The sequence below is a fragment of the Pollicipes pollicipes genome, unplaced genomic scaffold, assembly GCF_011947565.3.
Source record: "Pollicipes pollicipes isolate AB1234 unplaced genomic scaffold, Ppol_2.1 Scaffold_3447;HRSCAF=4054_pilon_pilon_pilon, whole genome shotgun sequence".
In the NCBI taxonomy this organism is placed as follows: domain Eukaryota; kingdom Metazoa; phylum Arthropoda; class Thecostraca; order Pollicipedomorpha; family Pollicipedidae; genus Pollicipes; species Pollicipes pollicipes.
This window is the reverse complement of record NW_023596297.1, coordinates 19780090-19842277: the sequence shown is the minus strand read 5'-3', so window position 1 is coordinate 19842277 and position 62188 is coordinate 19780090. Positions and strand designations below refer to the sequence as shown.

Here is a 62188-nt window from a genome sequence, read left to right as displayed (position 1 = left end):
GACGAGAGGAGAGAGAGAGAGAGAAGAGAGAGAGAGAGAGAGAGGAGAGAGAGAGAGAGAGCTTTATGTACACAGACGTAGGCGACGTATCCGACTTTGGGATGGGGGCGAAGACTTTATGAAGGGCTCCAAACCGCTGGGTCTTATATTTCAGCACAGCCGTGCAGCCGAAACCTTGGCAAGGGATGTGCACACGGTTTACAAAGGTTCCCTTGAAAGCACTCTCCCCGCAGAAGATCATAGATCACCGAATATAAGCTATTGTTCAAGAAGGCCTGAATTTTACATTTTTTATTTTTACCTTCCATAACAGGAATAGAAGCCAGAAGCTACCGCGAGATCAATTTTGCCTGAAAACGTTAACAGGCAAAATGGAATGAATGTCATGAACAGTATTAAAGTCGTTGTAGTCGATCAACCAAATAAATCGTGCGTTAACCGCTTACATGATATAAATCACCGGCTCTCTTCACTTTACCATGCTCCAGTGAACTTTTTCTAAGCCTATAGAACTCAAAAGCTTTGTCAGAATCTCATCTTGGCAGTACGGAGAAGTTAAGGACCGCGCGACCGTAGAACGCAATGTGTCAACTATTGGTGTCAACATGGCCAAGCCATGTTTGTTTCAAAAAAATGTTCAACATTCAGTCAGAACTGATTACTGATACAAATTATGTAACTATGGTTTTGAGTATGCACGCTCACAAACCTCAGCAGCTGAGTGCGTTGTAAAGCCCAGTGATGATGGGTACCGTGAACCCAACACCAAACATTTGCCGTCCAGTCCAACAGAAATTTCACTTTTTCCCTCTCATCAGACAGGAACCCGGATCATTTACGTGCCGCACAAAGCTGCAACATTCAATTGCAGTCAGCTCATTTCCAACGTCTACCCTTTGCACCACGCATCTGACGGCCAGTGACATTAGTCCGTGTGGACCACCGGCCAGGGCGGCGCGCTCCGCACTCCAGCACTCACTGCGCGCCGGGCGGCGGTGTGTGCCTGCGGCTGGAGCCGCGGCGGGTCTGCCCGTGACCAAAGCCGCAGCCTGTCTTTGCGTGGCCGGAGCCGCGGCGGGTCTGCCCGTGACCAAAGCCGCAGCCTATCTTTTCGTGGCCGGAGCCGCGGCCGGTCTGCCCGTGGCCAAAGCCGCAGCATATCTTTTCGTGGCCGAAGCCGCGGCCGGTCTGCCCCCCGGCCGCCACTTACCTGGCTTTCAGTGACGGCGTACGTCATCTCGGCGTCGAACGGATGCAGCGGATTCTTGAGGTCGAGCGTGTGCCGCTGTGAGCCGGCGCCGTCCCGCGTCAGCACGTACGTGCCCTCCACCAACGTGTTCTGGTTGTAGACGGAGCTAAAGGTCGTTCGCACGGAGCCGTCGCCGTCGTCGGCCTGAGACCGTCACACAGCGCTGGTCGGGCGTGATATCACAGCACAACAGGGCATCACTGGTAAGGGATGTGCAGGGAGTGCACCGGATGTGCAGGGAGTGCACAGAAGAACAACTGACCCTGTGTGAGCCCTTTTTATCACAAAAACGAACTTATTCATGCAAAGATACACATGAAAATTCAAATGAAGCCATGTAGTACATACCGGTGCATAGTTTCTACCAACTTCCCTGAACCCATGTGGTCAAACCGGCTAACGCTTTTGGCGGCTTTATGTTCCTTCGACGAACACTGGTAATTGCTCTGACGCCAATCCCGCGTCGCGTTAGAGTCAGTCAGCTGTCTGATGGACATTACGGTTGGGAAATCAAGCCGCCTTGTGCATGGCCTGTTTCAAATAACCACCACGCGGCGCAACGCAGTCCATGGTGTCGGGTTAAGCCAGCAACGGCACGTGCGAATTATAAATGTTTAGCACATTATTGTCGCCGTTGAAATGCGATGGAGCTTGTGGTTTGCATGCAGAAAAGAAGAACTTTAAACATTCCATGACAGTGTAAAAGGAAAGCAAATATTTTGTGTTCTAGAATGGAATAGTAATTACACGGTGGTATGAAAATGAAATGAAGCATTGCTTCTGAAATGGAATATTACAGTGGCCTGTCAGCAAGCAATGCTAAACAAATGTTTCCAAGGACAGGCAAAAATGGACAAAAATCCTGAAAATTGCAAAGCGGTGAGGCAGCTCACCAAAATCCTTTAATGCAATGGAAGAAAATAACACTGCTAGAGAAAGAATGGGGTGGAGACTGGCTGGCTTGGCTTCTACAAGGAAAGCTGGCCTCGCGTTGTCTTAGTACTTACCTCAAAACCGTACTGGGCCAAAAAGTCTTCGATCGCCGGGAACGTTGTTGTAATCTCCAGTCTTCCGTTTTTGTTGAGCGCCTCCGTCCACTGAAGGACCGCTACAGAGTAGTTTTCGGAGTCCAGATTTCCTTTCAGATTCAAGCCCATTTCTTGGCTGAGGTACACAAATAGGCAGGCATTGTTAATGATAAGCACACAACTTTTAAATGTGAGTGATGTGGAAAGCCAAAGAAAGACACCGGGCCCGGCCCTTGCTGCGTATGGTCCAACCGCACCTGCCGCAGACGGCCCGCTGCATCGTGTACCTGCTGTACGTGGTGCTGAGCTGGCTGGTGAACTTCCTCAGCTCCAGGTCATCGTCCAGGTCGCGGTGAAGGTAGCTGAGTTCGCCGCTCACCGCCGGCAGGCTGCTGAGGTCTGCGTTCACAGCCAGCCTGTGCGAAGTGCGCTGGTAGAAACTCGACTCGGGGTCAATCTTGGCCGTTGTCCTGCGGGTGACGTGCGTAACTGAGGCGGCGTGGTCAGGCTCGTGCGTGCACAGCGAACGACAGGTGTTATGGGCTGCTTTGAGCGTAGTTCAAATGAAACATGGGGTGCGAGAGGTGGGAGAAAATTGGAGGAGGCATTGGCGCAAAACGTGAGGGAAATGAATAAAATAAGAGATATGGACAAGGAGAAACATAACCAACGGATGACGAGAAGCACCCATTGACCCATTCGGCCAGTTGCCCAGCAGAGGTCGGGCTCACCTGACCCGATACACGGCGCTGGAGGTCGGCCTCACCTGACCCGATACACGGCGCTGGACGGCTGAGTGAACTCGGCATCCATGCGCACGGCCTTGTAGCCGTCGATGGGCAGCGTGAGGTTGAGCGACGCGTCCCAGCGTCTGTCGCGGGGCGTCAGCGAGCCGCGCGCGGTGACCTCCCACTCGGAGCCGAGCCGGCGACGCACCAGACGCAGGGCGCCCGAGTATGGCCTCCGCACCGCGTACTGCGAGGGTAGGCAGAGTCGGTGGTCAGCGCCGGCCGGGCGGGCGGGCAGCGATCAGGCCGCGGCACCCGGTCTGACACGGCGTGCGGGTGCCGGGGCGCGACCCCGTGTCAGCCGCCGTCTGCCCGTGACGTCACGATCGCGGACAGCTGCTGTCTGATCGTGACACGGGGGCGGTCGGAGCCTACAGTCAGGGGTGAGCGCAATGTATCCGATCATGTAAGCTGGCACGCGCCGATCTGTGATCAGCTAGGTTCGCTGCTCTCGGGCCTTGTACAAACATTCTACAACTGCGTCTAGTCCGTCGGTGAGCGTCAGACACGATTACACCATTCCACCCTGCTCTATCGCCAGCGCCCCGCCACCGGCGCCGGGCGGCGCGGACCGTGCCCTCACGTCCACGTCCAGGGTGTAGGCGCTGTCTGCCACGTGCGCGCTGAGCACCGCGCGGCCCATGGCGCCGCGCGCCGACCAGTCGAGGTCGAGGCCGAGGCGCAGGTCGGTCGGCGCCTCGCGGTCTCGTCCGGCATCGCGGCCGGCGAGCAGCGAGGCGTCGAGCCCGGCCGCGGCCAGCTCGTACGTCGCCTCCACGTGGTAGCGGCCCCAGCCGGCCAGCGCCTCGCCCGAAGCCAGCTCCCAGCCGACGCCCAGCGTGACGCCGGCGCCGCTGGCTGACGGGCTGCTGAACAGCCTGCGAGTGGGCACACACGCAGTGTGACTACTGCCACACCGCCGACAATCCGCGGACTGCTCGAGGCCGAGGCAAACCCACAGCATCATCCGGACAGCCGTGCTCACCGGCACTGATCTACTACAGAAGGCTTTCAAAGTGCGGGAATGCATAAATAAATGTGACATATGCATCATACGTCTTGCATTAAGCACGCTCCTGACGGCAGATTGGCACTTCTTCGTTTGAAACTGCCACTTATCGAATATTGTATTACTGCTTGCCACTAGTATTTCATCAAGTGATGAGAAAATATGATAGATATGAGAGTTAAACTAATTTTTATGCCGACACGCAAAGGAAGCACTATAATTTAAATGAATTATTATGAACAACTTTATGCCCTGCTTGAAAGGAAGATCAGCTTTACGCATGACCTGTACAACAGAGCGTCTCAAGGACCTAGGCATCGACAAGCGGAGTCGTGGAGTCCGTTATTGACAACGCATGTAACACCAGTTGGCCACGTGCAGCGCCGCCTCTTCGGACATCGACTGACCTGACCGACCGGCGCAGGTCCAGCTGACCCATGTTCAGCTTGCCGTTCAGGCCGACGTGGAAGTGGCGCCAGGAGACGAGCGCCAGCCGCGAGCCCAGCTCCGCCGTCAGCTGCGGGTGGCGCAGCTTGGCGCCCAGCTGGCGGCCGTCGGTGCCGGTCCTGGCGGCGTCGTGCGCACGCCGTCAGCGCCACCGCCGCCACACCGCCAGCCGGCCGGGGCCTCGCTCGCGCGTCGCGCACGCACGGCGTGCCGTGGCCTCCGGACGCCAGACACTTATCCGAATGTGGTTTGGAATGCCGGGGCTTCCGTGTGCAGGTGGCCTTCATATATAACATGGGGAAAGAGCCATGAGAGTAACTCTATGACTCTTCCGAAAGACCATGCGTCCGGGCTTTTTTGGCCACACAATGTCGGGCTCATGTCAATAAGTCGCCGAAGCCACTTAACTCTTCACAAAACTGCTGTCGTTATTCCTTATATAACCCTTGCACAAAACAGATGTTTTGACAAACTGTTTTGGCCCTCTCAATCAACTTTACGGAGCACCATCTCTGGAAGAACAGGACTAGGTATGTATGATGGAAGCGAAGTTTATCACCGCTTTCGCGTCTCTGTTGAAGCGAGCGCCTGCGGCTCACCCACGGTTGCAGAACGCAGTATATGGGCGCAAGAGCACCGTCCCCTTTTGCAACCGCTGCAGAATGCAGTACGTGCACGCAAGAACACCGCGTCCTCCTTACTTGTACTCGACGCTGAGCGAGACGTCTCGGATGGGTTCGTGGGGCGTGTTCAGCTGGACGCGAAGCCCCACCACGCCGGGCACGGCGTTGACCGTGACGACAACCGCGGCCGATATGTGCGCCGAGGGGTCACTGGAGGTCGTCTGAAAGGCGGAGGGCCACGTGTCACCAGCCTGTCGTCCCTGCTGCTGGTCATGGTGACCCTGGCCGCGTCAGTGGGGTGGGGAGAGATGCGACGGTGGCTTGCCGCTGTTACCGGCCTCTGGCCAGGACGACAGAGTGGGGAGACATGCGACGGTGGTTTGCCGCTGTTACCGGCCTCTGGCCAGGACGACAGAGTGGGGAGACATGCGACGGTGGCTTGCCGCTGTTACCGGCCTCTGGCCAGGACGACAGAGTGGGGAGACATGCGACGGTGGCTTGCCGCTGTTACCGGCCTCTAGCCATGACGACAGGGTGGGGAGACATGTGACGGTGGCCTGCCGCTGTTACCGGCCTCTAGTCAGGACGACAGGGTGGGGAGACATGTGACGGTGGCCTGCCGCTGTTACCGGCCTCTGGCCAGGACGACAGGGTGGGGAGACATGTGACGGTGGCCTGCCGCTGTTACCGGCCTCTAGCCAGGACGACAGGGTGGAGAGACATGTGACGGTGGCTTGCCGCTGTTACCGGCCTCTAGTCAGGACGACAGGGTGGGGAGACATGTAACGGTGGCCTGCCGCTGTTACCGGCCTCTGGCCAGGACGACAGGGTGGGGAGACATGTGACGGTGGCCTGCCGCTGTTACCGGCCTCTGGCCAGGACGACAGGGTGAGAGACATGTGACGGTGGCCTGCCGCTGTTACCGGCCTCTGGCCAGGACGACAGGGTGGGGAGACATGTGACGGTGGCCTGCCGCTGTTACCGGCCTCTATGGCGGCAGGGTGGGGAGACATGTGACGGTGGCCTGCCGCTGTTACCGGCCTCTGGCCAGGACGACAGGGTGAGAGACATGTGACGGTGGCCTGCCGCTGTTACTGGCTTTTAGCCACGACGACAGGGACAAACTGGTGCTAAGTTATGACAGCACAGGCCAAGGTGGTGCTTAGGAGATTAAGGCAACTTTAAGACGATTCTTCTGATCTGTGGTGATGTTTTTTATTCTATTAATTGTCTATTTCATGCATCCATTTCTCCATGTGCACAATTCATAATTAGGGCTGAGAATTTTGGTTCAGAATATTTGGACATTCTACAAAGTATAACGTTAGAACAATAGCACATCGAACGCGAAGACGAAAGTATGTAAATAACGACCGGAAAAAGAACAAACATTTGCGAAAGACTCAGCGTAACTATTTGACTCAATGAATAGTCACCTTTGACGTCACTGAGACCAAGATCACCGTGATTTCCATGCTGAATATTCGCAGCATTGTATGGTTACCATCGAACGACTTGCAACACAAGTATGTCGTGAAATTAATGATAAAAATCCGCAATCTTTGACGCATGTTTTTTAAAATTTAGCTGCGCTGAGCTCGATCCTTTACGCAAGTTGCTCATTCATAGATCATAGAAGCAGTGGTGCGACATATCAATGTTCTTATTTACACAAGTGACCGTTTTCAAAATTACGGGCTTCACGTGATGGCCCAGACTACCACCCTCTTTTGTTTTAATATCCTTCCAATCAACGATGCAATTGGATTTTAAGTTATGACCGGCATATATATATACTTCGTTGTCCTTACCAGTGGCATGAGATGTGTGTGGCAACGTTTGAGCACACGCATACGCATTTACAAGCTACACAAACCAGGTGAACAGATATTGCTGCAGGCCGGAAGCGGAAGAGTGAATTCTGCCACTGGCCGTTGTTTTTACCCGGATGTCGAAGCCGGCCTTCTGCGCGCCGGTGAAGATTTGCCCCTCCATCTGGTAGCTGTTTTGATCGACCGTCGATGCCGCTGTCAGGTCGTAGACGAGCCCTCGCGAGCCGGCGTGCTCGCTGAGCTGGAAGTTGCCGGTGACGCGCGGACCCACGGGAACGTCGATGAGGAGTGCCCCCGTCACCTGAAGCGTTCGAGGACTTAGTGGAGGCCGGGTTAACGCTACAGCGGCGAGTATGTTCCCAAGACTGAAGTGTGAACTGGGTGATCCGTGCCGTTCTTGCGGGTCACGCGATGTCTTAAATCGTAGTAGGCAAACCTTCTCGCGGATACCAGAAACAAGTATGGTGCAATTAACAATGCAGCCATTTTGCTGGTCTTTCGCGTTTTACAAATCATAATACGACTGCTGTAAGAATGGTTATGCTTCATGCCCCGCCCTCTGTCACGTATTCTCCAATGGTTACGTGAACAATGTCTGGTTAGTATGGATTGCCCTTCCCCGAGAGGACTCTATGTCCACTCGTGTCCCTGGTGACCCTCACGTCAAAGGCTTTCCCCAGTACTCGGCTCCAAGCTGAACTACGGTCACGAAACAAAAGTAAAGCAATACATTCTACACTTTGGATCGAATATAGTTGATTCTGACTGACACTTGTTGGCAGCCAATGGCCTCCAAGTGAGCTTACTGGTGAACCGTAAACTGGGAACATTAAGTTGAAAACAGGCACGGGACTCTCGGAGTTAAGTAGGAAAAAATCCTGCTCTGGATCAGATTTAGAGCTAGACAACGTCTTTTACATGATTGGGATGACCATGCAAGGTAAGCATATATCGCTGGTCTTGTATTCCATTCAAGAGGCATCGACCCAATCAAAGGCTGCGTGCCCGCTAGTGGACTTTCACGAGATAACAATGTCCTGCCAAAAGGTTTAATGTTCCACCGATAGTCATCGGACGACATCGCACCAACCACAAGCGTGCAGGCGTCGTGAAATTTTGCAGAGTTTCAGAGATGATGGCATGTCTCAGTGATCTGACATATCCTTCGATCATTTATTTTTCATTCACAAGTCGTGGATATCAAATTGCACGGCAGTGTGTCTTATCGTATTACTTTAATTTTAATGATGCAGCTTACTAGTTGGCAATGACATCTGCCCATTCCCACCCGGTGCGAATTGCTATAGCTGGTTAAATATTCCATGGTTGTCACACATAACACCGAGGTCACCTGCGTCGGACGGCTGCCATCTTCACCGGGAATAGCGGTGCCGATCAGTTCAACCTTGTATCTGTCCCAAGATATCCGCAGAACGGGGTTCAGTCGCTCAGCGACGACCCCCATCGAGAGGCGGAGCGACCCGGTCCTGTAAATATCGACACAGGGACATTATTAACAAGAACAGATGCACTGCATCGTGTTGTTAGCTGTTCACCTACTGTTTTACGTAACTTTGCTACGCACATAAATACACCATATTTATCATACCCTTTGAACATGATGGAACACGGAGTGAGCTCATGGAGAAAAATAAACTGCGTAAAAATATTTCTGAAAAGTGACGTCAGCGTAATATTTGTGTCATTTTAGTGCAAGAGAAGAAGCCGACTGTCCTACCGGCTGTACCCAAAACTCCTCTCTTAAGTACGTCTGGGGCAGGCGCATTGTTTCGATCTCCCCACGCCCATCCGTGTCCACATCGCCGGTGCGCGGACCTTCCGCCTCACCCCATCCGGTTCTCACCGAAAGCCGTCGAAGGGTGTCGTGACGGAGAGCCGGAGGTCCATGGGCGCCAGGGTGCCGCTGGCCCTGATCCGCTCGCGGCTGGGCAGAGTCACCTCGGCCGACAGCGCCCGCTCCTCGGAGCGCTGCTCCAGCTCAACCCTGTCGCGAGCACGCGCTTTACGCACACGCCATTCAGAGGTCGGCACGCGCAGACGCACGTCTGATGCAGATGTTGGCATGCGCAGATGCACACGCCACGCAGATGCTGGCACGCGCAGACGCACACGCCACGCAGATGCTGGCACGCGCAGACGCATACGTGACGCAGATGTCGACTCTCGTAGACGTACACATGACACAATGTCGTCACGTGCAGACGCACACGTGACGCCGATGTCGGCACGCGCAGACGCACACGTGCACCCACCTTAGACGGCAATACGCGCTTTTTATGGTCCTAGTCATCCATGCCGTTATGACAACAGTGCTGCAAAAATATGAAACCGTCTGCAACCAAATCAGTTGTGGCCCTACGACATTAACGCCTGCTTTACTAATTTTGCGTAGCTGATTTAGAAGTGATATAGCTCCACATGAGAGAAGCGAACCAGGCGGAGACCTCTTCAGAGTGCCGTCTGCTGGCGCTGTCAGCCGCTCGGCCGGCGCCAGCTAGTGTCGAGCTGGCGCCGCTCACCTGGCCCTGACGAGCTCGACCCCGCTCAGTGGCGTCCGGAGCTCGGTCTCGATTACTGTGCTGGCCGCCATGCTGCGGTCGCTCGTTACCGTCAGCCGGTACTGGAGACGCGGCCGGCGCGTCAGACGCGGCACCGTGGTCGGGCTCAGATCGAACACAACACACGAATGGCGGCTTACAAAGCTTTATCATGCAACGGCTGCAAGCCATCATCCAGCGACGGCGTGTCACACAAACATCGAAGCAGAGACGGGCGTATACGCTGGAACAAGGCAGCGTGAGAATGGTCTCGAATTGGGTCAGCATATAGAAACTTCTTGCCGCGAAGAAGCCAATAACCAAGTTTAGGTGATATACAAATACGTTCCCACTCATGCATGCTGTTCAAAAGGAGCAGCCTGTCGCCGTGCCCGGAAAGTTGCAAACACAGGAAACTGACCTCTTTTGGCGTCCAAGCAGAAAACGTCATCCGGTAATTGGGGTAGGTCACTACCGTTGTCATAGCATCGAACGCGGGTATGAACTGGATATTAGATGTCGTGTTCAGCAGAAACTTGTACCCCTTCTGTTCTCTCAGACCCTGAATAAAAGGGGGTGTAGCATTTGCAGCAAACACTCCAAGCATGTAGGTATCAAGCACTGCATTCACGTTACGGGCGCATGGTTCGCTATTGCTCGTCGTAGATAACCATTACAATTAAGCTGTGAATGACTGCATAAAGCAGAGTGACAAGAGACCAGTCTCATCATGTTCAAACTTTTTGTATACTGGGGACTGGTTTTTTGACTTGGACATTCCTCAAGTCTGAGCACTGACAACAAAAAAAGCATAGCAGCAAACGCACAAATCTTTGAGCACGTGAATTTCATTGTTTGATAGCATTGTTGGTCAATGCCCAGACCTGAGACCACTCAGAGCCGAAAGCTTATCCCCAACATATACAAAGCTGGGATAAGATGAGAATTCAGTTTCTAATCACGCTGATTAACGTGTTCATTGAGTCTCCGACCAGCGTTTCTTCGCGTTAATAGATAAAGCACGACCGTATCAAGTGCAGACACTACCGCCGCCCATCGGTGACCTCTCCGCGCCTCACCATCAGCTGTCCCCTGAGGTGCACACTCTGCCGTCCGAGCGAGCCCACCAAGCGTGTGACGAAGTCGCCCGGTGAGGTGGGCGCGTGGTGCAGCTCCAGGAACAGCATGTCTAGCCACGGCGTCAGCAGGCGCAGGTTGGCCTGCAGCGAGCCCGCGCCGGACGTGCCCAGATCCACCACGCTCGTCAGGCGGATCTGGAAGCGGCAGCCGGTGGTTGGCAGCCAGGCAGGCCACGGCACGCGCCTGTCATGTCATGTCAGCCATGCCAGTCTGTCATGTCAGCCAGTCGGTCAGTCATGTGCAGCGACGCACGACGCCACGCGCGGCTCGAGATGGCGCGCGGCCGTGTCTGCTTCATGTAACATGGCATGTTGTCAGAATGGCTTGCAGGAAGGAATTCGAGACCTTCTGGGCAAACATGACCTTCTGAGCTTGTTGCTAATGTGCTGCTTCCACCACCTAAGCAAGTTCATTCCTGTTGAACAAAAAGTCTCGCCTCGCATGTTCATGCAGCTGCCGTTTAGCCGGTGGCTGTTCAACCCGACTGAATACATGAGTGATTTTTCATACGTTATGCGCATAGGCGACGTGGTCAAGCCCACTCAAGTAGAGTAATTGCATGTACTCGGCCATTTGAGACCGCTAAATTGATAGCACATTCATGTACCGGAGAATCCAAGTTAAATGCCGATAATACCGTTAAGTATGATCTTTGTCGGTTGGCAAATATTGTCTGTCAAAAACTAAACACTTTTTTCGCTGACAAATTTTGCTGCAATAAAATAAGAAACTAATGAATTAACTCGCACCTTTGCAGTCACGCATTTATGTTAGGCTGTCTCGTAGCCAGCATCACAGGGACTACAGCAACAATGGCGGCGCAGGTTAGGAGGGTGATGAGAAATTCTTTGCAGTGGAGCTACACATATCCATTAGCGAAAAAAGATCTGGAAATAGGAGAAATACAACGACATACGAGGCAAGGATACAAATGCCAGCGGTGTAGAACGAGAGGGCTAGTCCTACACGGACACAGAGCGCGGTCCAAGTTCAGCGATAACCAGGGCGAAGCAACGTGGCACCTCGCGGCTCACCTCCTGCGAGGTACCGTCGCGTAGTCTCCAGACGGGCGAGAAGAAGGTCTCGTATACCCCGGGCTTCGACCGCTGCACACTAGCGGCCACCGTCAGCTGCTGGACGGGGCCAGCCGGCAGCGTCAGCGTCACCGTGCCGTACCGCTTGTCGGAGGGGAGGACGCCCAGAGAGCCGTCCGCGGTCAGCGCCAGCTGCGGTAGGGCGCGCGGGGGGGGGGTCAGTCACCTCGGCGGCGGTGAAGAGCAGGGCGGCACCGGTCGCCGCACCAGCGCTGCGGCGAGGGCGGCGTCAGGCGATGCAGTAGAGCCAGAGCTGCGCCACAGACTTGCACAGCTGGTTAGTCGGCTTGGGAGTTTGTGAGCTGCGCTCGTGAGATGTGTCACAAATCAGAGCCAGTTACCACAGCAGCGTTGGAGAGCGCGCCGTAACACAGAGAAAGTCCTCACAGCCGTACGAGAAAGTCGGCTTCAGCAAGGCATCGAGTCAGTCACCACAGCATCCCAAGACGTCCATCCAACAACCCAACCCTTTCCCACGCGTCCCCACGCCGGCGTCAGCGCCTGCAGCCGGCTGGCTCACCTTATGTCCGGCGATGGCAGCCTCGAAGCCGGTGGACAGACCGCGCACGTCGGGCTGCGGCCTGTTCCGCAGGCTCACCGACGCCCGGTTCCAGCGCGGCAGCGGCAGGCTCAGCTCGGCGCGCGCGTCGAACGCGCTGAGCGAGTCGAGGTCGGCGTCCAGCGTCAGGGCCATCGCGTTGTCGAGCAGCCAGGCCACGCGCGCCTCCGACTGCCGGTCATCGGCAGTGGTCACCAGATGGCACCAGGCGGCACTAGACGCCGCCAGACGACACCAGGTGGCATCGAACAGTACCAGACAGCAGCAGACGGTGCCAATGGGCGCCGGACGTCATCTACAGCCAGTAGAATCACCAGCAATGACGTTGGCTGCCATCGGTCACCAAAAGCTGAAAAGACCATCAGCCAAAGACTGCTGGAAGCAATTACCAGCGTAGATCGTCAGGAACAGGGACGGATCCAGGATTTCATCAAGGGAGGGGCGACGCTGCATTGTGGTGCCCCCTGGGATGCTGTGCCTCTCCCCCACATACACCCTCACAAAGATGTCCTCGGATTTCAGCCGCTTTACGGTCAGATTCTTCTTTTTTAATCTACAAAATATCTTCCACAATAACAGTCCGCCGGAATTTGTCCACTTTATTCCAGGAGGCCAATTTTCCGATTGTTCACGTTGAACTTGAAGGTTTGGGGCCGCTTGTCGAGGCCCTGAACTTTGGTGTGCTGAAAATAAAGGTTATGTGGACGCAAAATGAGGAACTGTGTGCCCATTGACCACGGGATTTGGTGCTCCTTCGGCCCAAGGGAGGGAAGACTTCATGCCCCCCTCTGGATCCGCCTCTGGTCAGGAATCGTCAACAGGGCACCTTGGCTGGTTGTCAGTGGTAACCGACACCAGTGGTATCTCCAGTTTATCATGGAACCGGGTGATTTTCATCGGGTACCACCTCCGGGGACTGTTACGGATGTCATTATCATGTGCGGGCTCTTGGACTCGTAACCGATGGGGATGTTAATAACTCAGACGCAACAAAGGGGGCTAGCTGTCCATACACACGCATCACGCATATTGCATTTCTTAGCAAAGTGGCCACTTAGAAAAAGGTAAAAATCAGTGTAATGAATTCGTTCTCACTGACCTCCCCTCCCCCCCCCCCCCCCCCCACCACGCACCTTTAGAATTTCCTAGGCTTGCGAGTCCTCAGGAAAGCATCTTTCTGCGATTTAATTTTCAGATGCCCTAGGCGACTGGCACGTAAGACATACACGACGCGAACAATGCAAGTAAGCGACCCAAAGTCATCAGTCATCTTACCTCCTTATTGTACATCAATGTCATGGCCATACGGCTTCCTTTCCCGCCAGGCAGAGACGTACCTGAACCTTCCACCCAAGGTCTTGCCACGCGTCCTGGACGAACTTGTGTTTGACCATCAGACCTGCGTCCTTGACGGCCTCGAACGGTGAGAGGAACTGCAGACCCACGCCAAAGTCGCTCGCGGACGTGAAGTGCATGTCACCCTCCAGCGCGAGGCGATTGTCGGGCCACACGGCGGAGGCCTGCCGGAAGGCGGGCCTGGTTAGTGCCGGCCGGGAGGACGACGCTCAGCGACGCCCGGCTAAGCGCTGCTGCAGCGGCCAGCCACAGGTGGCAGCAGCGTCGCCACGACGGACGACGGACATGTGCGTATACAACACGTGAGATGTGTAACGACATTTTATCAGCTCAGTTGCATTTGTGTACATTAAACACACCTGTGTATGAAAGGGCGACTCCCGAGGACTGTGGCATCAAGGAATTAACCAAATTGGATCGGCAAATTCGACTCCAGCAAGCCGTTTGGAGGCGTTCTCACGAGACCAAAACCACACCGATACCAAAAACACAACAAAATATGAGGTGGCACGACTGACCTTGAAAGCGCGCCCATCCTCAGTGGGGTCCACCAGCACCTTGGCAGTCAGTGCGTTCTGTAGCGGGTGGATCTGGTCCACCACGAGAGAGCCCTCCAGACGGCCGGTGCGACCTGCACCGCGACCTGCCGGTATCCGAGGGGCACGCACACCTATCACAGCAGTTGGATACCTCGTGTCCGCGCATTTTCATGTAAGCTGTTTTAGTCTGGTCCAGTAATGCATCAGCTGCTTCCGATCAATGACGGATTTCTAGAGAGATCTTTGAAATTTGAAATACCCCTCAAACTGTATACAGCCTCTTAAAAGGGAAATGTTTGTAACGTGTTTCTACGCGCGCCTCAATATATATATATATATATATATATATATATATATATATATATATACATGTGTGTGTGTGTGTGTGTGTGTGTGTGTGTGTGTGTGCATACAACCAACTCTCACCAATTGACTATTCGCTCTTGTGAATTACGCACCCTTTAGAATAAGATTGTGACCGATATTCTCCACCCTGCTTTCGCCGGTCACCTCCATTTCACCTCCTCCCAGCTGGCCGTCCAAAAAGTAACTGAGCTGATGCAAACCCTGAAATCGATATAGCAATGTTAGAATAATATTTGGAGTCACAATTCGAGACATGGGCAAATATTCCTTCAGATAGCTGTCTTCGCCACAAAATTCCCTCCACATTCTTCCGTCGCTCCAGAGACGCCGCCTTCCAGACCCGCGTCGGTTTTCGTCCGCGGGCCATTGCGCACTCTGAGAAACAGAGGAGCAGCAGTGCAGGATGGCGCACGTGTGGGACTTGCGACAGGCATACCTGGAAGGGTGTGGTGGCGTTCAGCTCGCCCCGGTACCGCCTCAGGCCTTCCGTGCTCAGGTCGTGAAGGCCTAGGTCCGCCGTCAGCTTATTGGTCGGCGTGCTCTAAAAAACAACAAATCACGAGACATTTGTCAACTGGCGACGCCCAATTAAAACCATTCACTTTTCTCAAACCATTGGTAGTACGTGAGCCGCTGCAGGTACCTGGGGAGAACTAAGAACTAAACACACGCAAAATAGCAAGACAGCCTTTCGCCTTCGAATGTGGCGAGACATCAAACTGAAAGCAGTTCTCGATTTCCTGATGCCGAACGCTTCGACTATGAAGAAAATAATTAGAGTTTATTCTTCTCTATGTACCATCGCGCCAGGGGCCCGTAATCAGCGGTCTCCGATCATAAATATCATTGTCAGTGGGGAATGTCCCGCGTGGCATAGCACAGCTTTAGCAAGTTTAACACAATACCTTGCGTCAGACATTTTGAGACGTAAACTCAAGTCCTTCAAAATAAACCTAATGGCTATATGTATCCGACCAAGCAAATGAATAGGATCAATCGCATGAAGGGAAGATGGTTCCTAGACAGAAAGTTGAATACCAAAACTGAATCCGGAAATCTCTTTTCTGCATGCGATTTTTTCCAGACGCCACACAACATAGACGGTCACCCTGGCACCCTGGCACCTCCTCCTGTGGCTCGATGTTGCCGTGGAGCACCAATCGCAAATCAGCTACTAGAGTTGTATTCACAGCGATACAGACGGCGCAGAATCTATGCTGTCGACGCCAGTTATGACGTCATACCTCATGGATTCTGCGCTATCTGGTGCTGGCAGTGACCCGGACGAAAAAAAATGATACGTGACGTCGCGTATAATTTTTGCCGGACGCGCAGAATCTTTTCCGGCGACCCGATCGGAGCGAGACAGAAATGGCGCAACAGATTCAGTTGCATCTTTCCCATCGCGAGAACAGTCAAGCAGCGTGAATCGGTGAATCAGTAACTCGGCAGATGTCAGCACTGCAGTCTTTCTTGCTCTCACCAGGGCGAAGCTGGAGGAAATCTCATCTCGCTCGGCGGCGTAGGAGAGCGAGGTGTCGACCTGGCGCCACCGCTGCAGGCTGGAGCGCAGGCTGCCGGTGAGCCGCAGACTGCGAGGCAGCTGGTTCGTCCCACTCACGGTCAGGTCCACCCGCTCGCCGCCCACCGACACGTCCAGCTGGGAGGTCAGGTCACGCGGCGACCGCGTGTGCCTACCGGTCGTATCAGACTCAAGGTCCAACGGGCGTGTGGGTGTGCGTAACGTTGAGGCGTGCGAAGACGCAGTGGCGTCTTTTCGAAGCGGCCGAAGCAGCCAACCGCACTTCGACCAAATTACGTGTTTCGAAGAGCTCGCTCGCAAATAATGCCAGATGGCGCGAGAGAACAAACAGTTTAGATTAATTGTAGATAAGGTAGGATTGCTTGTGCGGCACCAGATGGTGCCCGCCGTGCACAACTCACTCCCGGCGGCATAGCAGGCACCTCACCCAGCTACACATCATCTCGAAGCATAGAAAAGCTCCCAACGCCCCGTTCCACATCTGAAGCCCTGGCGCGGCACTGCCACCCCATGCGAGACTGACCTGAACTTCAGCGCGTTGGCCCTCCACTTGGGGAAGGGCGAGCTGGCCGACACGTCCACCGACACCTGCCTGTCGGGCTGGTCCAGCCGGGTGTTGGCCGTCACGGTAACCTCCAGCGGCTCGGCGGCGCCGAACGCCAGCACCATATGGTTGTCGTACCGCAGCCGGTGCCACGAGCCTGACCGCAGTGAGCAGAGCCGACGCTGAACGACAGCCGTCGTGTCCGCCAGGCGACGAGACCGGGCTGGAGGGCCGCTGCCAGCCCCTGGCCCGGGCGGACGGCACGGCTGCACAGACCGCCGGGACACCGGGGTGAGCGAGAACTGCGCAGCGGCAGCCAATGGCGGGGAACGAGCGCTTCTCGTCAGCGGGGGATTTTCACACGGCGTAGGAGCGCTGACTTCCTCACATTTTTCGGCATCAGTTGACAGAACGTTGTGCTGGGCGCAGATAAATTCACGAACAAATCAGCGTCAACCGAGTTCATCTTACAAGTAGATGGAACGTTATATTACGTAGAACGTACGGACAGATTATGCGGTACGATTACTGGCAATTGGCCCCCGCCACTCTATCAGCGCGCGGTAGCTGAGGTGAGTAATTGCGTTAAAAGACATTTGTTATGATGCATAACAGAACATACCGCGTATACCGCGTTAGACAAAGTCACAGCATCCTGAACCATTTTTAAAGGTCAGCGTATTGAAATGCACACGGCGCATTTTCTGCCAGAGGTCGTCGCCGTCCCGGCGACAGCTTCTCAGCGCGTGTCTACCTGTCATGGTCCTGTCCATGGACAGCTGCACGGTGTTGACGGGGTAGACCACCATCACTGTCAGATTGCGCAGTGATGGCGCCGGGTCCTCGAGCCGGAAGTCCATCAGCAGGCGCTGGGTGGGGTCTCGGTTGGCGTCCCACTTGAGGTCCACCACCCACTCCAGCACGGAGGCCGTGCGGTAGCCGCCCAAGATCACCTGAATGTCCCGCTGGCTGCCGAAGCACCAATCAAGGGCATATGGCGCTGTGACGATGGCGTATGAGTCTTGCTATGCACGAATCGCCAGCCTAATCGCCTATTGCCAGAACATATCATATCAAAGAGTGTCAAACCACCGCACCATTCATCAAATGATGCCATGCCATATCGTATCCAATACCACGCCATATCTTACCATAATGCACTATGCATATCATCGTATCAAATTGAATATTTAACACGTTACAGCTTACGGTTCCGCATCGCAATGCGTAACGTAAGGGTAGTTGTGGACTCAGTCTACAGTTAATATGCACGCACAGCAGGCAAGCACTAGATAATTAACTGAAGTGACAATATCTTACGAAATCCTCGCAAAGGCCAGCCATTTAGGAGGTCCCCCAAACAGAGGCCTTAGCAACACAACCATTGACTGAAAAACTTTGACTGGCCACGTCGTTTGCCCATTCCGATCATGCGTGCAGTGCCGCCGGTCTATACAGAGGCACGCCGCATCTCTTCGCAGAGGCACGCCGCGCGCCCCGAGCACTTGACGCCCCGGAGGCTCTGTGACCGCCGTGCCGAGCGGTCGCTCCGAGCGCCGGTCCGCGGCCGGCGCCGCCCTCACCCGTCCAGCGAGAGGTCGAGAGTGGTGCGGAACGTGTGCCCCAGGCGAAGCGAGCCGCGCACGCTGTAGGAGGAGCCGGCGTAGCCCAGCGCCAGGCGCACCGACCGCTCTAGGTCCTCCTCGGCGCGGCTCACGTCGTACTGCACCTCCACGCCGTACTCGGACGCCTCGTAGTTCGCCTGGCGACAAAGCGGGGTCAGGATCGGTGCAGAACGCACGCGCCGTGTAGGGTTTATTAGAAGGCCTGGCGAAGAATGGCCAGTCTCCCAGCTAGCTTTTGCTTTTGGTGTACGATATCGCCAAACTGATATCACTAAAATAATACATGATTGTCTAACATGTCTAAAATAATGCATGAAGCGTAGTTTTTGGGTGAGTTGACTGAAAATGTCCATGCATGCATTTACGAATGTCAATTTCTATTCTTTTACGTGGACCTCTATCCCCAGAAACTTTTATTCGCCCCCACTAAACGAGGACGGATCTAGACCTTCGTTCGGGGTGCATAAAACGTTCTTAGATAATGCCATTTAAATCACCTAGTGGCTATCACACCCACACCCATACCCGCACCCAACCACCCACACACCCACACATACATGTATATATATATATATATATATATATATATATATATATATATATATATATATATATATATTGCATAAGACACGACCCCGGGGATGGTGGCTTGGGCTCAGGTCTCTGTGTCGCGCGTGGAACGGCTGCGTGTAGGGGCAACAACGTAAGTCGTTTTGAACATGCATATTGCGAATACTATTTTGCGGCTTGAAGCCTGCCTTGCGACTATCTGCTAGGGACTTCGTGGCAGCCTTTGATAGTCGCGCACATCAACACACATTCTTTCTTCCCGAGGCAATACCCGTCCAACAACGTCCAAAGCTGCATAAGATCGACACTAATCGATTACGGAAACCTGGTGCCGACCATTGAGACAAAGAAGATAATGATGCCCGATGATAACATCTCTCGCCGGGACTGAGCAAGACAATGTACTAACACAGGAACGCAGTCTTCATTTCAGCTGCGGAAGACTCTAACTCCTTAACTTTGAGAGGAAACTTGGTCAAATCAAAAGTGAAGCCAGTCTTAGTGTATATATATATATATATATATATATATACATATATATATATACATATATATATATATGTATATATATATACATATATATACATATATATATATATATATAAGGGTAGGTTTAGCCATTTCTCAGCGCCCCCAAAACCTATTTTGCGAAACTACACCCCTGTAGTGGCAGATTCATGACCGTCGCACGAAACGGATTCGTCAGCACAGTGCCTCACCATCCAGCCTACAGCACCGCTCCAAAGTGGAAAGCGTCTAAGTCAAGGGGCAAGTGGGTCAAAATCGCTGCAGGGTGATCAGAAGCTTGCACCAACCACGAGGTTGGTGTATTTATTTGTCGTTTATTTAAAAACCGCAATTTTTAAAGAGTTTGATCGTATTGAAAACAAACTGAAAACGGCGTCGGGATATTGATATTGATATTGTGCGGGATTTTATGATAAAGATCCATGGAGTGCAAAGGGCGGGCTGACTAACTTGTCGTACCTCAACCTGCCGAAAGGTGACGCGCGTGTTTGCGCGCATTGACGAAACCCTAGTATCGTTCTGTGCGCGCGTTTTAGCCTTTTCTCGAGGTATTTTAGTATATTTGTTCGGGATTTTATTTTGTTTGCTTGCATTCGTATACCCGGTTATGACACTATTCTTAAGTTATTCAATTCCCATTCTTCCGCCATAACTTGTACCACTGTCCAAATTCCTGCATTATATAGTGCAAGACGTGATCGACCCTCTTCTCCTCCATCTTGCCTCATCTTGCATCCTCGCGGCACTTCGCTTGTCCGGAGCAAGCTGCATGCGTCAGCCACGAGTGGGCCGAGAGCCCCGTGGGAGTGAAACCCCGACTGGATACCCAGCGCACATATGCGGGTTAACGATCGGCGGTTGGCCTCTTAGGCGCATGCAAGCTTGCCCCGCCGTTAACCATTTTCCTTCACCCCGAAGACCTGAATCATTTCTGGTCGATAGGGCTTTAATCCATATAACCGACCTGTGTTTAAGACTACTGCTCAGCGCATAAAAATGGTGGGAGGCCAATTGACGACCGCTGATTCCACGAATTGTATTCACGTGCGACCGACACAAATAATTCGATGATCACATTTGCTCTTGGCCTTAAGCAATACATGGCCAATGACGCGGTGGTATTTACCTGACGTTTGTTTGACGTCACCAATGTCTGGACGAGCTTGGAAAAGTCTGTGCAAAATATTCTGCACAAGCTTTCTGGTTTCAAGCTCAGAAACAATAAGGTTTTAAGCTTTAAAAAGAGCATGCCTGTGAACTGCACTGAATGACCTTCAAAATGGTAGTTCAGGAAGGCAATGACAGGTAATGAGCTTATCAAGTGGGGGTTTAAAATCTCAGTTTAAAACCCCACAAAGACGTGGAACACTCCCTTCGATGATGTCATGCATTTATTCGAGTTGTACTATCCGGTAACTGCTTTCTAGGTCACTGGCGACATCATTTTACAAAAACAGCCACAGCGAAGCGGCGGCTTACATAAATCGCTTCATTACGGTCCCCGACGGATGCAACGCGTGAACTGCTGGCAAAAAAACACGTATTGAATATACATATTAAGAATTGCGCAAGTTGTTCCGTGCATTAGCGAGGAACATTATTCCCACAGATAAGGCAGTAGCATTAGCCTTATTCCTCGGAGAAAAACCGGGAGAATGGAGATATAGTTTGATTAATATTTCGGCAACATGCGTTTATCGAAACAATAGCAGAAGTGAATTCAAAATTGCCTGCCGGCGATCCTATTCGATTTTTCAGGTTTCTTTTTTGAACAGCAAACCACAGCTTTTACAGGACACCAGCATTCAGGGGATTTAACAAAGAGCCATTGCCAGCCATTGCCACAATACTGTGCCTATCTAAAAATCCTTAATCTTAATATACAATAATCGTAATTCTTAATATGTGTCATTCGTTAGCATGTAAACGTACGTACGCGCATCTAATTCTTAGAAAGGCACTGTATCGTGGTAATGGCTGACAGTCGCCCCTTGTTTAATTCCCTTAATGTTGTGTCCTGTAAAAAACTGTGGCTTGCTTTTTCAAAAGAAAAAAAGAAAAATCGAGTGGGACCATCGGCAGGTGATTTTGAATTCACTTTTGTTGTTGTTTCGATAAAGGCATGTTTCCGAAATATCAACCCAACTTTATTTCCACTCTTCTGGTTTTTCTCCGAGGAATAAGACTAACACTGATGTCTCACATATATTAAGCATGTATTTCACGCATCCATTTCACGTATATATATATATATATATATATATATATATATATATATATATATATATATATATATATATATATATATATATATGTGTGTGTGTGTGTGTGTGTGTGTGTGTGTGTGTGTGTGTGTGTAACTGATTTAAAAAAGAACATATATTGAGCTGACACACGAATCGTCGTTGCCAAAGCTCAACTTCTCTAAATCGCTTAAGTTACACTGACCACAATGTTGATGTGGCGAAACACGTGGTACTGGCTTAGACTTCAAAAATAAGTGCTGGTGTATGGCTCATCAAAGAGGACCATCCGGTCGTTGGATTTACAGTGTCAGCTTGGTGTAGGGCAGCCAAAAGTCGTGTAGGCGCGCGGCAGGATGAAATTCCTTTCCTTATCTCTACTTGGATAAGGGCCCGACACAAAATGGATCGGTAGAACCTCCATTACAATGATGGGATGGCAGGTTAGTATTACTGGCAATAAGCAATGTACGGCATAGAATCCAATTCAAAATTCGTCTAAGAAAATTTCATTTTCTGCGTTTTTTTCTCGTTTTATATCCACATTGAACCCATAACTTGAGCTAATGATATCTCGCCCAAAAAACAAACATGTTACGCGATTTTGTGTCCGTTAAATTTCAAAACAACAAAATTCGGCACTCAAGTAAAACAATTTTAGGTTCTTAGCCAACCTTGCAGACCCAAGGTTGACCAAGGTCTAAAAAAGATCTAAGAAAAGGGTCAAATATAGAAAAGTTGACTTCCAAAAGCTATAGTTATTCCTCATTTCAGGAATAATTTAAATTTTGATTTTACGGTTGGTCAACTTACCCCGCTGCACTTTCCGTGGCGAAGCCCTGTGCGGAAGGATGCAAAATTATGTTTGTGTAATGGTTAACTTTCTCCTACGCTTTTGTGATGCGCTCCGGCTAAAACATCGGGGGGGGGGGGCAACTTAACATTGGGTGGGAGGCCGGACCCCCACAAAACAATCAAATCGGCACCCGTGTCCCTGAAGCACCTGTCACGACTGACCTTGACCTCCACGACGACCTTGGCCGGCGAGAGCGCCAGCCGGAAGTGGCCGTCCAGTAGCGGCTGCTGGTTAACTGTGAGGTTGAACCCGGCCGTATGTTCGGCCAGTTGGCTCTGCGGGTCGGGTCGCAGTCGGTACTGGCCGACGACCTGCGCCGAGCCGCCGTTCAGCCAGCCGCCGTCCAGCCGGAACTGTAGGTCATCCGGCGAGGTGTCAGCCGAGGAGCGATGTCGGCGCCAGCCCGCTCGAGCTGAAGTCAGCTCGAGCTTTGAAGTCAGCTGAAGAGCTTTGCTTCTACAGACTCGCTACTCTCAGCGTCAGTACTTCGACGGAGGGCAAGAGAAACTCAGTGCGAGCAGCGTAATATTACCGCGTCACACTAGTGCGCCAGTACCACGCTTCCGAATTCAATCATGACTCCCACAGACCGATGACCGGAGCCGCCTGCCGTGCGAGCGACGTTGGGCCTGGCTGACGTCATACTGTACGAGCGGCGGCGGGCCTGGCCGACGCCATACTGTGCGAGCGGCGGTGGGCCTGGCTGACGTCATACTGTGCGAGCGGCGGTGGGCCTGGCTGACGTCATACTGTGCGAGCGGCGCCGGGCCTGGCTGACGTCATACTGTGCGGGCGCGCCGGGCCTGGCTGACGTCATACTGTGCGAGCGGCGGCGGGCCCGGCTGATGTCGTACCCGGTAATCCTGCGGGTCGAACGGCTGCTGGCGCGGCACGCGGCGCACCGTGCCGCCCAGCTGAATCGGCTGCGGGTAGCCAGGCACGTCCAGTCGCCAACTGCCCTCCAGCAGGCCGGAGCGCCACATCGGCAGGCCGGTCAGGTTCAGCGAGGAGCGCAGCTCGCGGCCTGCCGGCGCGGCGGCGCAGCGGCGTCAGCCCGGCTGTCGGCGGGCGCCACCCGAGAGGCGAAGAGGCAGCCCCACCGCCCTCACGGCCGAGACGCCGCTCCACGCAGCTCAAATACTCACGTGCAAAAGCGATCTCGGTGTCGTAAGCTACCATCTTTGCTTGTACAGCATACGGTGCATAACCGTTTAATCGTAGCTCTTCTCAATCCCCATTACGCACGCCTATGACATAAAGCCATTGCCATGAAATGTTTGATCTAACAGCCTGCCCAGTATCACACAAATTATTTCACTGTAGCTCAAGCACTGCTGCGCACACTGTTACAATACACCTTGCACATATGACAATGCATGTATATGTGCCAATCATGCACACATACCTGCGTCTTCAGATACCGAATCTCGTGCATATGAAATACGTGAAGTTTAGCCATCGGAGCAGGGCATGGACACTGTTGAAAATACCGACCTGGAGCGTACCGGAGCATGATCTTGTTTCTCAGCCCCCGATAGATGTTCTCGTGTTCGGCAGCCAGTCTCAGGTCTACGCCGCCCGCGGGGTATTCCAGTCCGACACTGACCCTCATCTGTGGACGGCAGACAGGACGCTGTCTCACAGCACCGACGGGGACAGCGGTCTCCGTGCACGCATGGTACGCGGATGGGTCGGCGCAGCTCGTTAGTAACACAGCCGTGTTCACGAAAGGCCGAGTTAGGCTCAGTTAGTGCCGGGGAGACACCAAAGCTTTTGGCGGCTTTCGTGTCCCAAAACTTTTAGGCTGAAAGGCTTCAAGGTGTTGAAGTGCACCGTGATTTAGCTCGCAGGTCGCGCGTGATCCTCAAGGTGGGAGAGCTGCGCACATGTCACGCGGATCGACATTCTCACAGCTGAGAACCATACACAACCTACATGCGAACCTCCGTATCACCAGACTTACGGACATTGGGATCTATCTCGGCGTTGTCTGTAAAGGAACTTTTATCACGCGTATTCCTACCAGTGGCGGTGCAGTAAGCACTCGCTCACTTCGGGAATAACGGATGCATGTGTGCATGACGTTGAGGGTTTCGGCACAATATCATTAATTGTCGGGTCAAGTATATCATGACAATGATTTCTGTGGCATGGTGAAGTAGAAGCAAATGACCCGATTCCGATCCGGTTTTTTTTTTACCTTACTAGAATCTTCTGTTGACAGGAAATCTAAGGAGTAGCCCATAGAGAATGTACTTCTTCCATTAAAGTCTTCAGGACGTTTTGCAGTTTGGATTTTATTCATGTCGACCAGTGGTGAACGCTGAAAGCAAATCACGCGCATTAAAACGGACTGACGACGAATGAACACAGTGGTAGTGTGATATTGAGAAGATACGCTGATGCCTCAAGACACAACAATATTGACAACACAGGTCATAGCCCTTTCGAAGAGCTTTATCCTCATTTCTGAACGAAAAAGTGCATCGTATTTGCAACGCAGATACATTATTTCGCATACCTTAACGCACAAGCGTTTGTCCAGACTCTACGGCCTCAAAACCTATTTCAGGTGAGGAAAATAGCTCAACCACTAACCTAGAATTACATCCGTGTGTAACGCTGCACAAGCAAAACACATAACAATTAACACAACTGCGCGGATCGCTATCTGCTGGTGGCCACCTCGTTGAGTGGAGTGATTAGCTATGCTAACACTGCACTTCAAGGCGCTGACGAGAGAGAAAGAGAGAGAGAGAGAGAGAGAGAGAGAGAGAGAGAGAGAGAGAGAGAGAGAGAGAGAGAGAGAGAGAGAGAGAGAGAGAGAGAGAGAGAGCGTGAGCGACAGGGAGAGAGAGAGCGTGAGCGACAGGGAGAGAGAGAGCGTGAGCGACAGGGAGAGAGAGAGCGTGAGCGACAGGGAGAGAGAGAGCGTGAGCGAGAGGGAGAGAGAGAGAGAGAGCGGGCCGAGCCATACGTACCTTCTGGTCCCAGCGAGCCGCCCAGGCCATGTTCACGCCGTCTGCGATGTCCCAGTCGGTGGCGACCATCCAGTGGCTCACCCGTCCACCGTCGCCATCCTCTGCCGATCGGGCCTCCAGCAACAGCGACGTCTCGCGCTCCGGCGAACCCTGCAATAACCAAAACAGCATAACACCAACCTCTCCGGTGCGGCCTGCACCAAAGCACATCATCACGCCTTCAAGTGCACCCAGTACTAACCAAACCGCAATAACATCCAGCTCGCCTGGACAACAGTCAAACCACGTTATAACAGCGGACAATCTAGCGCAACCTGGCAGCGACCAGACCATATTATACCAGCGGACAGTCCAGCGCGACCGGACAGCGATCAAAACCACCTTATGACAGTGGACAGTCCACCTGGTTCTGGTTTTCAGTCCGTCTTATCATCGTGTCTGTGGATACCACACATCCCACGAAGCCATGCGGTGCTGTTACGCTTGTGGACATTGCTGAAGCTGCTTACCTGTAAGGAATGTCTGAGAACTATATGCGATTTATACAGCTCTGCGTCCTCCGTCGCATTCGAGTTGAGCCCCAGTGAGATAAACGGAGTTCTTAATGTGAGATCAATGAGTCGTGCTCTCTCTGCTCCGGTGTTCGTTAACTTGACAAAACCTGAAAAATAAGCACTTCGTTTACTCTAAGACGAATACAAATGAATCAGTTCTTTAAGGTTAAATCAGTCTTATAAACAAGCCAACGATCAAACGCGATCAAATATCATAATGCCAGGCTAAATTCATAGCATCGAAATGGCCAAACCCAGTGGCGCAACCGGGGGGGGGGGGGGGGGGGGGGTCCAGGAAGGCCCGGCCGCACCGAAATGTTAAACACACGCACAGGTAACCGGTTGAGTGTGACGCTGCTCAGGTAGGGGGAGACTTTGTCACCTTTCTGCCTGAGATCTCAAAAACTAAGATAGCTAAAAACACCACGTTGAAAGGAGAGCTCGCCTGCATGTGGCCTAACTAGTGTCAAACTTTGGGGTCCTTAGGTCACGAACGTCGGTGAAACAAGATCAAACAAGGTCAAACTGCAGATCAGTGTCCAAAATTCCCTCAGACAGGTACGGTGATACAGATTTTGAGTTGTCGGCAGGATTTTCCAGGAGTCTCCTGAACAAAGTGAGGCCTGCTCACAGGGATCTTCCGCGCATTGTCGTAATCGACGGAAGGGCACCGAGGCATGTGCTTTCTTATCAGATTGTTATATGCACAACGTCAAAGCAAATAAATATCGACAATTAGAAATCCGAAATGGGGGGGGGCCTTCTATTCAGCTCTAAATGATCTCACGAGCCAAAACAGGTCCTCCTCTTTTAGAAAAGTGCCTCCCGATGCGTAGAGTGGGTCCTCATCGAGAGCAGGATGCTTCCGATTAACAAGGGGCCTCCAAATCTAACCAAGGTCCTCGCGATCCCAAACCAGGGCATCCCAACTCGGAAACGTGGCAATCTGATGCATGAAAGGGGACCGCTGCTCCAGAAATGGGACCTCCTGAATACAGAGGGTGTCTCCTAACCCAGAAAAGGGGCCTCCTAGTTTGTCACGGGAGCTTCCCGAGCCAGCAAACGGGCCTCCTTAATACAACAGTGAGCCTCCTGGTCTAGAGCAGTACCTATCTTATTTGTAAGGGTGACCTCATAACACAGACAACGGACCTCTTGAAGCAGCAAAGGATCGTCTGAGCGCTGAGCGCGATTTGTTACTGTCTAGCTCAGTTATTGGCTTCCTTGATCTGAGTCTGGATAATATACGGGTAGTTACAATGCCCTTGGGCTGGGAAAAGGGATCCTTTTTCTTTGGGGGGGGGGGGGGGAACGAAAAAAGCATCAATCTTCCTGCCCTTCTGCCTGCCGGCAGGGAGGAGCAACTACCCCCCTCTGTCCGCCCCTCCCCTCCCCGTACTGCGCCGCCCTCGCTTTCAGACTGCTTCATGCAACCACCGTTAACCTAAATACGTCTACTAAGCAAAAGTTAATTAATGTTATTTCAGGTCAGTGACATAATTTGGCTTTCAAAAGGTTACGGCCACCAAAAACTTATGAAATGTTATTATTTTTGGAATTTGAATGAGCGTCAAGGATCAGGAAACTTAGTATGTTCCTAAAAACAAAAGGTTGACAGCGCTTATTCTAGCGCAGTGACCCACGTTAACCTGCATGAAGTTCAAATCCAGAATCTGTTGACGTTCCCGGGATTAAGAAATTCCAAACGAGCTCAAAACTACTTGCATAAACCAGGATTTTTGGAAGAAAAACAATATCGTTTTGACTCTGATCCGACCTATTTATCTGACCCATGACCCATGGTCAACAGGATTAGTAATATTTCCAAGTTAATTGTCTTGCTGTCTAAGAAACCGTCTCAAAGATGTATGGCTTTGTTACACGCTCCTCTATTGTATCAGATTCAGCGATTCCCTGGAAAATGACTGCTGACAGCCATGGCCTGAATTTAATCTGCAATTGGCCCACGACCTTACAAAATATATCTAGCTTCACGCGTCAAAAGACTCATTGTTCAATTCCCCACAGCTATGCAAAGCTGACGCGGTTGCGCTGCGCCGTTCGAAAGTGATTGGTAAAAATCTTCGAGGGGCAACTTGACCCCCAACCGAGCACGTACTAAGCGAGGCCACGCGCCGAGAATGCTTCCATACAATAGGACAGCATTTCACTCTGTTGTTTTAGGCTGCGTCATGTTGTTTTAAAAGTTTGAACGATAGTTAGGGATGCGTGATTGGCCAGAACTGATGCCAATAAACATGGACATCAGGAATGGAGCTCCCGGAAAACGCTACGCATTAGCCCTTCTTAGAGCAGTCCTTGTTTGAAACGACAACGTAATTCTCAAGGCATTTCTGAAAAGCGATTCACTACTGTTTTGTTTCATGCACAGCCATTTTCAAAAGACTCTGTTGTCATACACGCGGAAAAGGGGAAACAAAGATAATGAGATGACACTCTTGCTGTTGTTTCGATAAAAGCATGTTGCCGAAATATCAACCCAGCTATACTTCCATTCTCCAGGTTTTTCTCCAACAAATAAGGCTGATACGACTGTCTTATCTATGTGAGTAATGCTCCTCGCTAATGCACTGAACAACTTACGACTCAAGGTAAGTTTAAACCGCAATTTAAGGCGAGAAAAGGACAATCAACAAACGTAATCTGCGACATGAGCAAAACATTATCGCAAAGGGAGAACTTTAGAGCCAGTTAACCCAAGAAAATGAGTCAAAAAGTCTCGGACAGAGCTTGCAAAAGTCAAAGAGTTTTGCTGTGTGGCCCACCAAGTCATTTTTGGCGGGAGATAAGACATAGAAAAATCGTCGCTTTTCATCTGGTAAGGCAAGAGCCCAAGCTGTTGTCATACGAAGTTAGCCTATGTGCACATGCCCTGCTGCATTTAGTTTCTATGCCAGTGCGAATCCAACCCATCCTTCATCGGTCAGATTTGGTTTGGCGACGATGCACAGTTTCAATTAGACGGCGAAGCCATCAGCCAAAACTATAGTTTATGGTCAACCAAAGCCCCCGACGAGGTCTACCACTGCACGGTAAGAATTTCATCGCCCACTGCGACTGTCGAGACGTGGTTGGTCGCTCGTGACCTCAAGATATTCGAGGGGCTTAAGTGGTCGTGACCGTCAGCCGGTATAAAACGTTCCTTAGCAAAGTCTTGAGTGGCTTTAAAGAAAATGTGCGATGAACATCTGTCACGTCAGGAATTTCAGTAACATGACTCGGACATCATCAACGGTGGAGAAAATAAAGCAGTGGCCCATAGAGCAACTTTAGACCATAGACCAAAAAACAAAATCATTGAAGAAGTCAAACAGCTGCCAGTGCATTCCCCCAGTTTTAATGCCCCACATTTCTTTCTATGCGGGCATTTGAATGCGTAGGTGTACTCAATGAGCCGAAAACCATCCTAGATCTAAAGAATACAAAAGAATCGCCGTGAAAGCCGGAAAAACAGAGACGTAACCCTAATTTTAGTGGAGGAGGATCGGGCGGTACAGAGCCTGGAGATAGGTGGTAGCCACATGCAACGCGTGCTGCACCTTCCACGCTAAGAGGGGCAGGGAGATCTCATCGGTCACATACCAAAAACATGGAATGCTCTTTGCATCGATGCATCATTCGTGTTACTATGCAAATTATTTTCTCAAACATGAACGATGTGCATCCGTGTACCTTTCCTGAAACGCGCTGTATAGCTTAAAGTTAAAGTGATGTTTCTTTTCCGCGGGGAATACCTGCGAGGGCATGACCCACCCGTGGTCAAAGGCCTCCCCAAAATGCCCGCATCACTCCTCATATAGAAAGCGCTATCCATGCCACTCTACCGACAACATTTTGGCGCCACGTGTGGGGAGCGGGTCACCGTCTCTGGGCCCACGCTGCTCCCCTGTCGGTTAGTCAAGACTGCATGGTCTGTGCTGCCCCTTGATCTGGCTCTCGAGTATGGTGGCAAGCTGGTGTACCTTCGAGGTTGGCTGTGGGATTCTGCAGGAATCTGACGATGAGTGTGGGGCGATACACCCTGCTGTTGCCACTGTCCGATGTCACCAGCTGGGAGGTCAAGGCCAGCACTTCTACGCCCTGCCGGGATATTTCCACGGCTAACTTCTTCTTCTTGGGCTGCCACACGGCTTCACCTGCGGGGGATGACTCAAACTCAACATGACTCATAAACCAGGCCAATCCCGAAGACGTACAGCTGACGAAACAAGGTGTAACGAATGTGAAATACATGTGTCATCGCGCATCGAAATTGTCGGCAAGTTTTGACAGCCAATATATGTCACCATCACCAGGTTCACCTGTTATGTTTTTTTTTTTTTGGTTTACCTTTTCCCAGCAGTGTTTCCCCAGGGTAGGTTATTCTGAATCCTATTTTGCCTTGTTTCTTGGAGCGCTTCAGCTTCAGCTCCACCCGCCGGTTGACCGTCGATCTCGGAGTATCAAACAATAACGAGAGATGGTCGTCGTACTGGGAGGAGAAGGGCACATGTAAGTACCAAAAACGGACCAGGCCATGCTGGAGGTCACTGACATGGGCTGAAGGGACGGCGCCAGGTGGCAGCCGCGGCGAGCGCGCTGGACATGACTCATAAAATAGTTTGAGCTGAGAATTGCGGACTATCTTTAGCAATGATACTATATGGACCCACGCGGTATCCACGAACGCGTCATCATCTGTCCATCCGACGCCTACTCGTTGCACAGACAGCACGCAACATGAGATCAACACGCTAAAGTCTATGCTGCATTGCAGGATGGTACGAATTTCGGTATTGCATCTTTTGTCATAAATCGATCGGCCGTTTTGCAAGAATGTTTTAGGCGTCATAGCTTGTGGTAATCAAAGCTTGTTTTCTCCCGAAAGAAGACCCGTTTCAACGGCCAATTTTGCCAAAGCGTGAGAATCTGAAGTAGTAGCAATATCACGGCATGGCCACCCCGTACGAACCTTACACTTCTGGCCGTCACGCTCTCTGACGAGCCGCATCAGCGTGGTGGGGGCGCCACCCGACATGCTCGCCGCACAGTGGTCAGATGTGCGGCCCTCTGCCCATGGGGCCAGGGGACGGTATTGGAGGGCCCGATTCAACATCATGCTGGTGCTTTTATTTGCTTGCTGTCAGTGCCGCCACGACACTCACCGCGCTGTCCGTGACTTTCCACTGAAGCTTGTAGCCTTCCATTGTTTTGTCGGTCTTGTCGACGAACAGTCCCATCTTCGTGGGGCCGGTGAGGGGGAAATGTGGTGCCAGCGTGTTCGTCGAGGCATTCACGTACATCAGGTGGGAGCAAACCCTCCAGCCCTGCAACCAAATGCAGAAAGCGCAGTCAATAACCAATACTTGGCCACAAATTGCTGAGACGATCGTGCACGCACAACCCGCTCGCTGCCGCACTGGGCTCAGAAGCTCAGCCTCATGAGGACATTTATATGTCCAAGGCAAAGGTGTCCAAGACAAGCAAAATTAGAACGGAAGAACTTGAGAGCAGCGCAAGCGGGTATGCGTGTTTGCTTCGACACCAGATTTGACGGCGGTTATCAACTGACCGTGATTTTGTCCCCTCCGGTGCACGAGTTGAGAGACACTTGCTCATGTTTGTCCCCCTCCATGGTGATCTCCGATGTTAGCGTCTTCTGTTGGTCTTGATGAATGAACTGAAGAGAAGACCTGCAAAAGCCAACGACGTAGTTTCAGTTCTTAATTTGGGGTCTGTGCTTTACTTGATTCCGTTGACAAAACAATATCAGAGGTTGTTACTTCTTCACACAGTAACTTATACGAGAAAGCACGTTACACGCAGGCTATCTGAGATGGATTAGCACATGCAAGACAATAGATAGTTAAAATAGTTAGAATAATTAAAATATATAGAATAGATAGAAGTAGACAGTTAGAATAGCTAAATCAGATTCACTGTTTAAAAAAATAGAATCAGGTTTATCAATTCATCCAACGCCTCGATACATACTCAAAGTTGTAAAGGTCCATTCTGTCCTTCGGCATGTTGACGGAAGCATCGACCAGCTTAAATCCTTCCATCTTGAGACTTGCGTCAACAAGTGACGATGAGTGCACAGTGGTCTTCATGCCCATTCCCAGCTGGACTGCCATGCCGTCTACCATCATGGTGCCGTCGAACGTCACCGCTCCGCTGAAAACGTTCATAATGAACAGCGTCAACACGGCCTGCGGCTCCTGGCACAGATGTTTCACTGCGGTCACATTTTGAGCTGTTATAACCAACCTACATGCACACAAATCGCCTCCCATCGCAAAGGGCAGTCGCCACTTGATCATCAGGTGTCTATGAAGCCCGGCACTCTGCAGCGCTGAGGCCAGCATCTCAGCCAACCAGCAGCCGCCGGCACCATGAGCAGCACTCCGCCGACCAGCCCCAGTCAGCGGTGGTGCGGCCAGCACCTCAGCCGATCAGCAGCGGCCGGGGCCTCAGCCGACCAGCAGCGGCCAGCACCATGGGCAGCACTCTCGCCGACCAGCCCCAGACAGCGGTGGTGCGGCCATTCAACGTCCGGCCGGCCATCACGTGACCGGCGCTGACCGCCCGTACCCAAGCCGCAGAGATCCCGCGTCTACAACGTTCACATCCGACGGCGGTCACGTGACCGGTGCCGGCCGGCCGTACCTCGGCCGCAGGCGGAACGCCAGGTCGAGCTCCTGGTTGAAGAGGAGCCGGTCGAGCTGGGCGTTGCCCGACATCTGGACGTTGACGGCGGCCACGGCCGAGACGGTCAGGTTCAGCGGCAGGCCCAGCCCGGTCGGCACGATGTACGTGCCCTCCAGGAACTTGACCGACCGGCTGATGTCCAGACTCTGTCGAGGACCGACCGTCAGGCACGCCACGAACACGCGCGCCACCGCGGCGCCGACGTGCGCGACACCTCGCGTGTGGGACGGGATATGCACACCGTTGGTAGACACTGATTTTCGGTGCAACTCATTGCTAAGGGCTGAATGGTCTTTTACGCCGGTCATCAACGTGACGTCATTGGAACTGTCAATGGCGCGCTAAAACCTGGAAGACAATGCGACCAGGCGTATGAACATACATGGGTGCGTTACACTCATGGTGAGCCGAAGGCCTGTCCGGTGCGCTTCTGCCCGGAAATGACATCACGAAACATTTTATGACGCACGACGCTTTCCTCGAGCAACAGTCAACTACGCAAGGACAACGTCCCTTTGAGCATGCTGCTACTTCAGTTTCACAGGAGAAAGTGAATGGATAGCCGAACAGCCGTGCTTGGTGTGATGCGGTGGGTTTGTCAAGAAAGTAAAGCGGAGTGGTTCACAAGTGTGCGTAAGAAATCCGGCGCCGGTGACCACTGACCTCGGTGTTGCTGAGCGCGTTGGCCCACTCTGCCGGACCGTTTTGCGCCAGCCATTTCGAAATGGAGTCCATGTCCGAGCTGCGTAGGTCGATGCTTTCGACCTCGTGACCGAAGACCTGCGGCGGCATGCGCAGGCCATTTAACATAACTCACGCTTGAATACAGGCTGGGATACAGGCCAATATTAGCGCTTGCGTTGCATTGGCCGACCAATGAACGTCGATCAAACATGCAATTTCGAATTTCAAACACAGAGCGTTCACTCGCAATCACCAAGCCCATGGACTCAACCCTTTTTGAAAACCGAATTTGGTCATGTCTCAGAGCCAAGCCAAATGATCAGGCCCCGCGCGCTGCCACTCGCCTTGAGATGGAACAGGGCCAGAGGACTGCCGAATCGGTCGGAGGCGTCAAAGTCGGCCTTGATCTGCTCCATCCGCTGCTGGGCGGCGTCACGTCGGCCGCGGAACAGGGGCTCGGGCGCCGCGTTGTGGAGCACGCCTCCCGGCGCGAACATCGACTCCAGCAGGCGCTCCATGCCCTCCACGCGGGCTCCGACCTGCCGGGACCACGCATCGGTTACGTGGCCGCCGCCGGGTATGACCGCAGTAACCGAGTCCAAGACTTGTTGGAACGTCGCACGTATCAAATGGCCGCTGTCGGACCTCGCTACGGTCCAAGACACACTTATACTTATCAAATGGCCACTGTTGGACCTCGCTACGGTCCAAGACAACACACACATCAAATGGCCGCTGTCGGACCTCGCTACGGTCCAAGACACACACGCATCAAATGGCCGCTGTCGGACCTCGCTACGGTCCAAGACACACACGCATCAAATGGCCGCTGTCGGACCTCGCTACGGTCCAAGACACACACACTTATCAAATGGCCACTGTCAGACCTCGCTACGGTCCAAGACATACACTTATCAAATGGTTGCTGTCGGATCTCGCCACTGTACAAGCCACACACGTATCAAGTGGTCTCTGTCGGACCTCGTTACGGTCCAAGCCACACACGTACTAAATGGCCTCTGTCGGATCTCGCTACGGTCCAAGCCACAGACTCATCAAATGACTACTGTCGGCAGTCGGACCCCGCTACGGTCCAAACCATGCACTCATCAAATAGCCTCTGTCGGACCCCGGCAGGACTCAAATGATGCAGTGATAAAACTGTTACTGTCAGCCATTACATTAGTGACACCTATCTGATTCTCTGAATACTGAAACCGCAGGATCCTTGTATTTTTTTAAGATTCAGTCGTAACCTGTTGAATGGGTTTATTTCTGGGATTGGAGCCCACGCTAAGCAGTGTCTGTTTCGTGAACCCTGACCACATCATACGATTGCGAATTTCAGGCAAACGGCAAAATTGGATGGCGAGGGTTCAACATGCCGCAATGCTCAGCACGGCCTACCATGTCCTCTGCAACACCTGACCTTTAAAGTGGTCGTAGCCACCAGCCGCAGACCATCTCAGCCTAGGGCAGATAGCGAGCGCCTAGAGCAACTTGAACAGCGGGTGACGGATGGACCGGATGGATACACTCGAACCAACTGAGCTATCGGGACGAGTAACACACCTCCCGGTGTGTTTCCGTTGCCCCACTCATGCTGAATAACGCTGAACGCCTACGCTGTCATTAGTTCATTCATCCAAGGAAATGGCTGACTTACGTTATCAGCAAACTCATTCTGCTCTTTGAAGCCGAGGCAATTTCGAGGAGCAGTAAACATAGACGGTTCACCGGAAAGTACCTCCACTAGGTTGACACTCTCGCCGAAGAGCTGAAGCGTCAGGTTGGAGTTGAGCGACCGCGGCACGTAGCTCCGCGAGCTGTAGACGAGGTTGGAGTCCAGTGAGGCGCCCATGTGGTATTCCGAGTTGAAGCCGGATATCTCGAAGTTCCGAGAGAATTTCCTGACGTCGGTGGAAAACTTCTTCTTCAAAGAAAGATCAGCCAGCAGGCCCTGCACTTCTAGCTGGTACGGAGATGACGTCTCCTGTAGATTACTCAGGTGGGTCCAGACAAAGGAGCCCACTGAAATACACAAAGATATTTATCATCAATAACTCTTCACCGGCCATTTTCAGCTGTGAGAATACACCGTCATTTACCCACTACTGAAGTGGACTTAGGCAGTTTCCCAACAGTTCCCTTCACGCTGGCATTCATTCCACTCGTACCCCAATTGGCTTCCCCGTATTCTACTGAAGTATAGTTCTGATTGCACGAAAGATAGAGCAAACTGAGGCGAAACCCATCATTTAACTTCAAACCTATCAAAATGCCGGTAAGACCCACCGAAAGCGGTTTTTTTTTGTAAAGTGGGCAAATTTGTCATTTGAAATTTGTGCGTTTGGTCCCATGGGTTCAAGTAATAAAGTACCGCGAACGTGAAATGACGAAAAGAACATCATGAGCATATGAGACTGTTTTTATAAGGCTGTTTTTCATTGTCTGATGAACAAAAGCGTCATCCCGCAAAGCGGCCAGGCATTTATGGCGCATCAAAGCTGGAGAAGCTTAAAAATATAGTATCATGTACACATTGCATTCACAGCTAAAACATTCTCCTAATCAGAGGTACGCTCTGTGCGTTTCATATTTGGTATCAAATTAGTTCTCTGTCCGATAATGTTAGCGTAAAATTCACTATTACCTTCAAACCTTGGATACAATAAATACTGCACACAAAATTAATAAAACATTGAGTTTATGTGCACCTTTTCATCACACATGGGTTCCTGGATGGTTCCATAACCTGCCACCTTTCAATGGCTGCACTGCGCTCAAACAACGTTTAACATTGATACTGGAGCTTTCTATCCCACGGGTTACAAAGCATCACTAGCCGGTGACCAGTGAGATGTCCAACGGTGACCTGCGACCGCACGTTTTCGCGTTACCCGGCTGCCAGCGAGCGGCCCGCTGTTGGCTCGGCTTTGGGCAAGTGTGGGGGGGGGGGGGGCCCACACGTGCACCACGGCATCGCACACGTGAGGCGGACCGTCACCTTGGTTGACCTGCTCCTGCTCCAGGGCGGCGCGCACCAGGCCGATCTCCTGGTGCGAGGGACAGCGCATCAGACCGAGGTAGGCGGCAATGCGCACCTCGCTGTCCTCGGCCAGGTCTCGGAACACGGCGCGCATGGCGTCCCGGTGCACCCGGCAGCTGAACCGTCTGCAACAGTGCACACCCGCACGTCAGGTGGCTGCGTCATCTGAACCTCCTGCAACAATGCACATCCGCACGTCAGCTGGCTGCGTCATCTGAACCTCCTGTGACAGTGCGCATCCACACGTCAGCTGGCTGACCTACCTCCAGCAGGGACCCGGCAGCGAGCCGTCTCTGTGCGCAGCTCCACACGAAATCCTCGCCGACCAAAGGTGACGCCTTCCTCCAGGAGATACGCTCCGCGGCGGGAGCAGGAGCGGTGTACCCCGGGAGGTACTCGGGAGGGGCCGCCGCTCACCTGAAGGCCTCGATGGCGACACCTTGACCCAGCTCCAGGGGATACGCTCCGGTGGGAGCAGGAGCGGTGTACCCCGGGAGGTACTTGGGGGGGGGGGGGGGCGCCGCTTACCTGAACGCCTCGATGGCGGACACCTTGACCCGGGCCGGGTTGTCGCGGCTCAGAAAGCACTCGTTCAGCGTGTTGACGACGCCAGGCGGTGAGAGACCGGCGTTGCCGATGGATCGCAGCGTCAGCAGCAGCTGGGTCAGCAGCGACAACAGTCAGCAGAAACACCACCACATCGGAGACCGAGTCGGGCCAGCACATCCCGCAATGGGTGTCTGCTAGAGGTGCACTCAAACATAATGCGCGGGATGGTAAGTTGAAAAAGGGGGAATCCCTAACGCCCAGAAAGAGGGAGCAGACTTCATGGCCCGTCTTTAATGAATGCAGCTTTAACATTCAGTTTGCTCTGCCTTCAGGTTTTATGGGTGGAGTATTCCTTACATGTTCTGCTTACAACCAATTCATTCCAATTCGTAGCAGTAACCAGGCCGCAATCTGCAATTACATTATCGATCGCGGCGAACAGCATCACGACACTAATCACTTCTTATGCAAATGTGCAACGTCAGCTCCTTCGGTGTCACGTGCACTCGTCCGGCAGACTGTCCGTCTGTGCGCGACCCCGTGCGGGCGCCGTGACCTGACCCGCGTCTTGTCCGTCACCCAGTCCCACCTGTTCCTCGTCCGTGACCTGTGCCATTGCAGCAGTTTGACTCATTTATCGCCCGTGACTATGTGCTGATGCGCCGGTCTGACCAGTTCCCGCCCATCACTCCATGCCAGATGGTTGGACATGACGAGAAACAGGCAACGGCTTGCCTCCGTCTCGCCCGTCACCTGTGTCGGTACAGCAGTCTGTCGTGGATGAACCGCCGCCGTTGCGTCAATCCGTCGTTGATGAACCGGTGGCGTTGCGTCATTCTGTCGTCGATGAACCGGTGCCGTTGCGTCAGTCTGTCATAGATGAGCCGGTGCCGTTGCGTCAGTCTGTCGTCGATAAACCGGTGCCGTTGCGTCAGTCTGTCGTCGGTGAACCGGTGCTGTTGCGTCATTCTGTGACCGATGAACCGGCACCGAAGTGTCAGTCTATCGTCGGTGAACCTGTGCCGTTGCGTAAGTCTGCCTTCAGTGAAACGGCGCTGTTGCGCCAGTCTGTCGTCGACGAACCGGCGCCGTTGCGTCAGTCTTTCGTCGATGAACCGGTGCTGTTGCGTCAGTTCGTCGTCGATGAACCGGGGCCTTTGCGTCAGTCTGATCTTTTGGGAATTAGTGCGGCAGTCTAGCTTGTTGATCGTCTCAGACCCTGTGCCAATGCAGCGTTCCGACCAGCCCCCCGTGCGTTACTTCACCTCGGGACGGCAGCCGAACGAACTCCTCGTCCTGGGACGTTTCTCCTCGCCTGCAGCGTCCGACCCCATGTGGCGCAGCGGCCTCACCTGCTTCTCGTCCTGCTCGGTGTCGGCGCGGCAGCTGTCGCCCAGAGGCCGCGCCATCTCGGCCATAATCTCCAGCGCCACGTGGTTGGTTTGACAGTCGGCGTGCTGTCGACAGTACTGATGCAGCACGGCGCCGACCGCCAGCCGCGCGCGCGTCCGCACGGCCGGCTGTCGCACCTGCAGCAGGCCGCCGGCCGTCTCCATCATGGCCTGGTCCACGCTGGAGCGCCGAGGAGCACAAGGTCAGCAGCTGTACCAGTCCAGCTGAGGTCATCGTGTCGACAGGTCACCACGTCAGGAGGTCAGCGGGATATCTGGCCAGCTCGTCAGCAAAACACCGAGACATGTGATTGCCCGGTCAGGAGGTCACCAGGTCAGCAGACCATACATTCGTAAAATTCGTGTCATAATCTGGCATAATACGAGATAAGCAGGTTAGCCGAACGTCAGATGAACAAAATGCCAGGCAAGCAGGACACCATATCTAAGGAGGGGAAGCGGGAAAGGGGGGATCCAAGGGGAAAGCTGATCTCATCTGATATCCAAGGGGGAAAGCTGATCTGCAGGACACCATATCCAGAGGAAAGCTGATCTGCAGGACGCCATGCAAGAATGTCAAGGAGTTCAGCACAAAAAACACCAGGTTCGCAGACCATGCGGCTTTTTCCTGCAACTTCCGCTTTAACTAGAGTGGAGACAGGGCTAACAGGAGCAGTTCTTATGAAGAATGCCTCCGGGGCCTCTTCATACCACATGAACCAGAGCGGTGGTGAGCCTGTGCGCTGCGGTCGGTACCTGGGAATGAAGTTGAGAGCCATGAGCCAGGTGTTGGCCACGCGCGGAGAAACCTCTTCATTCAGGATCAGGTCCCTGGTCAACTCCAGAGACGCGGCCGTGGAGACCACCGGCAGGGCATCCTCGATCAGCTGCCTGGCAAGAAGCATCGGTGACGTCACTACAGCATGGCTCAGGGCCATGCGGAGAGACATCGGTGACATCCCCAAAGCACGGCTCAGGGCCATGCGGATAGGCATCGATGACGTCACCACAGCACGGCTCAGGGTCATGCGGAGAGGAAGCGGTGACGTCACCACAGCGCGGCTCAGGGCCATACGGAGAGACATCGACGACGTCACCACAGCACGGTTCAGGGCCATGCGGAAAGGCAGTGACATCGACGATCGCTGTGCCGACATGGCCGGCAGCCTGGTTGGTCTATCTGTGAAATTTTTCGGTGCGAAAACGAAACGATGGGATGCTACTTTCTGGAGTAATTCGGGGAACTGCGCAATGCTGTACTGTGCATCTTTCTAAAACACTGCAGAACCTGTGTTAACACAACCCGTAAAACAAACTAGTCAGGAGTTAAGAATGCCCGGTTAGCTGCTTTCATTGTCTAGACATTCTAAGAACGTCGATTTTTGAAAAGCTTCTTGTGCTAACTGGTAGCATAACACTGCCAACGCTTTGGTCATAGCAATGAGGTGGTCAGCAAGGTAGCGCTGATCGTGCCGTATGACCAACAGGCGGTGCGTGTGGCCCTTACTGTCCGTGTCGGCAGATGCTGGGGCTGAGTCGGTACAGCGATGTGATCGAGGTGTGACTCATGCCCCGAAGGTCGTCGATCAGCTCCGAAAACTTGGTGGTCGAGTCCACGCGCACCTCCGAGTCCTGCCGGCCGGTGAAACGAGACGGGAGTCAGAGTCATGGATTCGCGGTACGCAGCAGGTCTAGTCACCGACGCTGGGCCAGTCCGCTCGATACCCAAGCGGGCGATAACCACACACTCATCACGATTGGACCTCATCCAAAGTTCGATTCCATTCTTTTGGCGCTATGGTTTCGCCAGAGGCCTCCCGAGTTTGGCTGAGAGTCGATGAGCATGCCGGGCATCACCACTGGTTTGAAGGCATAAAGCCGTCACTACGCCTTATATATTGTGTCAATGAATCGAGACTATATGGACACTCGCCCACGATATGATAATTATGGTTTATAGACTAATAAAACTTATATGTAATACATTAACGGGCGTTGCTGTGTTGGTATTCAACACCGTAACGACATCAACAGCGTAAATAGCCGCACTGATGACAACGTGGCCACACATAGTCACAGTAGGAGCGATACGCCGAACGCATGACGGACGACCGGGCCCAAACTCGGACTCCCCGTCACAGCCGGCGACACTCACGTCCTCGCAGAGTTCCCGGACCAGCGTCTCCGCCTCAGCCAGCGACTTCTCGCGGGTGTGGGACGCTGCCTTGGCCGGCATGTGGTTGTACAGCAGGGTCTCCCTGTTCTGCACCACGTCTGCGGCAGACAGCGGCCCGTCACCCACACCAAACGGTGGAGTTGACTCGCTGAGAATGCTCTGCCAGACCACGGTCCTGCCTGTTGAGCACACCCCGCGAGACACCACTACTGGTGGCCGGCTACGCTGTGTGAGACGCTGGCTTAGGTGACGGAGGATCGCCACCTGACGAGACGGTGACTCTGGTGGCCAGATGCGCCGTGCAAGACGCTTGTCCCGGTGTCTGGGTGATGGACGCACCTTGTGAGACGGTGGCCGTGGAGACGTCCATCAGGGTGAGGTTCTGCGCACTGACGGTGACAGCGCCGGACGCCTCGTGCGAGAACGGCTTCAGCAGATGGCGCTCCTCGCACTGCACGCTGGAGAGCCGGTTTGTCAGCAGCGTCTGGCTGCACCGGCTGTTGCTGGCCACGATCGGGATGTTCTGCACCGGCTGTAACACGGCCAAGCCGTCTACTGTCACCAGACTGGTTGTCGACGGACGCTAGACCACGGATGCCAAGCCAGCCGCGGTGGACACCGCCTGTGACTGCGCCTTACCTCTACGCTGGCTACTCGCAGCTACCACGGTACGTTTTCTATCAAATTCGTTTTCATGCTCTTAGGCAGCTCAGGCTGACTAAAAAAGAGGTGTAGTTGTGTAACTGAGCAGGCCGTTCCGAGCCGAAACTGCTGAAAGAGATGTCCTGAGCCACGGAAAAACCGATGTTTGTCAGTGGGAGTGTTTTTCTTCCGTGACCTTGTAACTGTCGGGGCAAGTGTTCTTGGTACACTGCACAGCACGCTTTCTGCCAGTCATCCAGCGCTGGCTGACGTCGATCCAGGGCGTTAACAGTGGTCTTGGCCACTTCCCCAAGGCTGCCTTATCCACACAGTTCACACACGCGCCCGCTGCATGGGTCTTCACCTCGGAGCCGGATGACACCTCACCGATTTGATGCTGTAGCCGACTCCCTGGATGTGCGAGGTGTGGGCGAACCTGCCGACGCAGGCGTTCAGGTCGCGGAGCTTGGTGATCAGCAGGCCGTCGCTGCTCGTGCCCTCGACCGTGTAGGAGGCCGGGCAGTCCCCGGTCACGTCTCGCTGTGACGTCAGCACACCGCGTCAGTGGTGACGAGGCACGGGCGTCGTCAGTGGGGAAACGGGTCAAAGTCACTGGACATAACGCGCCTTCCTGAAGACAGAAATGTCGACATCTTTAAACGGTTTTATGTCCCCCGATGCCGGTTTGGCCCCATATCACAGCCGCTACCTGCCGAATTCTGGTCTCACTTTCCATGAATGATAAACGTTTGAGCTCCAGGGTGCGCTTCAAAGCGCTGCGCAGTACGCATTCACCAGCCGAGCTCGAGAATGTTTATCTCTTAGCTAGCCGCGAGCAATGCTGAAACATCGTCGACATCTTTTAGTGATTGTATTTTTGCAAAGTACACATACGTATGACTTCAAAACCTGGGCCTCGTTCTAAGGTGTTTTTTTTTACCGGGGAAGGATCCCGAACTTACCTCTACTTCGTCATAGTTGAGATCAAGCCTGTCCATCGAGTTCTGCAGGGCCGACACGATGCCCTTTTTCACGTTGACGGACCACGTCGGGTCCCCGCTCTCGGGGCAGACCGAGTCCACGATGCCGTCTTGGAATCCGTACCTGGGGGATGCAGGACGTTATCACCGGACGTCGTAGCACGGCTTGTCATGCCAGTTCGGTTTGATCATCGCTGATGGTGGCATGGACATAGCCACAACAAGGCTGTCCCATAGCAGCAGGTCTCGTATACCCTTTACGACAGCGTGGAGAAGAAACGAACTGAATACAACCTTCTAAAATCTATGGTGGGTCATTGACGGTATTAACAGTCATAAAACGCCATATTTTGGCGGTACGTCATGGCGTGCCACACATGGCTAGTACTTTTTCGTTCCGGGCTTTTGCACCTGAGCTGATACGTCCGCAAAGGCAGTGTGAGTGTGCTATTTCACCTGTGCTGAAACGTCTGCAGAGGCAGTGTGAGTGTGCTATTTCACCCGAGCTGATACGTCTGCAGAGGCAGTGTGAGCGTGCTTTTTCACCTGAGCTGATACGCCTGCAGAGACGATGCGAGTGCGCTATTTCTCCTGGGCTGATTCGTCTGCAGATGCAGTGTGAGTGTGCTATTTCACCCGAGCCGATACTTCTGCAGAGGCGGTGTGAGCATGCTTTTTCACCTGAGCTGATATGTCTGTAGAGGTGACGTGAAGCTGTCGCTCTCGATGTCCTTGTCCGTCAGCGAGCCCTGGTCGACCGCCACCGTGTGGAGCACAACGTTCTCTATCTGCGGACAGAGGGGAGAAGAATCGGCATCAGCGACTAGCTCCGGCACTTTATGAACGACATATCGAGCTTGCGTCTGACGCTAAATGCGAACTAGAGCTGAAGGATTGCTGTGCCGCGGTACCAACAGCGGGCTAGAACTGCAATATTTCTGTGCAGCGGTGCCGACAGCGGATGCCAAATCAGTATCGACTTAAATCAAGGCATCGCAGTCCCCGGGTCCCTCCTTTGGCTGCACTTTTGCATACCATCCATTGTCGGTTGGTACGTTTAGCGCACAATGTTGAGGAGGGAAAAAAGCGTTTTGCGCGCAATGGGCTGGAATGTCAATACCTGAGCAATCCACATTGCTCGCCATATTATGATTGCATGAAACGCTACTCATGCATAAATCTTTCATTGAAGGCTTTCGCAGCGAAACGTGGCCAAAGGACTAAACTCTCACCTTGATTGCATGCTCACAGGGCGTGATGACGTGAAGCACAACGTCACATTCCAGTGTCAGTGTGGTGCTCTTGCTGCTCACTCCCAGCACTGTGCTGGCAGTGTTGGCCTTGTACCTGTACCGGTACGCCTCCCCTGGCGTGTACTTGAACTTCACAGGCTCTGCAAAAGTACGCAAAGGTGCCCCACGTTGGCGTGACGTCATTAAATACAACCAACGTTTAATGAATTCGCTACGGTCACTGATTTACATCGACTAAATTACACGACATTCAGGCAATTATTTAGCCGGAAATGACACCCACCAAATTTTGTCGAACTTGCAGAGAGCCGTTGCACACTCATGGACACACACACACACACACACACACACACACACACACACACACACACACACACACACACACACACACACACACACACACACACACACACACACACACACACACACATATATATATACATATAAGACATGGTGATGTTTATATCGTTCGAGTCCATGCGCAGCTCTAACACATACTTTTCCGTGCTGAAATCTGGAGAATAAATGCTCTGGAAACGGACTGATCAAAGAAATATTTTTCTGGGTAGATGGTACAGAGCGCAAATGACAGCTGAAATTTTTTATTTTGATATGATGCTGCTCGGTGAAGACAGCTTCAACTGCACTACGAATTAACACAAACTCGCCACTTACTTACCTTGACATTGTTGCAATGAGCAAGTGTTCGTCAGTGGGATAAATGGATCTGAAAACAAAGGGGAGATGAGTATCAATAACAATAGAATACCTTGCGGTAAGAAAACAGGCACTACTTGTTACACTGCTGGGAGATGAGGAGGGGGTGAGCTGATAAAGTTGACCCAACCTACCCCTGAAACCCGATCTCTTCTGGCTTCGGCCGTCAATTAACGTCCTCAATTCATAAAAATTGGTTGATTTTGTCATCGTTTTGTCACAGGGACACGACTTACTATTACTAGCCGACCTAAGGCTGCATATTTGTGAAAAGCTGGAACTTGGTAGTATTTTTTAAGAAATCATCTAAGAAGTCAGCCGTTGTAGTTAACGAAAAAGAGGTGTCGTTTTTTGCCCATCAAAGGTTGCCCGACCACAAAAAGACGGCATTGTGCACAATAACGGGGTTTCACACGTACAAAAGAAGACGATGGAAACTTTATCGTGTACACTGCGGGGAAGTACCTATACAGAGTGGAACTGAACACTAACGAACATGTACTTGCGCAACCAAAACAAGTTTGCGTCCTCAGCAGGCATTTTGATGGCTGGATGGACAGAGTACGTAAGGGCTGGCGACCGGACGAGTCATCAATGAGGCCGTCTTAAAAGAACGTGACAAACGCTTTACCGCGTGTTGGGATTTGAACTCAGTAAAAAACGCCTTGAAGTCTCACATCGATGGTGATCGATTCGCAGTATGCCAAGAGGTGGTGGCTAAACAACGTAACCAGGAGAGCATTGGCTAGGTTTAAGATAAACTCGGCGTTAAGAAGTGGTGGTCATGGTCAGATTTTTCTAAAAGAATCTATCCACACCACCCAACATTTTTTTCGCACTGGAGCACGTCGCACAAAATGTGTTGATTCCATTCCTCGACACACTTTTTGTAGTATACACAGGTAGGGGACATATCGCCGAGTCGTACTTTTAACCGTCCCGTCATAATTGTGCTTAGCCCATCCAGACAGATCAGTTGAGTTGGATCGCCTGCCTTTCTATTGACCCAACAGTGGCGGAGTGTGTTTGGGCCGCTTTATGCGTTCGCTATTTGCCTCTGACTGGCACGACCTGTGGCCGGTGCCAGCGGCCGCACTAATATTCAGGTGACGTCAGAGGGCCGGGTAAACCGTACCGAGCTTTGCGACAAGTGGAGCTGTCACCGAAATTACATCGCCGGGCTTGTGTCATGATATCATTGACACGGATTTTACAATTGGGTGGTGGGCTTAGAGCTCACACAGCAAGCATCACTTGGCATTGGCGCTGATTCTAGACATGCATCCAATTGAAAGGCTTATGCTAAATCTTATAAAGCTCATGGCCGAACCCCATCATAGCGCACACCATTTCGGCACACGGTATGATCACTGAGACATCAGTCTTCCCATTCCATTCGTGGGAACATTCCATTCGTGTGAACATTCTTTCCTTTTAAAAAGATGCTCAGATAGACTGTGAGGGAAGTTTATATAGAACTGACGTGCATTTAGAGTGCATCTCAAAATTCGCTTTTTAAAGATGACCCACGCTTCATTCATCAGTGACAGGTGTATTTCACCACATGAAATGATCATGAAGCATATCCTTTGCATATCACCCGTGGATCTGGACAACAAACAAAATTACTGCAATATGCGCCAGTTTTTTAAGCACTGGGTGACGCAGGCAAAAGTTAAACACCATTTTTCTAAACAGTGGCAAGCGTGTTTCTCACCGGATGGACTGGATGGTATTCGGCTGATGGCAAAGCACAAGAAGCATCAGTGGTAGCAATCGGGCGACACCGCACACGACACATGCGCGTTGTCGCCTGGTCAACAATTCTAGATCAGTTCAAGGGGCATTCCACCGGAATGCACATCAGCTTAGGACTTCCTTGCCACAGCTTCCCACTCGCCCTACCAGTCGCCCACGGGGTTGATTTGATTTGGGCCCACGGAGTTTATTCGAGTTTGATTTGGGCAACCTCAACAACCGCGTCCGCGTGGTCAAACTATCAAACCTTCAAGACTCAAGGTCATAGGCTTGAGATGGGAGGCATTGCCGTCCATAAGGTCGACTGGACGCTGAGCTGCCTTCGGCAGGTTCAACTGCTGTGCATTCTGGACCGCCAGGGAGTCATCTGCGTCACCTCTTGTGGTTAAGACAGATGATGAAATCTCCGATAATTACCACTGTTGCTGCTCGCGTTTTACCATGAGCCGAACATCACCCAGTCCGGCCAGCGAGAAATAAACTTGCCACTGTTAGAGAGGATGTTGGTTAACTTTTTCCTGCGACACCCAGTGCTTTAAATAGCTGGCGCATACCGCAGTCAATTTGTTTGTTGTCCCGATACATGTGTGACATGTAAGGAAAGGCTGCCAAGATTTGCAAACTGGTTTTAAATTTAAGGGAGTTGCAATAAAAAACATTTGAACCTGCAGGATACTATTTGGATTAAAATTCACGTCACATTGATAGTGACGTGTTAAGGAACCTTGTTGACGACAGTTCAGGCATATTTTCTGCATTTCTTGAGCCCGGTATTTACTTTTCACCTATGCATGAGGATGGGGTGGGGCTCAGAAGAACACGGAAGGTGGGCTCAGGTCAGTATTAAGAGCTCCTGAGAAAACAACTGAACACAATGTCTTAAGGAGGGACACCCACAAAAGAGCACAACATTATTTCATCTCATGATGACATCACAATAAAACATTGTTTAAAAAAATAACTTTATCCCAGTCAAGATGACAAAAAAATTTTGGTGAGGGTAGAGTTGGGGACGGAAGGATCCTGATAACGCACAACTACTGTGACACCTAAACATTGACCGACTTGCTTTAATGTGAGTGCCAGCCTGGCGCCCACATCATAGCTTATCCCTAAGTGTCTGTGCCCCTCTCAAAAGATATACATAAACACATACATAAACCGTCACCAGCCAACCTAACTCCCTCCGTGCCGGCAGTGAGAAAAAGAGCACCATCAATCGCACATTGGCGTCCACTGAGTGCGCTGTGACGGACTACACGCCAGCCAGGTCCGCAGCCTCGGCCCATTTCAGGAGGAGAGGAGACGGTCGCGTTCAGGAGATGCTCAGGAGACGGTCGCGCGCCGCGTGCGGCGACCGGTCGGTCCATCTTCCCTGCCGCTCTCATCCTCCCTTCGTTCCGCGTCCTCGCACCGCCTCGTTTGACCGGTGCAAACAACGTGCGCCAGCCATGAGTGAGCTTATATCCCCTCTGGCGGGGACCCCGTGCAGGCACCGAGCACATCCTTCGCACAGGAGTCCCTGTACGGGCCAAGTCACGTATGGACGTCCAGGTGCATGCATGTTTGCTCCACCATGCTTCACTCTCCTTCGTCCCACACCCCCGAAATGATCATTGCTCACCGAAAGGGCTCCCATCCAGAGCTGACCTCTCGGCCCGCCCTCGTCTCTCGTCCCCCACAGCCGCTGAATCCTGTCTTTGCTTCATTGAAGTGATAAGTGGCGATGGCGAGGCGCTGCAAGCGTTCATTATTGATCGAGGTGATTGAACCGGTTGCTTCCCATGGGCACAAACCATGTACCTGCCTGTCGGGACTGGTTAAGCTCTCGAAAGCCACGACAGAACTAAAATTCATACCGTACTCGAAGCATAGGGAAACTTGCTGGACTCGCGTACCAGCGGCGCTGGGTATCAGTCCTAAAGCGGGCGCGTTGTTTCGCCTAACTGAAATGAAAAGGTCAGCTGACAACTGGCCAATGGAGGTCAACCCAGGCCCGTGGGAGCCACGCTGTAGCATGGCACGGCACATGAAACCCTCCACATTCGTCTGGCGAAAGAGGAGGCAAAATTACCCGTTTAATTGGACGCCGCAGGCTGGGTGGCGGGTTCAGAGTACACGCAACAAACTATGTTTAGAAGCGACTCGAACAATTTGTAAATACCCATGTGAGCAACAACATCGGAAAAAACTCGGGAAAAGTGACCTATCACGACCGTCATTTATCATTACCCTGCTTTGTCCGTTTTATTATGAGACCCAAACTAACCTTCTGTCATACCAAGCAGCTCTCGAAAATAACTACCTGCTCTCAAGGGGCACTGCAGATGCGGTGCCGTGATGTAGGTCCAGATCTGCATAGATATGGGTGAGCGCATGCATCTCCTCGCCGGCTTGGCATCGGTCTTAGCCTTCTGGCGGGTTGAAAGACACTGATATTCCACGTCCTTCATGCCTCAAAATGCAGCTTTCTTTGAGTTTGCCATGCTCTATAGCATTTCATTATCACGTTCAACGGCTCGTGCATCCGTTTCTAGCGCAGCCTTCATGGTTGCAGAGGTGCCGGTTTATCTGTATGGGGAAAGCCCCATTTTTTCTCAGTGTTGTATTAGACCCATGGCGGTGTATGGAAACAGCGCTCTCAGCAAGCCCGAATTACTATTGCAGATCCTGCATGCTGAGAGAATTGTCTGTCCTGCTCACTTGCCAGACACACTCCGAGTGGCGCCATACACTCTATGCGTTTCGGCGTGCGAGCTTAACTCTTTTAATTGCGCTTTGAGGAAGGCCAGGGAATGGCACCTCCATTCTTCTCGAAAGACGTGTCATGTTCGCCGAGAGGAGCTCTAGGGGGGCGGTCCCTCGCGGGATGAGCCGACATGCCACCGAGTTTGCGCGGCTCTCCACCACCGGCCAATGGCTGGCAGCGAGGGTGACCGCTTGACCCGCCCGGACGTGTCTGGCTTGAGGAGTTGTATTTGCGCCCATGAGAATACGACGATTGTCTTGGTTCGGGTAGGCTGGGGTTCATTCGGTCATGCATAAACGTGTCAGAGCAAGGAACGACGGGCCTCAAGACAGAAGAAAAAGGTGGCGCAGTGGTGCGCCCATCCCAGGTTATCATCTCCCTCGGGTCTTACCCCGATGAGGGACCACATGGCTGAGTGCATGCCGGTGCTTGGACGGCGCTACCAGCCAGGGCGATCTTGAGATTGATGTATGGCTAGCGGCTTCTGCCCGCCCCCGGTGAAACGTGTGGCTAGCGGCCACAGCCCGCTTCTGGTGAGACGCGTGGATAGCGGCTGCAGCCTGCCCCCGGCGAGACGCGTGGCTAGCGGCTGCAGCCTGCTCCCTGTGAGACGCGTGGATAGCGTCCGCAGCCTGCCCCCGGTGAGACGCGTGGCTAGCGGCTGCAGCCTGCTCCCGGTGAGACGCGTGGCTAGCGGCTGCGGCCTGCTCCCGGTGAGACACGTGGATAGCGTCCGCAGCCTGCTCCCGGTGAGACGCGTGGATAGCGTCCGCAGCCTGCCCCCGGTGAGACGCGTGGCTAGCGGCTGCGGCCTGCTCCTGGTGAGATGAACCATTATGGAGTTCAAGACCAAGTCGGAGACCAAGGCTGGTGACGCCGACGTAGCTCCTTGACCCCGGTGTGCAGGCTTGATGCTTCTCTGGGTTCCGACGTAGCACGAACTCCGACACGTCTGCTACTCACTCAACACTCTCCCGGTAATGGTGGTCTGTCGGTTGACCTTTTCCACAGTTGTCATGGAAATGTAACCCGTTTTGAGTCAACCTTTGAGCCTTCAGTGTCCCCTGCGCAGTTTCGGTTCTGACGTGAGATATTTGGGAGGCTGTTGCCATGCAGCGATACTAGCTTCATGGAAAGGGCTTTATGCCGTAGCGTTGAGGTGCCATTAACCAAACGAAGTGTGCAAAACTGGCAGTGAGGCCTCCGCTGTTCTGCGCGTTGGAGCTGACATTTTTCATGGTAAGCACAGTTTCTTCCAGTCCTGAAAGCTTGTGTTTTAAAGATCGTTTGGTGGGCCCAACCAACAATTGGCGATCTTTATCTTAACAGTAACACGCTTCCGCCTGATCAATATCCCCGCTGATCATTGTTAGCATTAGAACTCCCGACCGGCAACGCAAAATTCGGAAGCCCAGGCTTTCTGGGAGCCTCCAGCTTGTGTATGTAGGTCCAATCGGAGGCACAAGTTCTCCTTTGCTGTTTACGAGAACTGCGTGGCATTCGGCCATCAATGAGGTCCGTCGTTTGCGGTAGGGAGAGATCGACGCTTCTCCTGGTGTTCGGCCGCGAAAAGCCTGCAACAACCAACACAGACAATACTTGTCCTGCCCCACGTGTTGGCTCAGCTTCGTCTCAGGACAGGTCGCGGCGGACCCCCACGTAGGCTAACGCTTGCAAGGTGTGGCCAGAAGGTCTGGCTAACGCTTGAAGGTCCCAAACTGCCGCGTCGACTCCAAAGTGTCGTCCTGACGAGCCGGACCGGTCGGCGCCAGTTAGGCGTGGCGCTGCCCCCGTCCGGTCCTCGTCATCGAGGCCGCTCCGCCGCGTCCGGTGCACGCTCCACCCCTCAATTGGGCGGCTCGTGCGGTCTGCAGACGGCTCGCCCGCGCGCCGGCCGCTAATCGGCCACAGCTGGCGACCGGCCGAGGCCCGCCCTCTTGGCTGAACGGAGTCGAGAGTGAGTCAGCCGAGATAGCGGGCGACCGCCAACCTTTGGTCGCAGCGGACAATCAGCTGACAGTTCATGCACGGCGGCCGGGGCTTACTGCGAGCCGGTGGACAGACACTTAGCCCAATCTGCCCATTTGGCATATGCGTTCAGTCGCATTAAATCTGTCAGCAGAGCTCATGCGATACGATATTTGCAGATTTTCCATGTCCAGCGGCGACCCTCGCACCAAGCCCGGGGCCTCTGCCACAGCATCATGATCCATGTTGCGATAGTGGCCTGTTTTTCCGAACACTTAAAAGCGACACTTCTCCGTAGTTAGCGAGGTAAATTTTCACTGCATAGTGCTGTGCAGTTGCCGTTCTGCACAAGTTAACTAAGTAAGTGCACACACATGCAATACATTTTACAGAAGGCATCGAATAGGTGGTTCCCGAGCAGTACAAGAACACCAGTACTAACTGATTGTGTTCTCATAAACATGTTCCCGTCGGCTTGTTTCGTGGAATGTTTCATGCCACATTCTCAAGTGCGTCGAAAAATGCAAAACGAATTCATGTTTCAAGCAATTTGGAGCTTATAGTGGTGTTTTACATAGCTTCCTTAGGTTAAACAAGCATACTTTTCCGAGATGATGTTTTGTTTTGAAACGCCATTAAATCGCAAAGACAGAGTTGGTTGTAAGGTTAACCGTAGGTAACCAAAAAAGTGGGATTTGGAAGACCATTTTTTCTGCTTTAAGAGGTCTGTTTTCTGGATCAGACGGCCACCTTCAAAAACAAGGTAGCCCATGCTCTAGATGAGGAGGCCCAATGTTGTGTTAAGGAGATCTCTTTGCTGGCTTGTGAGGTTGCCGTTTCGAACTAGGAGGCCCCTGGTTTAGGTTATGAGGCATACTCTTTATTCAGGAGCCACATTGCTAGAACGGAGGCCCTCTCATGCACCAAATGGACGCAGTTCCTGATCAGGGTACACCGTTTTTGGATAATGAGGACCCTTGCTAGATTTTTCCCCTGAAGACCCCTTTGTGAATCGAAGGATCCTGTTCTGGAGAAGGTGCCTCTCTATACATCAAAAGACACTCTTCTGACACAAGAGGTCCTGTTTTAGGATGGCGAGACAGTTGTTTGGTCGGAAAGCCCCTACGCTACTTTTTTCATTGCCAACATTGTTTACTTCGATAGTATTCATGCAACGGCAATGACATATACCCGATTTAATAAGGGGGCACGTGCTGCCTCCCATCCTTGAATAGCATACAGCCCAGGAGGCCCCTCTATGAGGAGCCCCTATTTTGTCCAGGCAGCCTCCGAGAAAATCTTCCCCGTAAACTAAAAATATAGGATAATGAACAATCAACTGCAATAAGTGGCAGCTCTTGAAAGTACAAGGTGGCTCAGACAAAGATGCCCCGTGTTTCCCCTAACAGTGGCAGGTGTGCTTACCACACAATAGTGGCTGCAGTAGTATTCAACTGCTAATTGGGTGGCAAAACACGAACAGCGACTACCGTGATCGTCGGTGATTCCGGATCCGTCAAACCGTGACGACAAGAGACGAAGACAAAAGGTGCTCCAGATGGCGCCCCTGGGGGTCCAGGATGCGTAGCAACTGAGTCTACTGTAGGTAGTCGGTTATCCGGCCCATGATCGACGGTGGTACGCCCCATTTTCGAAACGACGAGTTTCCTTTTGTTATGCCATGACATGAGGGATTCAAATTAACATGGCCGAGATTCGGGGAAACTTATGTTTTTGGAGTAGGTGACGTCGACCTGATCGGCTGAGTCTCCCTTTCTCCAACCGATTTTAAAAAGTGACACCCGTGACTCTACCTGTGCTGGGGAATCCCTTCTTATCAACAGGAACATAAAACATGAGCACGCCACCGTTCAGGACGCACCTGGATCCCTCAGTACGAGATGCGTCGCGCCGGAGCGACTGACCGACAGTCAATACAGCAGCGCGCGAGGACTTACTTTGAGACACAGCGAGCGGGATGACCAGCAGAAGGCCGAGCGCCCCCAGAACACCGGGCGGCCCCATCCTGGCCGGGGATCCCTCGGCGGCGTTTGGTGGCGTGTCTCAGCGGCCCGCGGCGGCACTGCAGCACTGCTCGGGCAAGCGACGTTGGCAGTTGGGTGGCGGCTCAGCGGCCCGCTAGGGATGCCAATCGGCAGCGACGCCGGCGAGCGGCCGGTCGGCGCTCCCCCCGTGGCCCCGCTGCGACCGGTCACGCTCACGGCTCCGCCAGCGAGCCCTGATCGGCAGCACCACCGCGGGTGGTTCACCAGAGCGACACCAGCTGCCGACGTGCGCCGGCCGGCGAGGGTGATGTCTTCAGCTGGACCCGGCGCACCCCGCGTCGCACCAGTCGCCCGACGATCAGCCCACCAGAGCGGCGTCCGCCAGAGACGCGCCGGTCGCGCCGGTCGCCCTGATAACATATACAGCGCGGCACGGGCGCCGCCAGCGCGTCGGCCGGCGGCACGGCCAGCGCGCGCCGTCGGGGCGACAAGCAGGGCGCGATGCTGCGACCGCCGCTCGCCCTCGGCACGTGGGGTTTTCCGGCGGGTTTAACAGCGTCCTACGCTTAGATCGTGGCACGTGGTGAAGCAGGAGCGCCCTGTTGTATATGCTGGGAGCCTGCTGACCCGTACTGACCCGGTCGCTGCGCCCCGCCGGTGCGGCCCCTGCGGCGCTCTCCGTTGCTTCTGGCGAGCGGTCCGGTGCCTGATGCCGCTGCTGTCGCGTCATTGGTCCTTTCGACGCCTGCGTCTCGTCCCGGGGTCAAGGGGCGCGAATGAGGGAGCGCAGGGAGGCACGGACTGCGTTCCCAGCTGTGTCTGGCCGTCTGGACAGCGGCGAGCCGGAGCCAGATGCCGCTGCCGGCACCGGCGGCACCACCCGAGCCAGCCACGTCGCCGGTCCAGGCAGTACCACCCGAACCAGCCACGTCGCCGTCCTGGCGGCACCACCCGAGCCAGCCGCGTCGTCGGTCCAGGCGGCACCACCCGAGCACTGGTTTCGAACCGCAGCCAGCCACACACGCAGAGGCCCAGAACAGGGTTGTATTCGCAGCGACCCGGACGACGAAGAATTTATGCCTTTGACGTCATTCATGACGCCAAACCCCAGGGATGCTGAGCCTTTTAGTGTTCGCAGCGACCCGGGCGACAAAAGTTCTAAACGTTGCCATGCTGTTGCGAATCTGTGCCAGACGCGCGGAATCTTTTCAGCTCTTCGATCGAAGTGAGCCAGAAATGACGCGACAGATTCAATTATAAACAGGACAGTTTGTGCGCCCGGGACCTACGGCACATGATGAAGGGTATATTATACGTTGCAAACAGTATACTTTGCAGCTTTCATTGTTAGGAGCATGCGTGGTTCGTGCGAATGTGAATGCTGATATATTACATGCGCGGTTACTGCCATTAAAGTCACAAAGGTTAAACAAACAAAAAACTCGTCACGTTGCGAACACGTTCGACACAGATTCTTCGTGACGCTGCGTAGAAGAGAATATTCTTGATGTGCTGCGCAAGCGTCGTGGGGGCGTATTCGTTGATCTGAGGATTCGGCTTACGTAATGCCAGAGATGGCGCGGTTCAGAGCTAGCCGGGCCGATACTCAGAACTCGGGACCCACCCCGCTGGCTTATCCAGCATGGCCACTGCTATGCGATCACCAGCATGGCCCTGAGTAAACAACTTGATAGCCCAACCATTTTGGTGGTTTATATACAAATTGCAGTCGCTAGTTGAATGTAGGTACTGCCTTTTTGCGAGATGAATGCAGCATGGTTATACCTTTTATCATATATAGATACGTATGCTCATAGAACAGTTCACGCGGAGGATGTAACTTCAGAAGCGGTCATGAAGCACGTAGGCAGATAAAATGAATTGGCAAACGTGACGGTCGGTATATGGTTAAGGGGTTGGCCCCATATCCAACAATATTTTGAAGCAGGCCTCGAAACACCTGTGTCGACTATGTTATGTGAAACTTTGGCCCGAGCTGATCCTTGTTACATGAGTACCGTTCCAATGCGGCATGCAGACATGAATGCCAGCTTCCAGCCTTTTTAAAGTTTGGGTTTGATGTATGTACTTTTTATTCAAGCCCAAAAACACTGCTATTTAACCACGCCGGACGAGAACTGCCTGAGCTTTGACTTGAGTATCGTTGGACCGCTAAGAACCCGACTCTGAAAACTCTTGATTGAAAAAATATTGCATTGTTTCCAATAGATGAACGTCTTTTGTGAAAATTTGAGCATCTCACTTTTCGTAGTCCGCGAAGTGACGCCTTTTTGACGTCATGCCAATGGCCTTTGCCTTCCGGCGACCGATGCCCCAGTTTTGTAGATATGCGTTTTAGAGATGTTAGTGTGTGCCTTTCACGTCCTGTGCGTCAATACTCCCATATATTATCTCGCTGCAGGCCATACTAGACGACAATGCATTTTTACAGAATACGGTTAGGTCGAACCATCTTAGGTCAAGCGGGGTCACATGCAAGAAATGTATAAATGTTTGTTGTGATAATGCCCGTCATTATTCTGCATTTGGCTTTTTATCTACATGCTACCTGTCGTGGCCCGACATAATATCTCTTATAGCCACCACTTTTAGCCTTGTTGGTCGCAAAACAACCGGGAGAAAGGAGAAATAGGTATATTGATATTTCTGCTACATGCCGTTATCGAAACGATTATGAGCATTTCACTATGAGTGTAGAATCATATTCATTTCGATCAAGGAAACTAATAGAAATATAACTAAGTCTGTATCTCATTAATCTTGGTTATTATACGGGGAACAAGGCTAACGGTATCTGGTAGATGACCTGAATTTGTGTGGTAATATTTGACAGCTGCTATGTGGCGTCGTGTGTTGCGTTATCACAACATGCTGGTCATAACATGCGACATACATGGTCCTAAACCAGGACGTAATTGCAGGTCCGTTCTGACCGAGGGACTCATGAGCACGGGCGAGATCTCAGTAGCGCCCCACCACCGTCCTCCCACTCCCAGTCCCACCGCGTGAATGAGAACAGTGGCCACCAATTGGCAGTGCTCGCGCCCATCCGCTGCAGCCGCACTCTCACCCGTTGCGGTGATGAGGCCCCGCACCAGCGGCGCGCGGTCCGCTACGCTGGCGAGACCACGTGCTAGCTGCTGGGCAGAGCTTGCTGCTTGCCGAGCGTTGGACCGCTGTGCAAGTGAACGAAAGCCGACGCGTGTTGATGCTCGGATTCCAAATGGTTCCGCGCGGCCCGCGCCCACCGGGACGGCGTCAATAGCACCCCAGGGCAGGGCCACGCGGGGCCACGTAGGGGCACGAGCCGTCACTTCGCTGCTCCGTAAAGCACCGACACTGCGTCTTAAGTAACGGTGTAATGACCTGTTACTTCAAACTGCTCATTGACTCAGCTATTCAGTTACTTTTGGTTTCAAGACTCGGGTGTAGAACGATAAAGATGCGGTGGCTTCCCGTTTTTGCGTGTTTTGCAGGTATCTCTTCTGGCGTATAGGGCGGAGCCGTGGGTGCGCTCCACTCCCCAGAAAGATGAGCATTATGCCTATAGCGATGCATGGAGAGAATTAACTTCGGTACAGTATATGGTACCTCTATGGGAAAGGTTCCAGGTCAGATCGACCATCAGCGTGCCGAAATATACACTGGCAGCTCTTAATTTCGCTGTGGATGACCTAAGGTATGAATTCGAGTGAGTAGCTCCGTCCGGCGTGCAGTTTCATAACGACACTTTCTGGCAATGCTGGTTCTGTTACAAACAGGGTCCTTACCAGAATGTGTGCTTCAAAGCGAGCCCAGCTGGTGTATGTTTCACTCTGGACTCCGATTTACCGCATGTAAATAATCGCATAACGGGGTCACTGGCGTGTCTGCCCGCCGTGTTCCGCATCGAGCTGACCTTCGCTGCGTCCATCAGCTGGCGCCAGTGGTGCGTTCAGGGGCGTCAGGCGAAGTCGACGACAGAGGCGTCGTCAGGGTGAGGGATAACAGGGGGATAGGGGATAGGGGATATAGGGGAGCACAGTAAACTCGGCGGGTGATCTGCAGTGGATGTTGTTTTTTAATCAAGCTTCCAGTCCCATTAATCCCAGGATCATCAGTTGCACTCCCTCCATTGATTCAACTCCACTGCCATCCCCTGCACTCTCACCTCCCCAGTCGAAGTGGTGTGATGGCTCCCGTAGTGACCACAGTGCGGTGCAGTTTTGTGTATTGGAAGCGCGTTCTCATGAAGATTTATTGAGGTTTACGAAGAAACAGTTTCATACTCGTCTTCTCTGTTTGCCAGTGAAGTAATGTTGTTGTTCGGCAATTTATCGCTCTTATTTGAATATCATGTGAACATTTTAAGGCCGACAGATTTTGATGCTTTGTGTTGTAAACAATACCGTCCCATGTTTACAGAACAGCAAAACGTTAAGTAAAGATTTCAGGTTTTCGTTTCAAGCAGACATCGCTCTTTTATTGTGAATTGGTGCCGTGCATGTGGTGTAACATCATCTTGCATGCGAAGGTGCGTGGTGTGACAGCGGTCTGGGAGTGAAGATTGATCGCTAGGAATCGAGTGCGTCGCTGTGAGAACGTGGCACCGCACCCGAGCCCACCTCTGACCTCTGGCTCCTGCTGTGCTCTGCAAAGCTCCTGATGGCCGCGCTCACGCTGCCTCACCTTCATTGCTGCTGCTGCCGGTTACAGCACATCTGACATACCGTTGTTTTAGTGTATTACAGGCTGGAGTTATGGATGATTGTGTCATAAATGATGATTATCCCTGAATTTACCCATCTATGGCTTCAGTGGTTGATATTGAACGACCGATGTAAATCACATTGTGAGATGTTAAGATGAAGGCAAGTACATGCTTTTCATTTCAAACCCTTCTTACATATCCCTGCAGTGCGCTGTATCTGAACAGGGATGGAGAGAGTGACGCGGTGCAGTTTTATCCAAGGTTTTAGTGAATGACGGCATTGGAAGTATTTAAAAATGGTCTCTTCTCCTGACCCATCTCAGGTCAGTGACTTGGTAAGGATTTGCAGCTTTTGTGCCGGCGTGCGGCGGTATCTTAACAGGTATGTAATGATTGAAAACTTCAAGGCCGGATGATCATTCGTTACCATGAACTCGTCCTGAAACCATGCATAGTGCCGTTGCAAGGCGTTGACCATGCAGAGTTACGGAACATACAAGTGCCTGGGGAAGCATTTAACCTCCAGTCCCTTTCATCCTAGAGTCATCTTGCACAATCCAGAGTGATTCGAGCTCATTTGCTGGTCGAATAAGAGTGTACAGCCCATGCCATGAGGAGTTGGGGGAATCGTGATATTTGATCTGACCTGTACCTCCAACCTTTACCGCCACCTCTCCCTAGTCAACGGGATGTGGTGACCCCGCAGTGACCGCCTTTACAGCACCTGACAACGACAATGCATATCTGCATACCAACGTTCAATGCACATCTACGAACGAAGTTTTGCATGCGTAGTATGGTAAACCAACCTTTATTCTTGACGAACAGTTTTGTACACACTTTGTGCACTTCCATCAAACATTGAATGCAAGCCATTGCTTACGTTCGTTTGTGAAACAAGCCTTATCCATTACTTATACTGGCACCCGAATATTTGGATGCGAGCAATTGCTTACGACCTTTTTCCGTACGAACTTCTGCGCATACAAACATTCTCATGAGGGCTTTTTCCTGACAAATATTTTACTGCATGATCTTTATCCATGCGTACTTTTGTCGTTACGACCTTTTGCCGCTACGAACTTGATTTGGTAGTTCATTCTCACGAACAACAGGCACACGTGTCTTATGCTAAGAACGCTTGTCACGTGCACCTTTTTGTGCACGTGCTTTTGTCCTAAAACCTACGGGGACCTGGGCATCACGTCACGTAGCCGCTAGATGTCACGACAGATGCGTCACCAGATGGTGCTCACGTGAGGTGGAAGTTTGTATCCCTTTGGGGCCTCCCCCCCCCCCCCCCCAATGCTGAATTGGTCCCTCTTGATGTTGAGCTGGGCCCCCGCAACATTGGGCTGGACTCCCACAACATCAAGCTTAATTAAGCTTAACAAAGTCCACGACGTGGAGCCCGGTCTTCACTACTCTATCTGTTCTTTGAAATAAAGATAACTGAAAATTTTGCTCCGACAATTTTTGAACACGCACATGTATTCTAATTCAAGCTTTCTCAAAACCCCTCTGAACGGCATCAGAATGGTTAGAGCGCCTGCCTTCCGATTCACCTACCCGTGGCGAGGTGGGTTCGAGTCGTTTTAGGCACTCGCTATTTGTCCTTGACAGATATGGCCTGCGGCTGGTGGCAGCGGTCGTGCTAAAAGTCGGTTGATGTCAGAGGGCAAGACGGACCGCGCCGAGCATTGTAGCACGTTAAACTTTCGCCGCTGAATTCTGCCGTTGCCCGGAATTGCGCGACCGGATGGTGGCGGTCAGGGCTCACACAAACACTGTTTAGCGTGAGCTCTGATCCCAGAAATTCATCCAGCTAAAGAGTCTGGACTAAATCTTTAAGAAAATATGCTACCAGGGTAGGCAGAAAGGCCTCTAGCGACAGTATCAATCAATAAGCATGGCGCAATCACGCAGTCGCATCAACTACTTGCGCTCGAACGCGCCGTCTTTAGTAAGCCCTGAACTCTACTATGCAGATTTCTGCTCCATAGGTGTCGCTGTATGCAACGATAGCTTTACGCGGTTTATTGGCACCGGTCTGCGCCACTGCTTGTGCGTAACGACGCCCACACAGTTCTGACATCTTGCGGAGGTGTGGCGACGTGAAAGCTTGGTGGTACAGTTTCAGCACCTGTGCACGGATCTTTTACCCATTTTCGGGCAGTGAGCTTCCCTTGAGATCCATCCGGTGGGAGGGGGGGGGGGGGGGGGAACTTTTTGTGCCACAAATGAAAATTAAGGCAGCTTAGCTGTGAATGGCTGGGTTTTTCCAGATTTTGATTAAAAAAATAGAGCGAAGTTGAACATTGCAGACTTCCACTTCAGAGTCCCCACACTAATACCGAAGATGACCTGGCTCAAAAGTCAGGATTCAATCGTAGATGATGTGTCCGCGCAATACGCCCTGTGGTTGCCATGCGTGGCCTTGTCGTCACACAATACACTTACATGAATACAGTGCCTCGTCAGTAACTAAATCACAACGCAAAGTCGCAAGGCGCAATGGCACCCAGCCGCGGGCAGTCCGATCCCGGGCGGTCAGTTGCACAATGCCGGGGTAAAACGCAACGGCGTCCAATCCCTTGCACTCGTACAGCACTTCCGCATGTGTGGCAGACTGTCCCTTCTAATGCATCGCTCATGTAGTGATTGTTCAGGTTAGCATTAACCTTAGCATTAGCATTCATGGTAGCACTCACAGGTAGCATTTATGGTAGCATTCACAGGTAGCATTTACGGATAAAATGCTGGGACTCGCCATAGTAACAAAACTGGATGCAGCAGGTGGGGCGCAGATTATCCGCATAGCATGACAGAGCCATGAACTAGCTGGCCTTAGGGTCCGCCACATTCTTAAGCGGGGCGACCGAAAATGACGCGGGCCGCAAGTTTAATGCTTAGGTACTTTGTCCAGATTCTCCGACTCAATGCTCAGGGGCACCCTAAATTGTTATCGGGCCCTTTTCCCTTTGATCCCATCTGCGGATGACCCTTCACTCGTGTCGGCGTCCTTTCTGTTCAGTAGCCCTAGCAAAATAAATCGCACAGGGACCCGCTATAATGGTCTTGGACACTTCATATTTGATCGAAGTACCCTACGCTGTTGTCCAGCGTCTTATATGTTCATCTGCTAAAGCACTCTCGATCTCTCGAGGGCATTAATTCGTATGCACTTGTCTTGGATTTCTCCCGTTTGCTCGGAGGGCCTCGCGCTCTGGCCGGGCTCTATATGTTGACCTGCCGGCGCACTTCCGACCGTTCAGGGACCGACCGCATTGGTCTTGGCTTCTCTTGCTCGCTTTAAGTAGTAGCACAGACGGGGGGCATAAGGGGCACGTGCCCCACTTAGATCCTGAGGGGCCCTTCCGTCGATTAAAGGCCCGATTTAAGGGTCCGAAGGGCAGGAAAGGTCTATCAAAGGTCGTATTGCGGGGTCCGGCCTGACAGACTGGGCACTCAAATGCCAGTTTAAGGGCCCTTTGCGCTGATCGGGGCCCCTGAGTCGATAAGGGCCGATATGTCGGTCAGACGCCATCAGTACTACACAGTCGGCTCCTTATCAGCATGGGTCCGGGTCCATGGGCCCATATCCCAAGCAGGGACAGAGACGGGGACGGCGATTGTGTTGGTGGGGTCCCACCATTTGTAAGGGGTTCTCAGTGCCCAACAGGGGGCCTATGCTGACAAGAGGCCCGAGTCAGTCAAAGGCAGTGTTGGTGGAAGCTCGAAGAGAGCCTTGAGTGCACACTGGGGCCGACGACCTAAGGTCCTATTAGGGGACCTAGGGACAGGAATGGCTGGTAATAGTCCCATGAGGGGCCCTGGCAAGGGGCCCCGAGTCGAACAAGGACAGTGTTTGATCAGGTCCGAAGAAAGGCACGGGAAGGTACCGGAACCGACGATCAAGGACCCGGCTAGAGGACTGAAGAGCCCAAAGGGCTGGTTGTAAGTCACATTAAGGATCCTGGCCCGTAGGGCTGTGATCTGAAACATCAATCAAAGGGTTTCTTGCACCGGTTGAGGGTTCCCTGAACCAATGCGGGCCTCTGTGTTGGCCAGATTCCATCAGGTCGAACGGTCCGATCTAGAGACGCAACTTTTCAGCCCGCCAACCCGCAAATTTCTGACCCCCAGAACTCGCAGGCTTTTGGCTGGGTTATGGGTCAGGCTTGGCTTTTGCAGGTCAAAAAATTTTGCGAGCAAAGTAATGCAATTTCGCTATTCCTTACGTTTTAAATTCATCCCAAAGCCAGAGTGCGCTGCCAAACGTAACACAAACATGAAATAAACGTACGTTTATGTTTACAGCAAGAGCACCAGTGACAGAAGACCCACGTCAGACATGACACACCACCAAACCGGGTTGCACAAATTAAACAGCTTGATGCAAGCATTACACAAAATAATTCAAGGATAGCAACCCAGCAGCACAAATTTTCAAAACTGTGGTCTGATTTTGTTGGGCAGAAGTCAGTTGGATCCTCGGTATACATACAGCTACACACTTCACTTGGCTGCAATTGTGAGCGTTTGGAGTACTCAACTTTTCTTGGTTTACATAAAAACAGTACCTCACAGAACCACAATAAATATCTTTGAGTACTAAAATGCATGGGGAAACGCAATGCATAGCCTTTCATTGTCCTAGCTTTACTCACCTGTCAATACAGCCAGCAATTGTTGGTATATCAAATACGCAACAGATGTCGAAACTGAAAACAGTGGTGGGATAGAGGTTGTTCAGTTATGCTTGCAAAAGATGCAATGTGAGACCACGACTGCAGGGAACTTACACATAAC

General features: G+C 52.5%; 1 protein-coding gene across 1 annotated transcript; it reads right to left on the bottom strand.

Annotated features, from left to right (window-relative positions):
* Nucleotides 1–2608: 2608 nt before the first annotated feature.
* On the bottom strand, nt 2609–53001 carry LOC119091300 (uncharacterized). The gene is made up of 48 exons (XM_037213999.1): nt 52618–53001; nt 44147–44194; nt 43447–43607; nt 42896–43002; nt 42197–42338; nt 41622–41774; nt 40932–41124; nt 40572–40690; nt 39924–40048; nt 39173–39307; nt 38378–38597; nt 37005–37135; nt 36435–36601; nt 35175–35458; nt 33772–33966; nt 33407–33523; nt 32702–32889; nt 32027–32209; nt 31605–31725; nt 31198–31359; nt 30383–30524; nt 30016–30189; nt 25988–26139; nt 25479–25628; nt 24698–24820; nt 23992–24109; nt 23352–23521; nt 22659–22850; nt 18259–18437; nt 17430–17644; nt 16655–16832; nt 16072–16282; nt 15025–15129; nt 14681–14789; nt 14202–14326; nt 13665–13847; nt 12289–12498; nt 11709–11900; nt 10614–10808; nt 9956–10096; nt 9517–9617; nt 8841–8981; nt 8328–8463; nt 7089–7277; nt 5223–5365; nt 4482–4640; nt 3044–3252; nt 2609–2747 (listed from the first exon to the last, which is right to left on the bottom strand). Exons 1-47 carry the CDS (start codon nt 52682–52684, stop codon nt 3162–3164), a joined length of 7242 nt encoding a protein of 2413 aa, XP_037069894.1. The 5' UTR covers nt 52685–53001; the 3' UTR covers nt 2609–2747; nt 3044–3161.
* Nucleotides 53002–62188: the final 9187 nt, after the last annotated feature.

Coding starts and splice junctions, on each gene's coding strand:
- LOC119091300 (XM_037213999.1), bottom strand. CDS start 52,684: ATGGGGCCGCCCGGTGTTCTGGGGGCGCTCGGCCTTCTGCTGGTCATC. Junction 36,602..37,004: donor TCCGCCATCGAGGCGTTCAG/GTAAGCGGCGCC, acceptor GCACTGTTGCAG/ACGGTTCAGCTGCCGGGTGC. Junction 22,851..23,351: donor TCGACCCGCAGGATTACCGG/GTACGACATCAG, acceptor GATGACCTACAG/TTCCGGCTGGACGGCGGCTG.